The sequence below is a fragment of the Aquarana catesbeiana genome, linkage group LG12 (assembly GCF_042186555.1).
Source record: "Aquarana catesbeiana isolate 2022-GZ linkage group LG12, ASM4218655v1, whole genome shotgun sequence".
Lineage (NCBI taxonomy): Eukaryota > Metazoa > Chordata > Amphibia > Anura > Ranidae > Aquarana > Aquarana catesbeiana.
This window is the reverse complement of record NC_133335.1, coordinates 186,215,031-186,287,119: the sequence shown is the minus strand read 5'-3', so window position 1 is coordinate 186,287,119 and position 72,089 is coordinate 186,215,031. Positions and strand designations below refer to the sequence as shown.

Here is a 72,089-nt window from a genome sequence, read left to right as displayed (position 1 = left end):
ATCTGCTTCTGTAAATTGTACCTTGGTGGTTAAATCTGACTGAAAAGGGGAAGCCCCATTGATACATAATGTTGTGGCGTTGCAGTTCCATTAGTTGGGGTTTCATGGATCGTCTTTTAGTAATAGTAAGTTGGGATAGGTCAGCAAAAATTTGATAATTGTGTCCTTGAAAATTAAGTTCCTTTTTTTCTCTTGCAGCAATTAGTATTTGTTCTTTCGTTCTGTAATAATGAAATTTTGTGATTATATCACGTGGGGGTCCATCTTTCTTTTTGGCTGTGAGGGCTCTGTGTACTCTGTCCAGTTCTAAACGTTCAATAGGGATATCTGGCTTTAGTTCTTGTAATAGAGCAGTAATAGTAGATTGCAGGTCTGTCACAGTTTCAGGTATTCCCCTTATGCGCAAGTTTGAACGTCTGGCTCTATTTTCATAATCTTCGAGCTTAGTTTGAAGTATTAAATTCTCTTTTTTTAATTGTTCCAATTCTGTTATATTTTCTTGGGTTGTAATTTCAATTTCATCCATTTTTATTTCTAAGGCTGCGGTGCGGTTTCCCAGCTCTCTTATTTCTTTGGTTAGGCTTTTTGTTATTTGGTCTGAGGTTTGTTTTAAAGCCTTATGAAGCATCTTTTCAAATTGTAATAATATTACTGGGGATACTGAGGAGGCTTGTGGAGAAGTTTGTGAGAGGATTTGTTCTGTATCTGACTCAAATGGAATGTCTTGCTGTGACATTTTCTGTCTGTGAGGGCGCCCGGATGCTGTATCTTGTGAGGTGACTGGAGCTGCTTCAGCTGCAGTGAGTGCCTGTGAGCTCTTTGTGAGGTGATTTTTATTTCTGCCACGGTTTCCTCCCAGTACCATATTTCCTGCCCAAACTTTCACAGTTTGTTCCCTGGGGCAAAAAGGTTCAAATGGATACCTTTTGAGCCTGCAGGCTCCGCTTTGTCCTTCTCTTCTCTCCTCAGCAGTGTGGAGCTCTAACAATGCATGTCTGCTCTGCTAGGCTCCGCCTCCTGCCCCCTTTTCTTGGCCACCATTTTGAGGCCCTATACTTGTCTTCAAAGAATTGGGTTGTGTAGATGGCTTGGTTACTAGAATGAAATGCAAACTAGATTCTGTGTAAGGAGAGGACACTGAGCAGCTGTTTTCACATCTGGACACTGGAGCACTAGTGTGGGACCCCAGAACACCCTTTTTATTAGGGGGGCCACACAGGTGCTCCAGTGTATACTATAGGGGGAGCTACATCTGTGAAGCTTGTACCAAACAGGTAAAGTATTGCAGCTTGACAAAGGACACTAAAAAAGCTACATCTTGGAACTCTGCTAAAATAGATCATTGTACCCCACTTCCAAGCAATGTTTCATCTTTCTAGTTCTGACATTAAATATCTGTGTGCTAATTATACCATTTTTGTTTTACATAGGGGAGAAAAGACTCGGAGGACACCCCTCATCTGAGGAGACCAGAGACCCCCCCCTCTGGAAGAAGGGGAAATCCACCCAACACAAGATGAGCAGGAGGAAGAAGACGTGGTGGAAGTAGTCACCACAACAGGTGAGTGTCTGCGACCACAGGCTCCGATAAGATATGGATGGCCTAATTTATTTTGGGTTTCCTCTCTTTTTAGGTGATCGTGAGGTTGTGGATGAAGATCCTTTCACATCAGAAAGTGCCCAGATCGTGATCGGGGAGATCATGGGGTGTAATTTACAATTGGAAAACATCAAGCAAAACATCAATGATGTTATTCCAAAATATAAAAACATCATTGATGTTTTGGGGCGAGTTTAAAGCCCCTCCAAATCACTTTCTTCTTTTGTCTGCTACAATGTGCGAAATGTTTTTGTGATTTTTCCCAAAGCCAAATTTGGAGGATGCACACAATGTGTCAACATGTGCTATCTGCCATCACGGGAGATCAATGGACGCGTTTTGGGGGTGCAACCCCTTCCTCAATTATAAAGTTGCGTTGAGGAAGGGCTTTCTCCCCCAAGTCCCTTGATCCCCCGTGATGGCAGGTCGCACATGTTGACATTGTGAAATTTGTGTGCATCTTCCAAATTTGGCTTTTCCAGGGGTGATTTCCCCCCATCTGAACGCAATATCAAACACAGTTCCTAAATACTCATGTCTGATATTGCCTTCAAGTTCTACCAAATGTGAACTTTGTAAGATCAAGATTTGTGTCTTTCTTGTGGGTTTTACACATGCCTGTTTTCTATAAAATGGACATTTTGATTTTGGATAATGACACCACAAAAATTGTTATACAACAAACATGTTGGTTTGTCAGAAAAACCTTTGGTAAATGCACATGTGATTGTGCAGGTATTAAAAAGATTGCTCATCAAGAATGTGTGGATTATTGTCTCAACACTACAACACTTTTGGGGTGATGTAATTGTTGTTTTATGAGAAAATGGGGGTAATTTCCTAAGGGCAAATCCACTTTGCACTACAAGTGCAGTTTCAGTGCAGTTGCAAGTGCACTTGTAGTGAAAAGTGTCTTTGCATTTAGTAAATAACAGCCAACAGTGCTTTGTATAAGGTTACACAATCACGACATTTTCTGCACTCCACACATTTCTGTCAGGGTCAGCTAAAACAAACACAAGCAGTAAATGTCCACAAAGAAGAGCCTGGGGGGAGATGCCTGTCGAGAACTTGAGGTCCTGCAGGCTTCTCCCTGTCGCCAAATACCGCAGGGTAGCGACCAACCTCTGCTCCGGTGTGATGGCTTGCCTCATGCAGGTATCCTGCCTGCTGATATAGGGGGTCAGCGAAGCCAACAAACTGTGAAATACGGGGTCCGTCATCCTGAGAAAGTTCCTGAAATCATCAGGATTATTCTCACGGATCTCACGGAGCAAAGGCATATGAGAGAACTGGTCACGCTGAAGCAACCAATTCTTGGTCCATGAACTCCTCCCCACCCTGTTCATGGACTGGACTTGTGTCAAGGTCAGGACCCCAACACCAAGCCCCCGCACAGCACGAACTGTACGAGGAGTACGTATACGAAACATGGCTAGAAAACGGTCGGCTGCTCAGAACGAAGTAACAGAACGCACTGAAGAACAGCAAGGCCTGTGAAGAGCGACCTGAAAAACAGCAACGAGCAGGCAAGATCACACAGAAAACTCTGATACGAACTGACTGCACGCACTGAAGAGCAGATACAAACCCACAAGCACAAACTGAACGTCAGAAAACGATCTGAAAGCCACGAGTCTGAAAAAGCGCGAATCGTCTCTCACCAAACTTTTACTAACACGAGATTAGCAAAAGGAGCCCAAAGGGTGCTGCGCTTAGTTCTGAACCGGCCTTTTCTAGTCTCGTCGTACGTGGTGTACGTGACCGCGTGGTTGTCGATAGGAAATTCCGACAACTTTGTGTACCGTGTGTAGGCAAAACAAGTTTGAGCCAACATCCGTCGGAAAAAATCCTAGGATTTTGTTGTCGGAATGTCCGAACAAAGTCCGACCGTGTGTACGGGGCATAAGAGGTGATGGCAATAGATAGAGAAATACATGTTTTGTTTCCTGAATGTCTTCTCACAGAATGGTGGCTGTTTCACTTCCTGTGAAGATTCTACCCAGAATTCCCTGCTTGCTGACAACTTCCTTAATTACACATACATTAAAAGAAATAAACAGAACTGCAGCAATACCAAAAAGGAACGCTAGATGGAGCCTGCACACCACATATGTTTGTCTTAAGTAAATTACACATTTTGCATGTTAATTTAACAACACAGGTACAAATAACCAGTATAAAACATCAGCAAGACATCTGGTGGACAGAACACTGCCCGCCTGACATCAAGTGATGTCACTAACAGAGTCTTCCGTAGAAAGCAACAGAATAAGTTCGGTTACTGGTCTCAAGAATACTTTAACCTCATTCTGTTGAAAGATCTTGACCTCGACCTTACGGACACAATTATCCTTGCTTGGCAGTACTTTGGTGATCAAACCTAAAGGCCACATATTCCTTAGTGTCTGGCAATCTTTCATGAGCACAACATCACAAGGTTTAGGATTAGGCTTTTCAGTGTGCCACTTTCTCCTTACTTGTAAAGTAGATATATATTGTTCCCTCCACCGGTTCCAGAAGGTATTGGCAAGGTTTGTACTTGTCTCCATTGACGTTTGTAAAGGTCTTTCTCACAACACTCTCTAGCTGGAGCACCGGCAAGACTAGTCTTTTGCGTGAGTAACATGGCAGGTGTGAGGACCACTGGATCCTCAGAGTCACTTGATGTCAAAGGTCTGGCGTTAATGATAGCTGTAACCTCTGCCATAAATGTCACTAAACATTCGTGAGTAAGCCTTGCAGTTCCTACTTGTAGGAAGATAGAGTCAAGGATTCTGCGGGCTATGCCTATCATCCTCTCCCAAACACCTCCCATGTGAGAAGAGTGAGGTGGGTTGAAGATCCACATTCAGTTTTGCTTTTTCAGCCTGGGTATGGTGTGTTTGAGAAGTGGTGCAAGTTTTGCTTTCCCCATTACTAACCCTGTGTGGCATTGTCCTTTAGTGTCTATGGTTTTCTGGTAAGCTACAACAGCAATTGCTTTAACAGAAGCATCCGAAAACACACAAAGTCTTTGCATCTGAACGTCAGCAGATGACAGAGGAGCATATGGTTGTGGAATTTTAAAGTTGGATAGAGCTGTTAGTGACTCCTTCCACATAGGTTTTTCTTGTCAGTGGGGAGAGGGTGGTCCCAATCTAGCGACTCACAGGTTAAGTCTCTCAGTAGTGCTTTACCCTGGATGGTGACAGGTGCTGCAAAGCCTAAGGGATCATACAGGCTGTTTATGGTATACAGGACACCTCTACGGGTAAAAGGTTTTTCTTCTGTGTTTACTTGGAAAGTCCCAAAGCAAACCAAGGCTGCGTTGCATGGGAAGTGAGTCTGTGCCTAGATCTAAGTCCTTTAATTCATTAGAACGATCTTGGACAGGAAAGGCTTCTAAAACTTCTCTACTGTTGGAAGCAATCTTGTGGAGTCTTAAGTTGGAAAAAATTCTTTTGAGGAGACTGATTACGGCTTAATTTGTGGGTAGTGATTTCAAGCAATCGTCTGCATAGAAATCCTTGTCCACAAACTGTCTGACATCTGACCCATACTCTGACTCTCCCTCTCTAGCAGAGTGTCTGAGGCCATATATAGCAACTGCAGGGGAAGGACTGTTGCCAAATATGTGTACCCTCATGCGGTATTCTGTGATGTCTCCAGAGGGGTTGTTGTTCCTGAACCAGAGAAACCTCAAAAAGTTACGGTGTGTCAGATAAGGGTAATCACCAAGGCCGAGATGCTGAGAGCAGTAACCTCTTGCGACTAAGCGCACTCCACTCCTGGAGATGGTACAGGGGGTGAAGGGCACAAAGAGGCATGAGTCACCAGCAGGCTGGGCAGGTTTTGCGTGAAGGTCACCGGTAGGGAGACAGCTGTGCAGGACTGGAAGATGCTGAAGCTCAAGAAGGAGGATGAACAGCTGATCCAACAACAGGCCGGGGGTCAAACACCGTTGACTAGTGAGAGTCTCTAGATAGGCAAAAACAGTCTAGTGCAAAGGACTGTTAGCAGGACTGTAAGCAGGCTGATGACTTAGTACTGAAGCGTGATAGCAAAGTCCGTAAACAGGCTGAGGGTCAAGCACAGGTAACTGGAAGCAAAGTCTGTGAGCAAGCCAGGGGTCGAGCACTGAAGACAATAGCAAAGTCCAGGAGCAGGCTGAGGGTCAATCACAGGAAGCAAGTGGAGAAGTCTGAGAGGCAAGCCTAGGGTCAGATGCAGGAAGAGATCAGAGCAGGTCAAGGTCAATCCGGGTCACAACAGGTAATCAAGAATCAGGATACAAGCAGGAAACACACGGGGAGCTGAAAGACAAACCAGCAATCTGGTCATGGCACAGAGTGGCCTTTATAGGCCAGTGGGAGGCTTATGTTGTGCGCGCTATTGCGTACGCGCGTTCGCCGTTCCGCTGAATTCGCGCATGCGCATTAGCCAATTCGCTGAATTGCACACAAACATTAGCCGTTTAACCGAATTGCACATGCGCATTAGCCGTTTCGCTGTATTGTGCCCAGGGATGCACCAGAGTGCCGCTCTACCGCCCATGTGCGAAGGAAGGCAGCGATATTGGCGAGACTGGTACTTGCCTCTTTCCTGACAAGGTGTTCCTCTTTAACAAGAAAGCAATAGAACATTTGCTCTATGTCTGCCATGAATGCGACTGAATCCTTGCGAAAGCGAAGAAGTACTCCTAATAGTCTGTAGTTAAAGTTAGGGCCAGAGAGAAGGACATCATTTAGAGAGACACCTTCATGTTTTGCGCTAGAATCGAACACCACTCTAATCTGCCCTGGCTTCTAATGCCCCGTACACACAGTCGGGCATTAATCGGACATTCCGACAACAAAATCCATTGATTTTTTCCGACGGATGTTGGCTCGAACTTGTCTTGCATACACACGGTCACACAAGTTGTCGGAAAATCCAATCATTCCGAACGTGGTGACGTAAAACACTTACTTCGGGGCTATAAACGGGGCAGTAGCCAATAGCTTTCGTTTCTTAATTTATTCTGAGCATGCGTGGCACTTTGTGTGTCGGATTTGTGTACACACGATCGGAATTTCCGACAATGGATTTTGTTGTCGGAAAATTTTATAGCAAGCTCTCAAACTTTGTGTGTCGGAAATTCCTATGGAAAATGTGTGATGGAGCCTACACACGGTCGGAATTTCCGACAACAGGGTCCTATCACACATTTTACATTGGAAAATCCTATTGTGTGTACAGGGCATTAGGGTGATAGACCCCAAATATGGGTAAGTACCAGCATTCCTCTGAGTCTTTGAGGTTTGGGGCTATCTCAGCATGACCATTTTGGAATATTTTCTCCATGAAGGAAAAGAAATGTTCTTTCATCTCTGGTTTCCATTGAAGATTGTGTCTTAGGGAAGTGAGACGTTTATATGCTATTTCTCTGTTGTTAGGCAAATGTCGTCTTTGTGGTCTAAAGGGAAGAGATGCAACCCAGCTATTAGTCCCGTCTTTCTCCATACTCCTTTCCATAACTTCTAAGAAGAGCCTATCCTCAATGGACATTGCTACCTGGTTGTCTTCCTTTGTTCTCCTGAACACTGTGCTTCCTAAGTCACTTTGGTCTTCGTCATAGGTATTGCTGTCACAGATGGGACTTAGGAAGGGAAAAGGTACAGGGATGTTGTGTGGTAGCTCCTTTATGAGGACGTGATTCTGACAGGGTTGGAAAAGAGAAGGACGACCATTCTCGAGGGTACTAGTGAGCAGGTTATTAACAGATGCAGGTTTGTGTGCACCTCCCAGGCAAACATTACCTATAATGACCCACCCGAGATCCAGTTTTTGGGCATATGGGGCATTTTTAGGACCGTTGATCAGTTTTCTTACTTTGTGGACTTGCAAGATATACCTTCCTAGGAGTAAGATTATCTGAGCCTGATCATCTAGTTCTGGTATGAGATGTGCTATGTGATTCAAGTGAGTCTGGTGAGCTGCTGCGTCTGGTATGGGAATCTCTGATCTGTTGTCTGGCATCTGGTTGCACTCTATTATGGTCGGTAAGGGTAGGCATGTCTTACCATCCATAGATTTAATTTGTAGGCCGTCAGCTCTTCTCCCCGCCGTTTCCATTGTACTTGCACAAGTCCTAAGGGAGTAAGGGCTGCTGGGGCCTTTAAGGTTTAGAATGTCAAAAAACATAGATCTAGCTAGTGACTTGTTACTCTAATCATCCAAGATGACGTAGAGCTTGACTACTTTGTCTCCGCGTCCTTTTGGATAAACTCTCACAAGACAGATTTTAGAGCAGGATCTGCCACCTGTACTTCCTTTGCAGACATCAGTGCACTGTGAAGTCATTGCTATGGCGTCTGTACTAGAGTCTTTGGTCTCCCCGCCTTGCTCCTTGTCCCTATGAACAGGTGGGAAAGTTCTTGGAGTAGGCCTTGGGTGTAGAGCTGTGTTGTGCTATGTGCTGTCACATTCTGTACATTTGACACTGACCTTAAAGTCCTTGACGAAATGTGTGGACGAAGAGCAGCACTTGTAACAGATGTTGTTCTCTTTGAGGAAAGCTCTGCGATCCTGGATGGTCTTTGTCCTGAAGGCTCTGCATTCCAGAAGAGGATGTGGCATCTTATGTAGAGGGCAGAACTTAGTAGGGTCGCTTTCTTGATCCTCTGGCTGAGACTCTGCAAATCTGTGGGAAGAAATGTCAGTTTTGTGCACTGCTACTGGAGCTCTGAGTTGTTTAGGGCCAGAAGAAGTGGTATAAGACACTGGATAAATGAAGCTGGGGTCATCTTTCATTCCTGCTTGTCTGTCTACAAAGTCCACAAACTCACTAAAGGGTGGAAAAGGCACATTGTGTTTGTAGTTACAGCCATGAGTAAACCATCTTTCGTGTAACTCATAAGGACGTTGTTGTGCTAAGGAGTTAATACCTCTAGCAGAGTCAAGATAAGAAAAGCCAGGTAGGTCTCCTTCTGCTTTAGCCACTTGTAACTCCATACACAGGTCACTGAATTCTCTGAGTAGGGATGAGCCGAACACCCCCCCCCCCCCCCCCCCCCGGTTCGCTTCGCACCAGAACCTGTGAACGGACCGAAAATTCCCACGAAAGTTAGAACCCCATTGAAGTCTATGGGACTTGAACGTTCAAAATCAAAAGTGCTCATTTTAAAGGCTAATTTGCATGGCATTGTCCTAAAAAGGGTTTGGGGACCCGGGTCCTGCCCCAGGGGACATGTATCAATGCAAAAAAAAATTTTAAAAACAGACGTTTTTTCGGGAGCAGTGATTTTAATGATGCTTAAAGTAAAAAAAAAAAAAGTGAAATATTCCTTTAAATATCGTACCTGGGGTGTATCTATAGTATGCCTGTAAAGTGGCGCGTGTTTCCCGTGCTTAGAACAGTCCCTGCACAAAATGACATTTTTAAAGGAATAAAAGTAATTTAAAACTGCTTGCGGCTTTAATGTAATGTCAGGTCCTGGCAATATGGATGAAAATCAGTGAGACAAATGGCATGGGTACCCCCCAGTCCATTACTAGGCCCTTTGGGTCTTGTATGGATATTAAGGGGAACCCCGCACCCAAATTAAAAAAAGAAAGGTGTGGGGCCCCCAGGCCCTATATACTCTGAACAGCAGTATACAGGCGGTGCAAACAAGACAGGGACTGTCGGTTTGTTGTTAAGTAGAATCTGTAATTTTGAACTGGTACATTTTTAACGTGTTTAGCTCCAGCCAAAAAATCTATTTTAAGCTTTTTGGAAAACATAGGGAAGGGTTATCACCCCTGTGACATTTGTTTTGCTATCTGTGCTCCTCTTCAGAAGATTTCACCTCAATGACAAATGTTTTTTGAAAATTTGGGGTTTTTAGTGAAACAAGGATTGGTGATAAAGCATCAGTGTAAAGGAGAAAAGTTTTTCCCATATTAACTCTTACAGGAGAGAATTTCCTTTCCTAGGGGTAGATTTCATCTCACTTCCCGTTGTCTCCTTCCATTTGCAAGTAGGAGTCGTTTGTAAGTTGGAAGTTTGAAAGTAGGGGCCTGCCCTATATACTCAGCAGAAATTTGGGCCTTAGGTGTTGTTGTGGCCACAACACTGTAAGCCCTCACAGGGCCCTGCTGTGAAATATTAGATCAAGAATTGTAACTACATGCCCCTGTTGAACAGGGGCAGAAAAATTGGGCCTTTGGTGGTGGTGGTGGTGGAGTGCTGGTGCCACAACACTGTAAGTCCTCACAGTTACTCTTGGTGGGCGCAGACACGGGCCCTGCTGTGAAATATTAGATCAAGAATTCTAATTACATGTCCCTGTTGAACAGGGGCTGAAAAATTGGGCCTTAGCTCTGGTGCCACAACACTGCAACCCCTCACAGATACTCTAGTTGGAGCGCAGGAACTAGCCCTGCTGCAAAGAATTGCATCAAAAATTGTAATTATACGCCCCTGTTAAACAGGGGCTGAAAAATTGGGCCTTGGGCACTGGTGTTGGTGCCACAACACTGCAACCCCTCACAGATACTCTAGTTGGAGCGCAGGAACTAGCCTTGGTGCAAAGTATTGCATCAAAAATTGTAATTACACGCCGCTGTTAAACAGGGGCTGAAAAATTGAGCCTTAGCTACTGGTGGTGGCGCCCAGAATCAAAAATGTTCTTACAAGCTATCAGCATGATCATTGAGGAGGAAGAGGATAATTACTCAGCATAACAGGATAGTCACTCAGCATCAGCATAGGCAATCTTTGAAGGGATCTGACATTTCAAAAAAAAATATTCGGTTACATCAGCATCAGGTGCTTGGTAGCTGGTGGTGATCCAAGACTGATTCATTTTTATGAAGGTCAATCGATCCACTGAGTCGGTGGACAGATGCACCCTGTGATCGGTTACAAAGCCTCCAGCAGCACTGAATATGCGTTCCGAAAGAACGTTGGATGCAGGACCGGCCAGTAGCTCAATTGCATACTGTGCAAGCTCTGGCCAGTGATCCATCCTCAAGACCCAGTAACCCAGAGGATTTTCAGTGGGAAAGGTGTCCAAGTCAGATCTTGCCCCTAGGTATTCCTGCACCATGTAAAACAGATGCTGGCGATGGTTGCTGGAACCGATCATACCTTGGGGCTGCAGACTAAAAAATAGTCTGAACGCATTAGTCAGATGGCCACCTTCTCCACCGCTCCTTCTTTGACTGACCAAAGCCTCAGCAACACATTGTCCAGAAACAGGAGTTTGTAACCTCCCAGTCTCTGGGAACGCGTTGCACAGACCTTTCTGCAAGGCCTCCCGAAGATGTTTCATCCTCTGCTCCCTCTGCGACTGCAAGATAAGGTCCGCAACCTTACCCTTGTAACGTGGATCAAGGAGGGTTGCCAGCCAGTATTGTTCCTTCTCCTTGATACCACGAATACGAGGATCCTTCCGCAGGCTTTGCAGGATCAGGGAGGCCATGTAGCGTAGGTTTGCTGAGGCATTCGGTCCGGAGTCCTCTGGGTCACTAAGGACGACATGATCCGCAGCCACCTCCTCCCAGCCACGTACAAGTCCATTGTTTCTTGGGACTGTAAATGATCCCTTAAAGACTGCTGCTGATGCTGAGTGCTAGGCTCCACCTTCATACTGACACAATCCTCCTCCTCCTCTTCCAGTGTGATCGACGGGCACGCAGGAACACTGTCTGGATAAAGGGGGCCTTGAGAGCTAAGGAAGTCCTCCTCTTCCTGCCTCTGTTCTGTCTCAAGTGCCCTGTCCATTATTCCACGCAACGTGTGCTCCAACAGGTGGACAAGGAGGACAGTGTCACTGATGCATGCACTGTCACTGCTCACCATCCTCAAATGGTGACAGGACAGTGCATGCATCCCTGATCATGGCCCACTGGCGTGGGGAAAAAAAAACAAGCTCCCCTGACCCTGTCCTGGTGCCATAGTTGCACAGGTACTCATTGATTGCCCTCTGCTGCGTGTGTAGCCACTGCAGCATGGCCAACGTTGAGTTCCACCTGATGTGCATGTCACAGATTAGGCGGTTCTTGGGCAGGTTAAATTCCTTTTGGAGGTCTGCCAGCCGAGCACTGGCATTATATGACCGGCGGAAATGCACACAGACTTTCCTGGCCTGCCTATGGACATCCTGTAAGCCCGGGTACCTGCCCAAGAACCGCTGCACCACCAAGTTAAGGAAATGAGCCAAACAGGGCACATGGGTCATTTGTCCCTGTCGGAGGGCGGAGAGGATGTTGGTGCCATTGTCGCAAACCACCATTCCTGCCTTAAATTGGCGTGGCGTCAACCACCTCTGAACCCACCTATGGAGCACTGCTGGTTTCAAGGACAAAGCACAGGAAGAGGCCATAGATGAAAAAGAAGAGGAGGGGGTGGAGGAGAGAGGTGTGTCAGAATCACTAGTAGTGGAATTTTGGAGGCGTGGTGGCGGAACAACCTCCAACACTACTGCACCTTGTCCTGCATCCTTCCCAGCTGCCAGCAGAGTCACCCAATGCGCCGTGAAACTTAGGTAACGTCCCTGTCCATGCGTCCCTGAGTCAGCGGTAATATGCACCTTACCGCTGACCGCCCTGTCCAGCGAGGCCAAGACATTGCCTTCCACATGCCGGTAGAGAGCCGGAATCGCCTTCCGTGTGAAAAAGTGGTGTTTGTGAACCTGCCACTGAGGAACCGCACATTCCACAAATTCACGGAAGGGGGGAGTATACCAAATGAAAATGTAGCGGTTGAAGTGCTAGCAATTTTGCCAAGCTAGCATTCAACCGCTGGGCATGTGGATAGCTGGGAGCGAACTACTTTTTGCGGTGCAGCAGCTGGGGCAGGGAAATTTGCCTGGTACAATCTGACGTCAGTGTACCAATAGCAGATTGCCTGCAAGTACTTGGCTGTGACACACCTAATTCTACACCTTCATTTCTCTCAGTGCAGGTCTCAGAGAGGACTGAAGGTATAGTGGGGTTGGAGATCCCAGCTGATGAGGAGTAAGAAGAGGTCCTCTTTGTTTTTTGGTGTGGGTCTTTTAGGTACGCTTGCCAACGAACTGCATGGCAGGTCAACATATGTCTGGTCAAGCATGTGGTGCCCAAGCGGGAGATGTTTTGGCCACGCGAGATACGCTTGAGACATATGTTGCAAATGGCAGCGGTGCCATCTGATGCACTCGCCTCAAAAAAGGCCCACACCAAAGAACTTTTGGAATAATGCGCAGAGACAGCAACGCCCTGCATATGCGGAGCTCTGAGGTGTGATGCAGTCAGTGTGCTGCCCTTAGGCTGGCCCCTGGAGGGCATCCTGCCTCGTCGGTGATGTGCCTCCTCCTCCTCTCTCCTATCAGGCATCCACGTTGAGTCAGTGACCTTATCATCCCCTCCCTCCTCATCACTGGAGCAAACCTGGCAGTAAACTGCAGCAGGGGGAACATGACTGCCAGATTGCTGTCCTTCTTGGGCACCCCCTCTGTCACATTACTGCCTTCATCTAGCTCAGTATCATCATCAGAGCCTTGTAAACGCTGGGCATCCTCCTGGAGCATGTACCCAACACTGTGGTCAAACAGTGCCAGACAAAGTACCCTGAGCATGGGTGAGAGAGGATGAGGAGGATGATGACGGCTTGGTCATTCACTCGACCAAGTCTTCCGCATGTTGCGGCTCAACATGACCAGCTGCCGAAAAAAAGGCCAAGCGTGTCCCATGGCCACGTGCTGATGAGGATGCACCGTGTCCACGACCAGTACTGTTGCCTCTAGACACAGAGCCTGCTTGCCCTCTTTTATTGGCTTGTGACTGTCTGCCTCTCCTTGTTGGACTTCCAGACATACTAATGGCCTGCAGTGAGATGTAGCTGCACTAAGCTGGGATATATATATAATATATATATATATATATATATATATATATATATATATATATATATATACTGATACTGCAGCTAGCAAAATCAACTGCCTGCTAGTAGTATTATTAGTATGAGAACACCACCAATCTTCTACAGGTAGCTTTAGCTGAACACTGTGCAGAGGTCGCACTACACTAACGTGTAAATAATGTAGCTGCCTGCGGTAGTGATAGGATCAAGAAAACACCACCAACCTTCTACAGGTAGCTTTAGCTGAACACTGTCGGGGGTCGCACTACACTAACTTGTAGCTTTAGCTGAACACTGTGCAGAGGTTGCACTACACTAACTTGTAGCTTTAGCTGAACACTGTGCAGAGGATGCACTACACTAACTTGGAGCTTTAGCTGAACACTGTGCAGAGGTCACACTACACTAACTTGTAGCTTTAGCTGAACACTGTGCAGAGGTCACACTACACTAACTTGTAGCTTTAGCTGAACACTGTGCAGCGGTCACATTACACTAACTTGGAGCTTTAGCTGAACACTATGCAGAGGTCACACTACACTAACTTGTAGCTTTAGCTGAACACTGTGCAGAGGTCACACTACTCTAACTTGGAGCCTTAGCTGAACACTGTGCAGAGGTCGCACTACACTAACTTGGAGCTTTAGCTGAACACTGTGCAGAGGTCGCACTACACTAACTTGTAGCTTTAGCTGAACACTGTGCAGAGGTCGCACTACACTAACTTGGAGCTTTAGCTGAACACTGTGCAGAGGTTGCACTACACTAACTTGGAGCTTTAGCTGAACACAGTGCAGAGGTCACACTACACTAACTTGTAGCTTTAGCTGAACACTGTGCAGAGGTCGCACTACACTAACTTGTAACTTTAGCTGAACACTGTGCAGAGGTCGCACTACACTAACTTGTAGCTTTAGCTGAACACTGTGCAGAGGTCGCACTACACTAAAAAATAATGTAGCTGCCTGCGGTAGTGATAGGATCAGAAAAACACCACCAATCTTCTACAGGTAGCTTTAGGTGCACACTGTGCAGAGGACGCACTACACTAACTGTAAATACTGTAGCTAATAGGACTAGTAGGATCAGAAGAACACCAGCAATTTTCTTCAAATACTGTAAGAACACCTGCCTGCCTGTCAGAAGAAAGATAATAACAGGAATGAATCTAGCTAAACTGAATACAGTCTATATATATATATATATATATATATATATATATATATATATATATATATATATATATATAACACCTGGGATGCATATATATATACACAATACACTGTAAGTGCAGCTAACTAACTGACTGACTTGTCTAATCTATCTAACTTAAATCAAATGACACTGTCTCTCTGTCTCTCAACGCTGGAACACACTACACAGGGCCGACGTGCAGGCGGCCTTATATAGTGTGGGGCGTGTACTAAACCCCCTGAGCCATAATTAGCCAAAGCTACCCTGGCTTTGGCCAATTATAGCTCTCTGTACAGATGGAGCTGTGATTGGCCAAGCATGCGGGTCATAGAGCATGCTTGGCCAATCATCAGCCAGCAATGCACTGCTATGCCACAGTGAATTATGGGCTGTGACGCGCCACTCGAATTTGGCGCGAACGGCCCATATCATTCTCAGTTCGGCGAATGATCGAACAGTCGATGTTCAAGTCGAACATGGGTTCGACTCGAACACGAAGCTCATCCCTATCTTTGAGTCTTTGGTAACCTCTGCTAGGTATTTTTGGAAAGTCTTCTATCCTTTTAAACAGTGTACTTTCTATAGCTTCTGGTCAGCCATAACATCTGTCCAGTCTGTTCCAGATGTTTGCAAGGCCTATCTCAGGGTGGTTTATGTTAATGTCTCTGATCCTTTTGGCATGTTCAGCAGAATCATTGCCAAGCCACTTTACGATTCTATCTGTTCCCTGCAGGATAGATCTAGACCTTGAATTACACTCTGGAAAGCGGATCGCCATGCCCTGTAGTGTTGAGGGTGATCACTAAATTTGACAAGTCTTTGGGTAACTAACTCTCTTTTGGCCAGGAACTTGGCAAAGTCTACAATAGCCTGATTGGCATTGGGGTAGGCTGCTGGTGTATTGTGGTGCGGTGTAAAGGCATACCTGGTAGAAGTCTCTTCTTTAGGCGTGCTGGGTTAAAACTTGCTTAAGGTTGGCAGTTCATACCGGCTCGTTGCATACACTTTTGGAGTGAAGACTGGTGTTTGATGCTTGTATGAAGGCTGGGTACCTTGTGGAGTAGAAGGTTTGGTTGGAACTGGAAAGTCTGGAGCTCTGTCAGATTTTTCTTGCTTGTAGCGCTGGGTTCCCAGGTCGTCTTGTTGCTGCTTTATTTGATGTGACTCACGGACGTTATGTTTGATTTCTTGTTGTGGGATGCTGCTTGGGTCCCAGTGCTGGTAGACATAATCTGACATGCGTTGTGAAGAATCTTGTTGGTCCTCTTCTAGACCCGGTATGCTGCTGCCTAGTTATGGCTCATCGTAGACGGCTGCTTCTAAAGCTTCTACTTCTGCAATGGCGGTGGCAGCATCTCTTTCTACTGCCAGCTTCTCCATGTTAGCTTCTAAGATAGCTTGCTGCAATTTCAGAGATGCTTCCTGCTGGGCTAGCTCTTCTTCCAGGCGTATTCTTTCCTTCTCTCTCTCTTGTTCCATGTGTACTCTTTCCTTCTCTCTCTCTTGTTCCAAGCGTACTCTTTCCTTCTCTCTCTCTTGTTCCTGTCTCACCTTTTCTGCATCAAGGCGGGCCTTTTTTTTTTTGCATCTGCAACTCTTGATCTGCGAATGCGGCCCTGGCTTTTGCTGCTTCGGCTTTTGAACGGGCGATAGCTGCTGCATTTGCGACAGATGACTTAGATGAGCTTGCTCGTGAACATGTTTTGTAAGAAGATGTCCCACTGTGAGACATGTGCGGGGAAGAAGCTGTCTTGCTGTATAGAGACCATTCTAGTGTCGTTGCTGCTTGACAGAGCGCATCTCTGTGTAGCGTGGCTGCTTGCTTTGCCTGCCGCAGGCCTGTATCTTTAAGGCTTCTGATTGTATGGGTACTGCAAAGCACCGGGCTGTACAGACTTCCGAAGTCGGCTTATCTTCCCTTCAGAGGTCAGCATAAAAATTTCACTGTTCTGTTTCTGAGACAGCTAGCTAAACCTTCTTATCCCAATAACTATAGATACCATATTTCTTTGATCTCAGTTTTATTAGAACAAGCCAGGTGAAACTACAAAATAACAGAAATAGACCTCAATAAGTATAATATTGCATACAATACAGCATACATTGCATAAACAACGATATACAGTACAAGATGGGATAGTAAAAACTTACTTTTTAAGTTTTTTAAGGGGTGATGGCGATAGATAGAGAAATACATGTGTTGTTTCCTGAATGTCTTCTCACAGAATGGTGGCTGTTTCACTTCCTGTGAAGATTCTACCCAGAATTCCCTGCTTGCTGACAACTTCCTTAATTACACATACATTAAAAGAAATAAACAGAACTGCAGCAATACCAAAAAGGAACGCTAGCCTGCACACCACATATGATTGTCTTAAGTAAATTACACATTTTGCATGTAAATTTAACAACACAGGTACAAATAACCAGTATAAAACAGCAGCAAGACATCTGGTGGACAGAACAGGGGTGACTCCATCTGTGAAGCTTGTACAAAACAGGTAAGTATTCAAGCTTGACAAAGTAAATAAATATTTCTTCATCTTGGAACTCTGCCAAAACAGACAATTGTACCCCACTTCCAAGCAATGTTTCATGTTACTATTTCTGCCATTAAATATCTGTGTGCTAAGTATACCTATTTTTTTTTTTACATAGGGGAGAAAAGACTCGAAGGACACCACTCATCAGAGGAGACAAGAGACCCCCCACCTCATGAGGAAGTGGAAATCCCAAAAAGCCAACAGGAGGAGGAAGAAGGAGACGTAATCAAAATAGTCACAACAGGTGAGTGTCTGCGACCACAGGCTCAGGTAAGAGATGGATTTATAATACATGGTGGTTTTCTTTCTATATTTTTAGGTGATCGTGATGATGTGGATGAAGCTCATTTTACCAGTAAAAGTGCCCAGATCCTGATCGGGGAGATCATGGAGTGTAATAGGGACTTGGAAAATATCAAGCAAAACATCAATGATGTTCAAAACAAAATGAAGAACATCATTGATGTTTTAGGGAGAGTTAAAAACCCCTGGAAATCCCGTACTTAGTTTGCTTTTTTTACAGAAAATATTTTTCTCATTTTTTGACATATTCTCGAAAAGCCAAATTTTGAATATGCACACAGTGTGTCAACATGTGCTAGCTGCCATCACAGGGGGTCAAGGGATGTGTTTTGGGGGTTCAACCCCTTCCTCAATAATAAAGTAGCTGAGAGGTAGGTGTTGCACCCCCAAAACATGTCCCTTGATCCCCCGTGATGGCAGCTAGCACATGTTGACATTGGGCAATTTGTGTGCATCTTCAAAATGTGGCTTTTCCAGGGGTGACTTCACCCCATCTGCTGAATGCAATATCAAACACAGTTTATAAATACTCATGTCTGATATTGCCTTCAATTTCTAACAAAGCTGAACTTTGTAAGTTCCAGATTTGTGCATTTCTTGTGTTGGTTTTAAACATGCCTGTTTTACCTTAAATGGACATTTCTACTTTTATTAATGTGACCAAAAAAATTGTTATACAACAAAGATGTTGGTTTGTTTTAAAAACCTTTTATAAATGCACATGTGATTGTGCTTGTATTAAAAAGATTGATAACCAACAATGTGTGGCTTCTTCTTTCAATGCTCCTAAACTTTTTGTGTGGTAAAATTGGTGTTTTCAGTGACAATGGGGGTTATTTCCTAAGGGCAAATGCACTTTGCACTACAAGTGCAGTTTCAGTGCAGTCTCAAGTGCACTTTTAGTGCAAAGTGTCTTTGCCTTTAGTAAATAACACCCAACAGTGCTTTCAAATGTTACACAATCACGCCATTTTCAGGACTCCCCAAATTTCAGTCAGGGTCAGCTAAAAGAAACACAAGCAGTAAATGTCAGCAAATATTTTAGTAGTTAAAATTATTTTTTTATTTAAAAAATGTCTCAGACATTGTCTGGCATATTGATGGCCCCCCTACCCGCAAAGTATTCCATGTATCTTAGACGGACCTCGCAGGCACTCAGGAGGGACAAGCCAGGACGGCCAGCTTCAAGCGCCGTCAGGGTTGGTTCATTGAGATTAATAATTCCGGATTCAGGCCCAACTGAGCCAGCATAGTTCACAGAATTTCTCCTTAAAAAGTTGTGGAGAACACAGCAAGCCAGGATGATGCGATTCAGTTTATACTCCGCCATGTGTATGGGTGTAAGAAATAGGCGGAACAGGCTGGCCATTATTCCAAATGTGTTCTCCACCACTCTTCTGGCTCTGGCCAGCCGGTAATTAAAAACCCTCTGGTCCGGGGTGAGGGTCCTCATAGGGAATGGCCATATAAGATGGTCCCCCAGTGCAAACGCTTCATCCGCAACGAAGACGAATGGGAGTCCTTCCACATTGTCTTCTGGAGGTGGCAAGCCCAAGCTGCCATTCTGAAGACGCCTGTAGAACTCCGTCTGGGCGATGACTCCACCATCTGACATCCGGCCATTCTTCCCCACGTCCACATACAGGAACTCGTAAGTAGCCGACACCACCGCCAACATCACAATACTATTGAACCCCTTGTAGTTGTAATAGTATGACCCCGAGTTGGGTGGTAGGACGATGTGGACGTGTTTCCCATCAATTGCCCCTCTGCAGTTAGGAATGTCCCACGGCTGGGCAAAGTGGGAGGCCACAGTCTGCCATTCCTGTGGGTTGGAAGGAAACTGTGGAGTCAAACAAGAAAATAAAATTAATCATTTTGCACATAATCATGGAAAGCAGATTAGACACAAACATTCTTGGCCAACATCAGTATTACATTTATTTTAGGGAATATTTAAAGACAAAGGTCCACCTATCAGATTCCCCCCCCCCCTCATGGGCCATTTTATACATTTTATGGGGGGGGGGATGCTTTGGACAGGTAACCCTCTCCACTTCATTGAGAGATGAACGCCTAAATAATGTGTATTACTTTGGACAGCCCCTCCTTACTTTACACTATTGGCAGCCCACTGGACAGGTAAGAAGTGTCATAATACAAAGAGATAAATACACACTGTACACATTTTAGCACATTTTTATATTCTGCTATTACCTATCAAGATAATAATAGGATACAGAAACTTAAAAAAGTACCATTTGAAAGTATTCAGGCAGGCCCTTGCACTACATGCTTTGAGGATTTCATCCATAAATCTGACCACAAAAGAGGTGGGTATATAGTGTGTATGGGTTTAGCAAAGTCAGCAGATAGAGGATTAGTATCAGCTGAGTTAGCAGCTGGGGGGGAGGGAGGGTTCCAAATGATTTTGGGACCTAAAAAAAAAAGCCTCTGGCACTCTGCCTGAATTTAAAGCACAAATCACAATTTTAAACATTTTAGGGGGTATTTAGAGTAAAGCACTACTATGAAGCTGACAAAATACATTGTTAAGTGACTACACTAGGTGAATATAGAGCCAGGAGAGCATGCTGGGGAGGTAAGTGAAGGCAAATATATAAGAAGGACAAGGTCCGCCATTCTGAGAAAGTTCCTGAAATCGTCAGGATTATTCTCACGGATCTCACGGAGCAAAGGCATATGACAAAACTTGTCACGCTGGAGCAACCCCAACACCAAGCCCCCGCACAGCGCGAACTGTACGAGGAGTACGTACATGCAACATGGCTAGAAAACGGTCGGCTGCTCAGAACGGAGTAACAGAACGCACTGAAGAACAGCAAGGCCTGTGAAGAGCGACCTGAAAATCAGTAACAAACAAACAAGAACACAATGACAAGTCAAAGGTAACTCGCTGCATGCACTGAAGACCAGATACAAACCCACAAGCACAAACTGAACAGCAGAAAACTATCTGAAAACCACGAGTCTGAAAAAGCGCGAATCGTCTCTCACCAAACTTTTACTAACACGACATTAGTAAAAGGAACCCAAAGGGTGCCGTGCTTGGTTCTGAACTGCCCTTTTATAGTTTTGTCTTACGTGGTGTACGTGACCGCGTTCTTGGCGTTCGGAAATTCCGACAACTTTGTGCGACCGTGTGTAGACAAAACAAGTTTGAGCCAACATCCGTCGGAAAAAATCTATGGATTTTGTTGTCGGAATGTCCGATCGTGTGTATGGGGCATTAGAGTTCTCAACAGCTTCAAGTTGTTCAGGGTCCTTAGGTGTTTGGCCATTATCATTGGCAGCTATAACACCCTCATCTGGGCCAGAAACAGTGCCCCCACTAGTATCCACAGACTCAATAGGACACTCAACACTCTCACTTGTTTTGCAGCAGTGTCCTTAAAGGTGTCTGCAGGATGTTCCACAGGAATGTCCAAAGGGTTCATCAGGAAACTGAGTCCAAGCTCTATAGGGTTCACTTTAGAGAAACTTCTTGTATGGTGGAATGTCCATGGTACATCCTCCCTCCAGTCAGCAGTGAGTTTAGCAGACCAGTCCTCGCTCCACACACTGGCCTTAGCAAGTTTCAGTGAAGGCATTTTTGGATGTGTTTCGGACCCTCAACCACTACATTATACAGAGGTGAGGGCAGGAATGATTGCTTTTCAGCCCAGTATGGGCAAGCTTCCCCCCCGGGGATTCAACTTCCTACCTCTCTTCAACTTCGGATTTTTGACCAGCACCCGGTCCCCCAGTCGTAACAGTAGCAGATCAAGGGTAGCTTCGTCAGCCAAGTCTCTATGACATTCAAAGTCCAACTACTTGGCCCTCCTCAGCCAATCCCACTGCCCCTGGACCCAAACCAAGTCCACAGGCAGCCGACCACTACACTCGGACATCAGAAAAAAAGTTGTGTATCCCATGGCCTGGTGGACAGTATGGTTTTAGGCTCAAACAACATTGCCCACATGTTAGTACCAGCGTTCCTGATGCCTCTGCTCCAGGGTTCTTAGAGTGCATGTTCAGCAGAGTGCAGTTGAAATGCTCACAGGCCCCATTACCCTGATGATGATAATGGTGTAGTGTGAGACTTGAAAATCCCACTGAGCCAACATAGTTCAGAGAACACTTGCAATTCAAATTTAAGGCTGTGCCGCATGGCTCTAGAAAAGTTTAGCCATGGTGACTGTGGTTTGGTCTTTAGTGAGTATAACGACAGCAAAGACTTCTGATGTGGAGATTTTTGTGTGGTCTGTTCCAGGGATGCCTTATGTAGGGTGCGGGTGGTGCATTTGCGACAAGCCGGCTGCACCCAATTGATTAATCCTGGGCTTCATGACATGAGCTTCGGTGTGGTCCACCAAATGTCCAATGGATGCACGCATCAGGCAGCAGATCTGTAGCATAACTGACTGGGAGACTAGTTGAAGAATTTCCCTCTGTTCAGAGGATATACAGGCTCAGCAATATAGCACGTTGTCCTGGATCTCCAAAGGATCCCAGTACTGGAAGTGTTGCTTTTATAAACAATGGGTTGGTATTTGTGGCACTTACTCTTTACATTTCCACAGTAAAATCATACCATATTGTAAGATATCATAGAGGGGGGGTGTGTATGACACATCTGCTTTGTAAACGTATTGGTCCAATGGGAAATTTTGTTTTTAACCCATTTAGAAGAAGTACAAAAATTTCAGTTTGTCGCCAATGGGTTCATATTTGGGTGTCTATATCTTTAAATTTTCACAGTAAAATCATACCATATTGTAAGATATCATAAAGGGAGGGGGGGATGGTGTATGACACATCTGCATTGTAAACATATTGGTCCAATGGTATATTTTCTTTCTGACCCATTTAGAAGTATTACAAAAATGTCACTGTGTAACCAATGGGTTGGTATTTGGGGTTCTGTGTCTTTAAATTTCTACAGTAAAATCATAGTATATTGTAAGATTGTAAGATTTAATAGAGTGGGAGGTGTATGACAGATCTGCATTGTAAACGTATTGGTCCAATGGGAGATTTTGTTTTTGACCCATTTAGAAGTATTGCAAAAATGTCACTGTGTAACCAATGGGTTGGAATTTGGGGCTCTGTATCTTTAAATCTCCACAGTAAAATAATACCATATTGTAAGATATCATAGAGAGCGGTGTGTATGACACATCTGCATTGTAAATGGATTGGTCCAATGGTAGATTTTGTTTTTGACCCATTTAGAAGTATTGCAAAAATGTCACTGTGTAACCAATGGGTTGGAATTTGGGGCTCTGTATCTTTTCCACAGTAAAATCATACCATATTGTAAAATATAGAGGGGGGTGTGTATGACACATATGCATTGTAAACATATTGGTCCAATGGGTCCAATGGGAGATTTGGTTTTTAACCCATTTAGTAGTGCAAAAATGTCAGTTTGTAGCCAATGAGTTGGTATTTGGGGCTCTGTATCTTTAAATTTCCACAGTAAAATTATACCATATTGTAAATGTTATAGAGTGATTTATGTGTGACAACTCTTTGTAATCATTAGTTTATATATTACATTATGTTATATTTTGCACCATCTAGTTTTTCTCTTTTGAATATCCAACCAAAAAAACTTGTCTGATGGCTTGACCACTAATTTGGAACTGTCTGATGGCTTGACCCTGGTCCAAGCAGGTCAGCAGTCTTGGGGAAGCCTCCGGACTCCCCCACCCAGGGCTCTGTACATTGTTGGCTTTGCTCTTTAACTCTCGCTTTACCGACAGTTTGGAATTTTGCCTCCTCACAGTATCTTTTTCCTTCTCCCTTCTCACACAGCTACAGTGCACCGACAGAAGCAGGTAGCATTCTATTTCACAAACCAGGAGAGCGCATCCCAGCAAGTTGTGCGGGTGTCAGACCCGGCTATTAGCAACTGATGATGTCATCGGTTGGCATGACACAGGCTGGCGGTCCGCACAGCCTTTCCCAGTGTCTATAGCAGCTGTATTCGTGTTTGGGACAATGGCTCGGCATAGCTGTAATAAAAAAAGTTTTAATTGGTGGCAAGAATAATCATTTTCCAGGTGCCTGCTTAGTTAGGCAAGTTTTTGGTCATTTTGCTGCGGCACCCCTGGGGAGAACCCACGGCACCCCAGCGTGCCGCGGCACACCGGTTGAGAAATGCTGTGGTAGCCAATAAGCTACTAACTCAAGCATGTTCAATAAAGCTTTGGAAAAAAAAATGGAAGCCGATTGGTTTCTTTGCAGAGCTGCACCAGATTTTGCACTCTCTAATTTTAGTAAATCAACCCCATAGTGTTTTTTTTTTTAAGTTTGACTGCAAAAGTGTAAATACACTTTAAGAGCTCTTTGAGGATACACTCAAGCAACCAAATCTGTCAGATAGCATGGAAAGGTCAGAGAACTCATCCTTTTCCATTGCAATAACCAACCAATGCCTTGAAGTACTTTCAGTTACTTTCTGTGATATGGGAAAATATGACAAAATGCCACTATTGGGTGAGAATAGTAATAATGTAATTAAAGGGGTTGTAAAGGCAGAAGTGCTTTCTATGCAAGATAAAAAGCCTTCTGTGTGCAGCATCCCCCCTCAGCCCCCCAATATTTACCCGAGGCCCCTCTCGATCCAGCGATGTTGCACAAGAGACTCAGCTGTTCGGGGCCAGGCCGCGGCTCTGTGTCTGAATGGACACACCAAGCTGTGGCTCGGGTGCCCCCATAGTAAGCTGCTTGCTGTGAGGGCACTCAACAGGAGGGAGGGGCCAGGAGTGCAGAAGTGGGACCCAAGAAGAGGAGGATTTGGGCTGTTCTGTGCAAAACCACTGCACAGAGCAGGCAAGTATAACGAGTTTGTTATTTTGAATTAAAAAAAAAAGGAGACTTTAGTATCACTTTGATCACTGTGACCAACTATGGCAATGTTGGAAATTTTCACTAATTACCATTGCCTAATAGAACAGATACTAGAACATTACAATCAAGCCCACCATTATACATTACATTGCTATTGATGCTTCTATTTACAGTAGCACATATAGATATAATATATTTTTAGGCAATTCTGTTTCTTTGCCAACTAGGAAACTAATGTGTTCACTTGATATCCTGCTAATTCAGTTGTACAGTGCATCAAAATGGATTAAATGTATTATTCTCCTCAAAATTTTACAAATAATACCCCATAATGACAATGTGAAAGACATTAGTTTGAAATCTTTGCAAATGTATTAAAAATAAAAAACGAAAAAAAAAATAACATGTATTTAAGTATTCACAGCCTTTGCTCAATACTTTGTTGAAGCACCTTTGGCACCAATTACAGCCTTTTTGAGTATGATGCTACAGGCTTGGCACACCTATTTTTGGGCAGTTTCTCCCATTCTTCTTTGCAGGACCTCTCAAGCTCTATCAGGTTGAATGGGGAGGGTCAGTGCACAGCCATTTGCAGATCTCTCCTGGGATGTTTAATGGGGTTCAAGTCTGGGCTCTGGCTGGGTCACTCATGGACATTTACAGAGTTGATCCGTAGCCACTTCTTTGTTATCTTGGCTGTGTGCTTAGGGTTGTGGTCCTGTTGGAAATAAACTTTCACCCCAGTCTGAGGTCCAGAGCGCTCTGGAACAGGTTTTCAAGGATGTCTCTGTACATTGCTGCATTCATCTTTCCCTCGATCCTGACTAGTCTCCCAGTTCCCCACAGCATCATGCTGCCACCACCATGCTTCACTGTAGGGATGGTTTTGGCCAGGTGATGAGTGGTGCCTGGTTTCCTCCAGACATGACACTTGCCATTCAAGCCAAAGAGTTCAATCTTTGTTTCATCAGACCAGAGAATTTTGTTTCTCATGGTCTTCAGGTGGCTTTTGGCAAACTCCAGGTGGGCTGTCATGTGCCTTTTACTGAAGAGTGGCTTCCATCTGGCCACTCTAACATACAGGCCTGATTGGTGGAGTGCTGCAGAGATGGTTGTTCTTCTGGAAGGCTCTCCTCTCTCCACAGAGAAACGCTGGAGCTCTGTCAGAGTTAGCATCGGGTTCTTGGTCACCTCCCCGATTAAGGCATTTCTCCCCCGATTGCCCAGTTTTGCCGGGCGGTCCGCTATAGGAATAGTCCTGGTGGTTCCAAACTTCTTCCATTTACAGGTGATGAAGGCCACTGTGCTCATGGGGACTTTCAATGCTGCAGAGATTTTTCTGTACCCTTCTCCAGATCTGTGTCAAAAAACAATCCTGTTTTGGAGGTCTACAGACAATTCCTTGGACTTCATGGCTTGTTTTGTGCTCTGACATGCACTGTTAACTGTAGGACCTTATATAAACAGGCGTGTGCCTTTCCAAATCATGTCCAATCAACTGAATTTACCACAGGTGGACTCCAATCAAGTTGTAGAAACAGCTCGAGGATGATCAGTGGAAACGGGATGCACCTGAGTTTAATTTTGAGTGTCATGGCAAAGGCTGTGAATACTTATGTACATGTGATTTTTTTGTTTTTTATTTTTAATAAATTTGCAAAGAGTTCAAACAAACTTCTTTTAGGTTGTCATTTGGGGGTATTGTTTGTAGAACTTTGAGGAAAATAATGAATGTACTCAATTTTGGAATAAGGCTGTAACCTAGCAAAATGTGGATAAAGTGAAGCGCTGTGAATACTTTCCAGATGCACTGTAGATACCTCCTTCTGACTTCACCCTGGAATATGGTTGCCATCTCATCCCTTTAAACCCGAACACATATTTATTACACAGGTTCTGGGGTTGATTTATTGCATTTAAGGCACTAAGTGAGTTTAATTACCACCTTAATCAGCTACAGAACCTGTGTAATTAATATGTGATGGGGTTTACAGGGATGAGGTGGCAACCCTACCCTGGCATCACGTTTATGATCCAGAGTCCTGAAAAATACCCAGTATTTCCAGGTAGGGGAATCCTGTGGTCTTCTTAACGTTCTTCAAAAATTAATTTCGCACCACCTGAGCAGCCAAAATTGTGAAAAAGTGCTGCGCTAAAAATGAAGATGTATATAATGAACAGTGATAAGTCATATAAATAAATGAAGTGAAAAAAGGAAAGTCCAAATAAATATGCAAGTGAGATAAACAGTCCCAAATTATGCAAATATCACTGGGTCAGAATGATGGATGTCATAATGCTAATAGTTAAACGCACCGACACCTCATGTTCTCCGCCAACTGTGGCACAGTAAAACTCTTATTAAACTAAATGGACTCTTTGTGAAAAAAAGAGTCAAATGCGTTTATGTGTTAGTCGGGTCGCCTGTTCAAGATTAGAAGGCTCCACTTCAGGTTTTGCACCTCTCCATTTTAGGCAATTTAAGCTCACCTGGAACACCCATAGTCAGTGCTCTGCAACCTGGGGAGTGAAGCAATCATGCCTGGTGTAACGAAAGGTTAGTAAAGCGAAAAAACTGTGGGAAGGTTGTCTAGCAGTAGGTTAGCTAGGATTGCCAAGGTGTAGGAAGAGCTGAAGCATTGCTAGGTTTTGTTGAAAATATATTTTTCTATGAAGCACTGAGTGATAATGCAGTGTGAGTTTGTCCAGCTATTTGTCTGGGTAGTTGAAGTTGGTGAGGGTGGACGGGGTCTGACATAGATGTGTACCTGTAAATTGCACAAATAAACTTGCCTCTATTTGCCAAGACGCTACTAGCTGATACCTGTACCTAAAGAGGTTTCTCAACCCAAGGAGCATTATACTCACTACACATCTCCCAACTCACAGAATAGATTGATGTACAGTAGCTGCGTCTGATATGGTAGACCAAATTTGGTGTGAGATTAATACAATTCTGAATAACAAACTGGGTTTATCATCCCTCCTTTAAGGTGGTGTGTGTTTTTGTTTTTTTCTTTCAAAGCTCTTTTATATTCTTAACCTTAAAGCAGCACTGCATTATGTTGTGATCCAATGCATGTTCTGCTCTTACCCAATGCAGTCATTGTGTTGACTCTGTATTGAGCAACACATTCCAATGCAATGCTGTGAATGGTCCCTGACGGCTACTATTATGTTACATAGTAGGTGAGGTTGAAAAAAGACACCAGTGCATCAAGTCTAACCTATTACATACATGCATACATACCCTTCAAAAGGTGAATTTCTTGCAATGGCTCATTATGAGGGCTAAATCTTAAATTCTAAAATGTAGACTTGTTCTGAAACTTACCTGGCTTATAGCTTACAATGTTTTGGAGTGTGGCTCATATTTCCTCTTGACATTATTCAACGGAGGGCAAGAAGTAAAGTTCTAATTCTTTGAGGTATGTTTTTAGAAGATCATCCAGAATCCCCAACTTTTACAGCTCTCTGGTTGCTCTTCTGGCCTGCCTCCTTCCTGTTGCCCAGTGGGTTTCCCCCTTCAATGTATATGGAAGACAACAGAAATGTGGGGGGCAAATGGGGAGGGGGGAAAAAATGTACCCTGGTAGCTAATTAAAGCCTGGGATTTTTGGGGATACCAGAGTGCAGTGAGAATTGTTTAACATTCTAAAAAAGTACATTGGATGTTTTTGCTTTTTAGCCTTACAGGTTCTACACCTGGACCTTCAACGAGCCTCAAATACTATTGCACATAGGACCAATGAGTTCATGACTGAAAAGCTTGTTGTAAGGAGAGGTGAGCCATTCAGCATGAAAGTCATGTTCAACAGGGCTGTGCAACCTGAAGACAACCTGAAATGGTGGACTCAGACAGGTAATGCATTTGGTAGTAGTCAATGCTATAAAAATTACAATATGCAAACAGATTAAAATCATTAACTATGACAGGAGGGCAGGGAAGTACAGTAGTCCTGCCTGCTTAAACTGTAAAGTGTGGGGTTATTCTACATTTTAGAGTTGTCATGAGAGAGATGAAAGCAAATCTTTCAATGGGGACAAATGTTCTGGTTACAAGTGCCTTAGATGGGAATTAATCTCATTTTGGGGAGATTCTTGCGTCCTGTATGTTCAAGACCAGAAGACAAGGGAACTCTCCCTAGCTGAATCCATACAGCTAAAAAATAAACCTGATGTTTTTACTTTTCTATGTTATGTAAGTCTCGGCTATCCATGCACTGTAACACCTAATCAAGACAAATCACAAAAGCTTTTTCTGAGCGTGGTACGACCTCAAAGTATATGGTTTTTTTTTTTGTTATGGCTCTGCACTCTTTGTCCCGTTTTATAATTGTCAAAATCCCAAAATGGTGCCCCTAGAAAAGAGGGTAATCCAATGGGGACACTATTTCTGAGATTCCCCCAAGGAATCTCCTTAATTTACAGGGGTTCCCCTCACTTCCTGTTTCCTTATAGGAGAGGAAGTAAAGGGGAATCTCTGCAATGAGGGGGGGGGGGGGGGGGGCAGAGTTTTGGGGAGATTTTTAATGCTGATGCAGCTTTCCCTGTTCTGCACAAAGGGATGAAGGGCAATCTTGGGTGGGAGAGACTTAAAGTATTCAGAAAAACAAGAATTGCATGCATAATCTTGGTGGGGTGTGCACCTTGAACTTTTGTCATTAAGATAATTAGTATGCCTGGAAGCCCTTCGCTCACTGTTACCAGCAGATATGGGAAAGCAAGGCTGCACACACAAATGTCCCATTCCTGCTGATTGTCTGCAGGGCTCTATGGAGAGACAATCCAAAAAAATGGTCTGGTAGCATGAGTCGCAGGCCCCTCCTTTGCAGTGGTCAGCAGTTTGTCATGTGTTTTGAGGGCATCCCCCTCAAGTCTGCTGGCAACTAGGGATGGTCTGAACGGGCCCCTGTTCGGTTCAGACCAGAACTTTCGAACATCGCAAATGTTCGGACCCGAACACTTGACCCCATTAAAGTCAATGGGACCCGAACGTCAAATATCAAGTGCCCATTTTTAAGGCTTAAATGCAAGTAATTAGGCATACAATGGTTATAGGGGGACAAGGATCAATAGTTTGTGAAAAATGTCATTTTTAAGTGTCGTGTGGGGTGTTTTTTTAGGCTCTAAAAAAAAAAAAAAAAAAAAAAAATGATTCTATCCAATATAGTGCCAGGGGTGTCCCCTTAGTCTAACTGTAAAGTGGCAGATCTGTACCATGCCTAGAATCTGCTGCAGCAATAATTGAATTTATAAAGCCAACAAAAATGCCATTTTTCCTGCAAGCTGCCTTTATTCTGCTCAGCAACAGCTGGGGAGCCAGTGTGTATGAGGCCACAATGTAGTGCACTGGGAATAAGATTAGAGATTTTTTGGATACGTTCTGGTGTCATTTTGCATAGAAGTAACGGGTGCAGAATTACTCTTTGGGTGTCGGTGGCGCCTTCCCACCATAACCCTATATAGATAATCTTGATGAAAGCAAGACTTTGCTGTGCTGTAAAAAATTGCAATGATATGCACCTGTCGAACAGGTGCAGAAAAATTACTCTTTGGGTGTTGGGGCGCCTTCCCACCTTAACCCTATATAGGTGCCCTTGAAGGCAAAAAAAAATTGCAATGATATGCACCTGTCAGAAAAATTGGTCTTTGGGTGTTAATTGTGCCCATGAAACCCATACCAAAAACATTCTTCAACACCCTCAAAGCTAAGCAGCCTGCTGGCCCCCTTACAGTGCCAAGGGAACGTCCGCCTCTCTTTGTTCTCCCAGACATTATTGGAAGGGGGCGGTGTTTATAAGCAAATGTAAAGAAGATGAAATTTGTACGTAGATGCACTTTAATCAATGTAAAGAGGTGTTTGGTGCCCTTTAATTTGAGTAGTCACAACGCAATCAAATACAGTGTTCAAATGTCACTACACTGAAGCTATCAGAACTGTCCCTACTCTAGCTATATACTAATGTCAAGATTACTGACACGGTCTCACTACACTGAAACTATCTGAGCTGTCCCTACTGCTGGACACTATGCAAAGCTGAATGATGGTCCTCCCTACACTCGCACTATCCTAGACTGACACTAAACTAATATTCTACACTGACAATTGAAGCAAAATAGCACTGTATGGTACACTAACTGAACAGAGCCCTGTTCTATCTCTCCACACCAAAATCACACTGGCTGCCATTGAAAGAATACATTTATACTGTGGGGTGGGAATGAGCCATGATTGGATAAAGTCATGAAGACAGTGTCCAATCATGACTGACGGTGCTGTGCCCTGCTTGGCTGAAGCTTTCACTGCTTCAGCCAATCTGGGCTTGCAATGCATTGTACAAAACCACACCGTCGAATGACCTGTTTGTTCGACTGTTCGCTGAACGTCCAAACAATGAAAGTTTGGCCTGAACTAATGCTCGGGCCAAACTGTTCACCCATCGCTACTGGCAACTCAACTCCAATGCAAAGTATGTGGGGTGTTTTTTCTCGCGTGGTTTGTTTTCTTTTGTTTTTTGTTTGTTTTTCCAGTATGTGTGTATGTGTGTGAGAGAGATAGATAGAGATATATATATATATATATATATATATATATATATTCCAAATGAATAAGGTATAGTTTAATGCAGAATATTAAGTGTACAATAACTTCAACATCTACCAACAGAATTACTGTTATCTTGTAATTTAACAGGCCTCCCAAGCTCCAAAATAATACTTGGCTCCAGCAATGAAAAATCTTGGCATGCTACCTCCAAAACCAACATTGACCACTCCATGGTAATCACTATCAAGTCACCGGCTGATGCAGCTATTGGACGTTACCTTCTGGGTTTTCTGAGCAAGAGTGGAGAGAGTGATGTATTCCACAGCTGTGGGGCATACATGCTACTTTTCAACCCCTGGTGTGCAGGTATGTGCAAAATGCATACATCTAGTTAAGCTCTCTATACTAAAATATGTAATTGTTCCCTGGGTTATTTATGCAGCTGTTCCCTTTTTTCTATGCTAACCATTTAACAGGGTAAGGGAACAATGACAGGTTGTAAGAGGGAGGAAGCTGCAGAGCATCAGAATCTAAGTCACACACCTAAAAGTTCACAAATATACTCATTATTGTGTTAGTACAACAGGAAACCTAATATGTTGGACTTAAAGGGTTTGTTAACTTCACGCATGAAATGTGAACAAAGCCTATCCCTCTGTAGTCTGCACTTGGCACAATTTAAGAGCACCAAGCCCTTGTTCACATTGAACGTGGCTTTGAAATTGCACAATTTCAGTGTGGCTTCATACACAGATGTCTATTGAAGCCATGTCCAAAAATAGTACAGGAACTGCTATTGCACCGATTGGAACGGTGCCAATGCCTGCAATGGGCTGTGCCTTGTCAAATCGCTCCAATTTGAATGAGGGCTCATTGTCATTTCTGTCTGCTCCTCTATCAGCATGAATCATTCTGTTTTCAGTTTTCCTGACACCAAGAAAAAGGTAATGGGCAAGGATCTCCAGCACACAGCCTGTGATTGACATCAGCTCTTCCTAATATAGATATAGATATGTCTCTTCAGTAAGCTCCTGGAGTTCTTCTCGCTAATCTGCATAGTGTAACTTTGTTCTCCTCCTTCTCCTTTCTTCCCCCATAATTGTGCTTTGATGCAGCCATATAGGGAGCTAGGAGAATGGATGACACAAAACTTTCACACTGTGCCCCTCCAATTTTATTTTTTCCTGCTCTGCTAGATCCAGCCTTGTCAGACTGTGTAGTAGGTTCTCCGTCTCCAATTTTTCAGATTCAGCCTTCAGTTTATCATAAGTGAATCCTTTAGTAGCCTGTTTGAAATAAACCAACCAATGTCTAGAGGCCAATGACACTTAATGAATTTCCTTTGTAATTCGGTCAAATATTTGGCATGGTATTAGACCTAAAACATTCAGTTAAAGGTTTCACTCTACCACAAAGTATGTTATTGCTGAATTGCATGTAGTAATGTCCTCAATATTACTTTCCTTACCTCCACTAGATGACCCAGTGTACATGGAAGATGATGCTGCAAGGAAGGAGTATGTTCTTAATGAGAGTGGAACCATTTTCTTGGGAAATGCAAGTGAAAACCCTCCACAGAGACACTGGGATTTTGGCCAGGTAACATTTTAGGGGCCCACAATCTCTAACCTATTGGTTTAGGAGCTTTTTAAAGTGGTTTACAAGAACACCTGAAAAGCTGACAACCTGTGTTTCAAAACTGACTTTCACTTGTGACTGATGAACAAATCAGGCTAGGTCATCTTTCCTTGGTGGGTGTAAGATCTTTAGTTCATCAAAAGGGCTTCCTATATCTATCTATATCTGCTTTTGCTCTGACCTGGCGAGACAATAGGTGGTGGTCTTTGGTATGGTTTGTCATACTTTTTACTGCCCCCTGGCCATTCATGTGTATAAGCCAATCCATACTTGTGAATGCTTGCAGGCATTTACAAACTTGTTTATAATCCTGAGTAAATGCTGGTCATTTTTATAGATTTCACAAAGTATGTGCCACATGCAGATCAGGGGCAGATCCAGAGTCCAGTCTCGGAGGGGCACTGCCAGAACTTTTTTTTTTTTTTTTTTTTTTTTTTTTTTCCAATTAATCGGAAATGGCTGGTATTGGCGCTTCAATCATCACGGCACCATAGTTGTTATGGTGTCAGGATGATTGAAGAGCATTAGTTATATTACATTGTAATATGAAATGGTTCAACTCACCATAATGCAGAATTAGTGGGAGCCCTGAGTGTCTCTTGCCACATCACCTGCCACACGTCGCAGATTGTCACTTGCCACAAGTTGGGGCGGAGAAGGAATAATACTGGCGTTCTGCCACTGACAGTGGACGCTGCACATTTTAACTAGTCTGTCTAAACTATATCTAACTCTATCTGTGAAAACTCTAAACTGTCTGCAGCAACAACAGTTCCCCTATTTATGGCTCCTGTCATGTCGGCTCCGAGACTCGAGTCCGACGTGACCCTGACGTCACTCGTTGCTAGGCGCTAGCAACGAGTGCAGGGAAGAGGCTCCACCCACCTCTGGCTCCTGGTCAGTGTGGCGTAGCTGTAATAACACTAGACAAGTCTCTCTCAGCGCCACTGATCAGCTGATGTGAGAGACTCGGGCAGAGGCACGTCAGTGTAGTAGTGGGTTTTTTTTTTTTTTTTTTTTTTTTTTTTTGGGGGGGGGGGGGGGGGGGGCAATTTCCCTGATGCAGATAGTCATGATTGAGAGCACTGGGGGGGTGCTCCCTCAGTCAGTCTGCGTAAGACAAACATCAGCTTCTTAAAGTAGAAGTCAAGGCAATTGGATTCAATAGCCTGCAAAAAGCTAAGGCAGTTGCAATCCAAGCACAGTGGGGAATACATTTAATAAAGCTGAGAACTTTTCATAGTGTGAATATCTACCCTTGGCTTGATAGAGCCAGGCAGTCAGCCTTATCAAGTGGGGAAATTGACAATAGCAGCCAAGTAGGTTAACTTTGAGGTTGCGTCCCCTTTCAAATAAGTATACTCATCCTACCTGCTGGCCTGATATAAGTGATCATCTCTCCTGCACCAGATGCAGTTGTCTGAATCTGGCAGATGTAGCCTACTGAATGGTTTAGGGCCCGTGTGGGATTTGGCTGTAATTGCAGGGTACTTTTGACCTATGTAGTGCCCCCTGGTCTAAAGGCAGGATAATGCCTCCAGAGGCAGGGGGTGAGGACTGGGTCCATGGCTATAATTGGGGTGTTTTGAACAGGAATTGGATGCCAGTGTACTGTTAGTTAGGGAGCTCCTCACAAATGTACTTGCCCTGGTCAATTGCTAGAGATCCATTGATTTCTCCCTAAGTTTGGCCTTGTTGCTCTCTTCTACTACTAGGTGGCCAGGTACTTGGTGCTACTAGATGTGATAAGGGGCAACCCAAAGTCCAGATATGGGGTATCTCAGGCAAGTGTTTTCTTGAGTCCCTTGGCCTGCTGGTAGAATTTATATTTATATTTCGGGTGAGGTCAGGTGTTCTGTGCCACCTAGACGGCTGTCTGGTTGGACATGTGTTTGTACTGCTAGGCTGGAGATTGGGCCTATCCCGGGGCATCTGGCTGCCAGGCTGTGATAGCCTATCCAGAAGTAAGAGGGCAACTCAGGGTTGGGCTTGCGGCTTGCAGTCTAACCATAAGCGACGGTTCTGCCTGCAAGAGAACCGGTCAGAGGTAGAAGGGAAGCTGTCACCACGAAGGGACCAATCGCCTTTACCAGGGACCACCGTAAGTACCCGAAGCAAGTACCAGAGCAGCATTTTAACCGAATGGGCACGGAGAATCAGAAACGTCAGGGACCCAACCAGCGGAAGTGATGCTTGCCGAGTAGCCCTGTGAGTCAAGCTGGGGACTGATCCCGTCAGCGGGGTGAAGCTTGAGAAGTATCTGGAGTGCCAAGCTAGGGACCCAGCAGGGAAACGTGGGTGACTCTTGAGGGAGATGCTACTGCAAAGCTTTGTGGAGCTCCAGGGATTCAGAGTCAGTAAATTGGAGGTTCCAGTGAGACCAGGAGCTCAAGGGCTGAAGAACTACAAGTAGAAGTTGTAGTAAAGAGGACTGTAATGATTTGTGTTAGGAACTGTTAGACTGTTGCCAAAGGAGACAGAAATCTCACACATGCAGATGTGGCACCTTGCTGGGGGGGGGGGGGGGGCCCTTTCCCTGTACGGCTGTCCTCCTATTGAAGTCTGCCAATTGAAATTGCAACTGTTTAAGGGTATCTTGGCCCTAACCTCCTCCTTTCCCCCTCAAAATATAAAAAGGACTTCAGAGAAAAACCCTTTTACATCTAAGAAGTGTCTGGTGCCCATTAACTCTATCCACCTTGCACCCAGTATGCCACACAACCCACCACATACAGAAGGATGTCTATCTTTGGCCCTGAAAGTTCTCATCAGACTGGAGCAGGCTAGAGACTTTGCTACATATGCATTAAACGCGGGTAGGGGGAGGGAGCCAATACATACAGTGATCAGAAAATGGAATGAATTGATTGGGGAAAATGATTTTGTATTTTTAAACTTTTCATTCTGTTATAAAATTTGTGGGTTTTTATTTTTTTCAGTTTGAAAAAGACATTTTGGACATCTGCTTAAAAATGCTGGATTGTAGTAATGAGCACAGAAGAAGTGCTGCTCAAGATATCTCTCGCAGGGGAGACCCAGCCTATGTGTCAAGGATACTAAGTGCTATGGTGAGTACGCTGGAAGGGCCTAACCATACCCATAGGAAACTGTACTGCTGCTAGTAGACCCTAAAGCATGGGTACTCGACCTGTGGCCCTCCAGCTATCTTTGAACTACAAGTCCCATCATGTCTCTGCCTTTGGAAGTTATGCTTGTAACTATCAGCCTTGCAATGCCTCATGGGACTTGTTGTTTTGCAGCAGCTGGAGAGCCACAGGTTGGGCACCCATGACCTAAAGCATGAAAACATTAGGTAGGGTCTTGAAGGAAATGGCAAGTCTGGACAGCACTGGAGCAATCTGCAATTCCAACACTGCTCCTTTTGCCCATCATCCAACCCCTGTTCCTTGAGCCAAGGGCATCAAGAACCTGCCCCTTGGAGTGACCATGGACTTTCAGAAGAATGCTGCAGAGCAGCTATACGTAACATGGGCCTTTCTCTAAATCCTGCAAGAAGCAGTGCCATGTCATGCAAAAAAACAGGAAGCGCCACCTGAGTAGTTTTAAGAATGAACAGATTTAACTGCAAGGTTAAAAACGCTCACAGAAACAATGTATAAAACAGGCTCAGCTGGGGGGGGGCGCTTCGGTCTATCTTACGGACATCGCACCTTTAGAAGGAGCTGTAGCTCGCAGTGTGTAGCCTGTCCACTAGTGACTCTTCTGGTGTGTATCCTGGCCCTCCCGGTTTCTCCTAGATGCCTTTTAGCTTCACAGCACCAGTGTTCTGTGTGCAGCACAATGTCCATTTTCTCACAGCGCGGCCAAAGTTTTCACACTTGGCTCCAAGACACACAGCGGGAGATGCCCGCAGACTGTGTAATCCAGGCACTGACTACAGTGAGGCTGCGATTATGGGCACAGTGAATCTGAGTTTATGATGTGTGACGTCCGGCTTCGGCCGTTGCCATAATGGTGCTAAATCAGCTAAAAGTAGTTGGATCTGTGCGTTTTATAATTAACTGAAATGAGTCGCTTAATCAAACGTGAAAATTTTAATCAGTAACAGCCCTAATAGATATAGATAGTATGTGTCTGGCTTTCCTTATTTTGATTTCCATACTCTTTCCTGTCTCAGACTTTTTATAGCCTATTTTCAGTTGCCCATGAATACATGTGATGACTCATAGGGCTTCCATTGCATATGATCAGTGTTTTGTGCCAGTTACCTCCATTTCTTGTTTTGGTCCATGTCATGCAAAGACGCCTAGAAACATGTTAGGTGTGTATATAAATTTAGAAATTTGGCTGTTCATGGGCTCTGGGCTTCAGCAAAATGTAACCTTTTCGCTCCTGTTTTTTAGGTTAACAGTCCAGGTGACAATGGAGTTATTGTTGGAAATTGGAGTGGGGATTATAGTGGAGGAGAAGAACCCACAAAATGGAATGGAAGCACATACATTCTACGTAAATGGTCTGAAAGTGGACCTGTCAGATATGGACAATGCTGGGTGTATGCAGGAGTCCTTTGCACTGGTTTGTACATGTGTGGGCTTTTTAACACAAGTCCTGCAATAAAACATCTGCACATCAGTTATGGTTTAATTGGGATAAACTCCTATCAATTTATGCCTGTTGGCGATCCTGGCATTTGAACAAAACCACTGCTGTTTATCTTTTAAATGTTATGGAAGATCAAAATCTGCTTCCATGAAGAAGCAGATATGCTTGACAGGCCTGCAGTCGACTTGCATTAGCAATTTGCTGATCACTAATGCAATGCTTTACAGGCTCCTGCAACAAAGTAATAAATGCTGCTTTTTTTTTTTTTTTTTTTTCCCAATGACCCAAAATAAACTTAAATACCAATGTGGATTTTGTCTCCTTGAACATAAGGTCAATTTCTACGCAGTATGTACATGTTTTATCTGGATTGATTTATGCTCTGTTTTCTTAGAAATGAAACTGGCTATTTACATGTTTTTCTCTTAGTGCTCAGATGTCTTGGAATCCCTGCACGTGTAGTCACAAACTTTGCTTCTGCTCATGACACTGATGGAAATCTCATTGTTGATCGGTACTTTGATGAGAATGGCAGAGAATTGCCTGATACAGCAGACAGTGTATGGTAAGATGGGATCTTTTTGTATTGTGCTCTGGGTATAGCACCACTAACAGAATTGGTTATAGTTGGAATGGAATACAACATAACTTAATGTTTAATGGCACTGTACAAACTTCTCAAATTCATGTACAGTCATTATGCATTTGTGATTGATGCAACTAATGAAAACCTTGGTTCAGGATCACATTAAGGTGGTGATATATATCTATATATATTTTTTTTTTTTTTTTTTTTTTTTTTTTTTGCTCAGAGGAAACATCTGTCATGTGTGTATTTACCGTTGACAGAGTATATCCCAAACTTTTGTGTTGTACCTAGAAAAGTAATAGAAGTTAAACCTTCCCATGGGGACAGTAGTTCTGGGGGCCCTAAGATTTCCCTTCAATTTCATGGATTTCATTTGTTGGCTATGGCGCAGGAAGCAAGGTAAGTCACCCCAATGGGGGACAGATGGTAAAAACAAACCTTACAGGGGTTATAACCTTTCCCTAATCTATGCAAAATGAAGATAAATTTTGCCTAAAGTTCTAATTTAAATACACCAATGAATTTACAGGTGAGCCATCTGACCTGAAACATTTGATATCTTTCTAGCTAGTCCTGAAACTTGCATACCTCTGCCACACAGCACAACAATTCTCCTGTCAGAGGGCCAGACAATGATCAAAATTCAGGTAAATCTACACAGGACTCTCTTCTGACAGCAGCAATGTGCTGTTTTTCTTCCCAAAGCATGATGTAAAAAAACAGTACATCACTTAATAAAATCAGCACACACAGTAAGACTAACATGATGTTGGGCATACATTTAACCCAGTGGTGCATTTTTATTTTTTCCCCAGTTGTCTTTCAGGACAGCCCTTGAGAGATGGAGTCCCTCCCATCGACCCAGGAAACACATTGCCAAACAGTTCAAAAGGCGGTCCCTGGTCAGTCATTTGTGTTTCCTCCTTCGGAGGAACATGTTGCCAGGAACCAGGTCAGAAGGACTCTATCTCTCAGGGGCTGCCTGAGGGGAGCGGAGCCGCACAGGGGGACCGGGTCCTATCCAGAGGTCTCCAGGTTAGTCCTACTTCATTTTTCTGGGCTCGGGTACCGGCTGGCAGGAGCAGACCCGTTTGCTGCATGTTTCCCCCCCCCCCCAAAGAAGCAGTGTAGATGGTTTCTTCCATCTCAGCTCCATGCTATAATGGCGGTGGGGGTCAGACGCAGAGCGTCATTTCCGGCGGAACCGCATCATCGCTGTGTGCCGAGACTTCCGGTTCCGGGTCTCTGGAGGCACAAAGAGGAATGGAAAAGCCCATGCTGGGCCTACAAATCCGGACTAGCGGCGGGATCCGGAGCTCGAGAGGGGGACCATGGAGGCTAATCCCCAGGACACTCCGGTGGATGCAGGCACCAGCCAAACACAGGTAGGCTGCTGGGCAAGCCCTTACTGTGTTTATTTCTGGGGGTTTGTTGTAAGGCTGGGATTGGTAGTACCCCATGGTGGTGGTTATCTCAGTCCCGGGTTTATGCAGCAGTGGTGGCAGCACAGGTGTTTTTCTAGTGAAGGTTAAAAGGATTTTGATGCTAAAAATCGTTTATTCTTTATTTCAGGCTAAGGAGGCCCCAAGGGAAGACAAGTCAGGGCACTTTTTGTGGCCTAATTGTGGAAATAAGTTTGTCCTCAGGCTCTAACAAAGCCTTATGCAAGCAGTGTATTGCAGGCTTACTTAAAACAGAGGCAGACTCTCCCTTAGCGAAATTCCTTGGCTCCTTTTAAGGATGAGATAGCATCAACCTTTAAATCTCTCCGCGTTAATCGCAGATATAAGCACGTCTGCTTCCACCAGTAAAGCAGCTGCAATTCCCTCCTCACCATGCCTTACAACACCCAGTTCTGGGGAGCCCCATACAGTCAGGGAGCATAGCCCCATGTTGGTTAGCCCTGAATCCTCTGACGCAGACTCAGATCAGGAGGAGGATCAGGTTGTAGCTAACAAAGCGGCAAAATACAAGCTGTCTCTTGAGGAAGTAGATGAGCTGTTGAGCGCTATTTATGATGCGCTGGAAATTGATGCGGAAGAAACTCAATTGACCAGACATGATAAAATGTATTAGGCTCTGGGGAAAGAGCTAAGGTATTCCTATACATAAAGTGCTTTCTGACCTTGTCCGCAAGGAGGGGACCGAGCCAGATAAAGTGTTCTTTCCAAATTCCCTTAAAAGGAGATTCCCCTTTGATTGGAGCCCAGAGGCAGTCTGGAATAAAAATCCTAAACTAGACGCCCCTCCTATCTCAAAACAGTCTGACCTTTCTTTTGAGGATATGGGTCATTTAAAGGACCCAATGGACCGGAAAACAGACATGGTCTTAAAGAGGGCCTGGGATGCTTCTATGGCAGGCTTAAAACCAGCTCTAGCCACTTGTGTTGCCAGGAATCTGGAGTTCTGGTTATCTCAACTAGAACACCTAAAGGCAGGCACGCCTAGGGGGGAGCTCTTGAAAACCTTCCCTATGCTTTTTAAGGCGACAAGTTTCATCTGACGCTTCCACTGATGCCATAAAATTTACAGTTAAAACTGCGGTGCTTTCTGTTGCAGCCAGGAGGTCAGTATGGATGAAAACTTGGGGGGGAGACACGGCATCTAAAACACGCCTGTGCAGTGTCCCCTTTATAGGAGACTTAGTCTTTGGGCCTGAACTAGATACCACCTTGGAAAGAATGTCGGATAAAAAGAACCTTTCCCATTAAAAAAAAAAAAAAAAAAAAAAAATTTCTAAGAATTTTTTTCATCCCTCAAAGGAACCCTCCAAGTCAGAAGGAGTTCAAACCCAAAAAGTACTGGACAGGACAAAAAGGGAAAGGGAAAATTGGTCATACTTTTTAACCGCCCTAATTGAAACCCTAAACGCCAGTGACATCAGGGTTCCGGTGGGAGGAAGGTTGGTGAATTTTCTCCCACAGTGGTAAAAGATGACCTCAAACTAGTTTGTCTTAAACATTATAAAAAGAGGGTATGTGCTGGAATTTCACAGCGATCCACCCTCAAAGTTTCTTGTGACAGCTTCCAAGACACTCAGAAAAGGCCAAGGCCTTACCTCTGTTAATAGGGGAAATGGTGGATCAAGAGGTATTGACACCAGTCCCTATTAAGGAACGGGGGATGGTTTTTACTCGCACATTTTTGTGGTTAAAAAAGCAGTCTTGAAAGTTCAGACTAATCATGAACCTCCGACCTCTGAACTGCTCCATCCGATACAAAAAATTCCGGATGGAGTCCACTTACTCTATAAGGAATCTTCTCCAAAAAGAGGTGTTCATGGCTACCCTGGATTTAAGGGACACCTATCTGCATATCCCAATAAGGAAGGAATGCCAGAAATTTCTTCGGATGGCGATCCAGATAGACACCAAAATTTATCATTTACAGTGCAGAGCACTTCCCTTCAGACTGTCATCCTCCCTGAGAATCTTTACCAGGGTTCTCGGAGGCATTAGTTCCATTAAGACTACAGTCAGTCTCGATTAGTCCGTATCTAGACGACTTACTCCTCACGGCCCATTTGGAGAAATGACTCCGTCGGGACCTAGAGTTGACACAGCTCAGTCTGAGTCAGTTGGGGTGGATAATCAGTCTGGAAAAGTCCAAGACTACCCCAACACAGGAAATTCTGTACTTGGGGTACAAGATCCTGTCAGTAGAGCAGAGGATAGTCCTGCCGGAAGAAAAGATATTGAATCTGCAGCAGAGAATGTCTTCAAAGCAGCGCCAAATGTACAGTGAGGGAGGTGATGTCGGTCTTGGGACTTATGACAGCAGCCATTCCAGCTGTACAATGGGCCAGGTTCCACCAAAGAGACCTTCAGAGGTTTCTGTTGGAACAGTTAAGACAGGGATCTGGAAGAAGAGATTTCAATACCCACCAGAATAAAGCGCTCCCTCTGGTGGAAGGAGACAGAGAATTTAAACAAAGGGGTTCTCTGGATCTCTCCTGTCGCATCCATACTAACTACGGATGCGAGCAGCTGGGGCTGGGGAGCCCACCTCAACTCAGACTGGGCACAGGGCAGGTGGACGTCAGGAGAAGCTTCTCTCGTCCAATTGGAAGGAGCTAACAGCTGTCCTCAGGGCTCTGCTATTCTTTCAGAATACAATACAAGGTCATCATCTACAGGTCCACTCAGACAATATGACGGCTGTAGCTTATCTAAACGAGCAAGGAGGCACCAGAAGTCATCGACTAATGTTGGTGGCCAGTCGCATATTTCAATGGGCAGAATCCAATCTGGCATCCATCTCTGCAATACACCTGAAAGGGGAGCTGAACAACACTGCAGATTTCTTGAGTCGACAACGAGTGTCAAATCAAGAATGGTCTCTAAACCCGGAGGTGTTCAACTACATAGCAGATTACTGGGGAAAACTAGTAGTGGACCTGTTTGCAAACAAGGAGAATGCAAAAGTTCCAAATTTTTGCTTGCTATACCCAGATCAGCCCTGGGCAGTAGACGCCTTACAGACCCCATGGACCTTCAGCTTGGCATATGCATTTATTCCGCTAAAACCCTCGGGATGAGGTGAAGCAAAGTGTCTAGTGGCGGAAACGTGTTTAATCTTAGTGGCACTGTTTTGGCCCAAGAGACCATGGTTCACAACGTTGCTACGGTTGACAGACCAGCCTCCTCAGAAGGTCTGGTCTGCAGGGAAGCCTCAGTCTCAGGGACCTCTTTCATCCACAAATATCCATGCTGAACCTCTCAGCGTGGTTACTGAAGAGGAAATATTGAGGAGCAAGGGCCTGACAGTGATTCAGACCCTGCTACAGAGTAGAAAACCTGTCACTCAAGCCATTTACAGGAAGGTCTGGAGGAAATTTAACAGCTGGTTGAACAGCCGAGATGAGGTAAACATGGATACAGCAAATATCTTCGTTTCTCCAGGAGGGGATAGACAAAGGGCTAACTCCTAGTACTATTAAGGTCCAGATAGCGGCCTTAACCACTTAAGGACCGCCTAACGCCGATTTACGTCGGCAAGGCGGCACGGGCAGGCAAAATCACGTACATGTACGTGATTTGCCTCTCGCGGGTGGGGGGTCCGATCGGACCCCCCCCCCCGGTGCCCGAAGCGGTCCCGTTCTGTTCCCCGGCGATCCGAGATGAGGGGGAGGCCATCTGTTCGTGGCCCCCCCCCCTCGCGATCGCCGCCGGCCAATGGGAACACTCCTTTGCTGCTGTATGCTAAACAGCAGCAAAGGAAATGATGTCATCTCCCCTCGGCTCGGTATTTTCCGTTCCAGCGCCGAGGGGAGAAGACATCAATGTGAGTGAAAACACACTACACAACACAGTAGAACATGCCAGGCATACAAAACACCCCGATTCCCCCCCCCCCCCCCCCCCCCCCGTCACAAACTGACACCAGCAGGTTTTTTTTTTTTTTTTCTGATTACTGCATAGTGTCAGTTTGTGACAGTTACAGTGTTGGGACAGTGAGTATTTCCCCCCTTTAGGTCTAGGGTACCCCCCTAACCCCCCCTAATAAAGTTTTAACCCCTTGATCACCCCCTGTCACCAGTGTTGCTAAGCGATCATTTTTCTGATCGCTGTATTAGTGTCGCTGGTGACGCTAGTTAGTGAGGTAAATATTTAGGTTCGCCGTCAGCGTTTTATAGTGACAGGGACCCCCATATACTACCTAATAAATGTTTTAACCCCTTGATTGCCCCCTAGTTAACCCTTTCACCACTGATCACCGTATAACCGTTACGGGTGACGCAGGTTAGTTCGTTTATTTTTTATAGTGTCAGGGCACCCGCCGTTTATTACCTAATAAAGGTTTAGCCCCCTGATCGCCCGGCGGTGATATGCGTCGCCCCAGGCAGCGTCAGATTAGCGCCAGTACCGCTAACACCCACGCACGCAGCATGCGCCTCCCTTAGTGGTATAGTATCTGAACGGATCAATATCTGATCTGATCAGATCTATACTAGCGTCCCCAGCAGTTTAGGGTTCCCAAAAACACAGTGTTAGCGGGATCAGCCCAGATACCCGCTAGCACCTGCGTTTTGCCCCTCCGCCCGGCCCACCCAAGTGCAGTATCGATCGATCACTGTCACTTACAAAACACTAAACGCATAACTGCAGCGTTCACAGAGTCAGGCCTGATCCCTGCGATCGCTAACAGTTTTTTTGGTAGCATTTTGGTGAACTGGCAAGCAAGCACCAGGCAGCGTCAGGTTAGCGCCAGTACCGCTAACACCCACGCACGCACCGTACACCTCCCTTAGTGGTATAGTATCTGATCGGATCAATATCTGATCCGATCAGATCTATACTAGCGTCCCCAGCAGTTTAGGGTTCCCAAAAACGCAGTGTTAGTGGGATCAGCCCAGATACCTGCTAGCACCTGCGTTGTGCCCCTCCGCCCGGCCCAGCCCAGCCCACCCAAGTGCAGTATCGATCGATCACTGACACTTACAAGGCACTAAACGCATAACTGCAGCGTTCGCAGAGTCAGGCCTGATCCCTGCGATCGCTAACAGTTTTTTTGGTAGCATTTTGGTGAACTAGCAAGCACCGGCCCCAGGCAGCGTCAGGTTAGCGCCAGTACCACTAACACCCACGCACGCAGCATACGCCTCCTTTAGTGGTATAGTATCTGAACGGATCAATATCTGATCCGATCAGATCAGATCTATACTAGCGTCCCCAGCAGTTTAGGGTTCCCAAAAACGCAGTGTTAGCGGGATCAGCCCAGATACCTGCTAGCACCTGCGTTTTGCCCCTCCGCCCGGCCCAGTCCAGCCCACCCAAGTGCAGTATCGATCGATCACTGTCACTTACAAAACACTAAACGCATAACTGCAGCGTTCGCAGAGTCAGGCCTGATCCCTGCGATCGCTAACAGTTTTTTTGGAAGCTTTTTATTGAACTGGCAAGCACCAGCGGCCTAGTACACCCCGGTCGTAGTCAAACCAGCACTGCAGTAACACTTGGTGACGTGGCGAGTCCCATAAGTGCAGTTCAAGCTGGTGAGGTGACAAGCACAAGTAGTGTCCCGCTGCCACCAAAAAGACAAACACAGGCCCGTCGTGCCCATAGTGCCCTTCCTGCTGCATTCGCCAATCCTAATTGGGAACCCACCACTTCTGCAGCGCCCGTACTTCCCCCATTCACATCCCCCAACGAAATGCAGTCGGCTGCATGAGAGGCATTTTTATGTGCTCCCGAGTACCCCTACCCAACGAACCCCCCCCAAAAAGATGTTGTGTCTGCAGCAAACGCGGATATAGGCGTGACACCCGCTATTATTGTCCCTCCTGTCCTGACAATCCTGGTCTTTGCATTGGTGAATGTTTTGAACGCTACCATACACTAGTTGAGTATTAGCGTAGGGTACAGCATTGCACAGACTAGGCACACTTTCACAGGGTCTCCCAAGATGCCATCGCATTTTGAGAGACCCGAACCTGGAACCGGTTACAGTTATAAAAGTTAGTTACAAAAAAAGTGTAAAAAAAAAAAAAAAATATATATAAAATAAAAAAAAATAGTTGTCGTTTTATTGTTCTCTCTCTCTCTATTCTCTCTCTCTATTGTTCTGCTCTTTTTTTACTGTATTCTATTCTGCAGTGTTTTATTGTTATTGTTATTATGTTTTATCATGTTTGTTTTTCAGGTATGTAATTATTTATACTTTATTGTTTACTGTGCTTTATTGTTAACCATTTTTTTGTCTTCAGGTACGCCATTCACAACTTTGAGTGGTTATACCAGAATGATGCCTGCAGGTTTAGGTATCATCTTGGTATCATTCTTTTCAGCCAGCGGTCGGCTTTCATGTAAAAGCAATCCTAGCGGCTAATTAGCCTCTAGACTGCCTTTACAAGCCGTGGGAGGGAATGCCCCCCCCCCCCCACCGTCTTCCGTGTTTTTCTCTGGCTCTCCTGTCTCAACAGGGAACCTGAGAATGCAGCCGGTGATTCAGCCAGCTGACCATAGAGCTGATCAGAGACAAGAGTGGCTCCAAACATCTCTATGGCCTAAGAAACCGGAAGCTACGAGCATTTTATGACTTAGATTTCGCCGGATGTAAATAGCGCCATTGGGAAATTGGGGAAGCATTTTATCACACTGATCTTGGTGTGGTCAGATGCTTTGAGGGCAGAGGAGAGATCTAGGGTCTAATAGACCCCAATTTTTTCAAAAAAGAGTACCTGTCACTACCTATTGCTATCATAGGGGATATTTACATTCCCCGAGATAACAATAAAAATGATTTAAAAAAAAAAAAAAATGAAAGGAACAGTTTAAAAATAAGATAAAAAAGCAAAAAAATAATAAAGAAAAAAAAAAAAAAAAAAGCACCCCTGTCGCCCCCTGCTCTTGCGCTAAGGCGAACGCAAGCGGCGGTCTATCGTCAAACGTAAACAGCAATTGCACCATGCATGTGAGGTATCGCCGCGAAGGTCAGATCGAGGGCAGTAATTTTTGCAGTAGACCTCCTCTGTAGATCTAAAGTGGTAACCTGTAAAGGCTTTTAAAGGCTTTTAAAAATGTATTTATTTTGTTGCCACTGCACGTTTGTGCGCAATTGTAAAGCATGTCATGTTTGGTATCCATGTACTCGGTCTAAGATCATCTTTTTTATTTCATCAAACATTTGGGCAATATAGTGTGTTTTAGTGCATTAAAATTTAAAAAAGTGTGTTTTTTCCCCAAAAAATGCGTTTGAAAAATCGCTGCGCAAATACTGTGTGAAAAAAAAAAAATGAAACACCCACCATTTTAATCTGTAGGGCATTTGCTTTAAAAAAATATATAATGTTTGGGGGTTCAAAGTAATTTTCTTGCAAAAAAAAAAAAAACTTTTTCATGTAAACAATAAGTGTCAGAAAGGGCTTTGTCTTCAAGTGGTTAGAAGAGTGGGTGATGTGTGACATAAGCTTCTAAATGTTGTGCATAAAATGCCAGGACAGTTCAAAACCCCCCCAAATGACCCCATTTTGGAAAGTAGACACCCCAAGCTATTTGCTGAGAGGCATGTCGAGTCCATGGAATATTTTATATTGCGACACAAGTTGCGGGAAAGAGACAAATTTTTTTTTTTTTTTTTTTGCACAAAGTTGTCACTAAATGATATATTGCTCAAACATGCCATGGGAATATGTGAAATTACACCCCAAAATACATTCTGCTGCTTCTCCTGAGTACGGGGATACCATATGTGTGAGACTTTTTGGGAGCCTAGCCGTGTACGGGACCCCGAAAACCAAGCACTGCCTTCAGGCTTTCTAAGGGGCGTGAATTTTTTTTTCACTCTTCACTGCCTATCACAGTTTCGGAGGCCATGGAATGCCCAGGTGGCACAAAACCCCCCCAAATGACCCCATTTTGGAAAGTAGACACCCCAAGCTATTTGCTGAGAGGTATAGTGAGTATTTTGCAGACCTCACTTTTTGTCACAAAGTTTTGAAATTTGAAAAAAAAAAAAGTTTTTTCTTGTCTTTCTTCATTTTCAAAAACAAATGAGAGCTGCAAAATACTCACCATGCCTCTCAGCAAATAGCTTGGGGTGTCTACTTTCCAAAATGGGGTCATTTGGGGGGGGTTTGTGCCACCTGGGCATTCCATGGCCTCCGAAACGGTGTTAGGCAGTGAAGAGTAAAATCAAAAATTCACGCCCTTAAAAACGCTGAAGGCGGTGATTGGTTTTCGGGGCCCCGTACGCGGCTAGGCTCCCAAAAAGTCCCACACATGTGGTATCCCCATACTCAGGAGAAGCAGCTAAATGTATTTTGGGGTGCAATTCCACATAGGCCCATGGCCTGTGTGAGCAATATATCATTTAGTGACAACTTTGTGCAAAAAAAAAAAAAAAAAAAAAGTGTCACTTTCCCGCAACTTGTGTCAAAATATAAAATATTCCATGGACTCAATATGCCTCTCAGCAAATAGCTTGGGGTGTCTACTTTCCAAAATGGGGTCATTTGGGGGGGGGGTTGTGCCACCTGGGCATTCCATGGCCTCCGAAACTGTGATAGGCAGTGAAGAGTGAAATCAAAAAGTTACACCCTTAGAAATCCTGAAGGCGGTGATTGGTTTTCGGGGTCCCATACGCGGCTAGGCTCCCAAAAAGTCCCACACATGTGGTATCCCCGTACTCAGGAGAAGTAGCTGAATATATTTTGGGGTGCAATTCCACATAGGCCCATGGCCTGTGTGAGCAATATATCATTTAGTGACAACTTTTTGTAAATATTTTTTTTTTTTTTTTTTTGTCATTATTCAATCACTTGGGACAAAAAAAATAAATATTCAATGGGTTCAACATGCCTATCAGCAATTTCCTTGGGGTGTCTACTTTCCAAAATGGGGTCATTTGGGGGGGTTTTGTACTGCCCTGCCATTTTAGCACCTCAAGAAATGACATAGGCAGTCATAAACTAAAAGCTGTGTAAATTCCAGAAAATGTACCCTAGTTTGTAGACGCTATAACTTTTGCGCAAACCAATAAATATACGCTTATTGACATTTTTTTTACCAAAGACATGTGGCCGAATACATTTTGGCCTAAATGTATGACTAAAATTGAGTTTATTGGATTTTTTTTATAACAAAAAGTAGAAAATATCATTTTTTTTCAAAATTTTCGGTCTTTTTCCGTTTATAGCGCAAAAAATAAAAACTGCAGAAGTGATCAAATACCATCAAAAGAAAGCTCTATTTGTGGGAAGAAAAGGACGCAAATTTCGTTTGGGTACAGCATTGCATAACCGCGCAATTAGCAGTTAAAGCGACGCAGTGCCAAATTGGAAAAAGACCTCTGGTCCTTAGGCAGCATAATGGTCCGGGGCTCAAGTGGTTAAGTGTATACTTGGAGAAAAGGTTGCAAGAAGATCCTTTCATTGCTAGGTTCTGTAAAGCAATCTCCAGACGCAAACCAGTTAGAGTTAACATAGATCCCAGGATGGGGCTATCAGTCGTTTAAGGCATTTTTGGGGTCGCCTTTTGAACCTCTCTAAGACTGGTCACTTTCAAGACAGTACTAGTGGCAATCACTTCAGCACACAGAGTTAGTGAAATCCAAGCCCTGTCAGAGCCATTCCTCCAAATTCTAGAAGACAGTCATCCTAAAAACAGACCCTGGGTTCTTACCAAAGGTAGCATCTAATTTCCATAGGTCACAAGATATTGTCCTTCCTCCTTTGTCAGAAGGCTTCAAACAAGAAAGAAAAGCGTTTTCATTAGATGTGAGGAGGTGTATCTTAGGATAACCAATCCATTCAGAATCTCAGATTCACTTTTTGTTTTTCCGGACAACGTAAGGGGCAAAAAGCTTCTAAAGTCACCATAGCTAGGTGGATTAGGCTAGCTATAGCAGAGGGTTATAAGACAGTAAACAAAGATCCCCCTGGGGGTATTAAAGCCCACTCCACAAGGGCATTATCAGCATCCTGGGCAGAAAGAGCTGGTGCCACCCCGGAGCAAATATGTAAAGCAGCCACGTGGTCAAGCTTTTCCACCTTTACAAGGCATTATCAACTAGACTTAACCCCTTCCCGCCGACCGTACGCAGATATGCTTTCCGGGGTTATACTGGGATGATGCCTGCAGCTGCAGGCATCATCCCGGTACCGTTTACAGCAGGCGATCGGCTACCCGTGTATAACAACCGATGCGGCTAAAAGCCGCTCGGTTGTTATACCGGAGGAGCGGGAGGGGACCCCCGATCCCTCCATAAAGAGTACCTGTCACCACCTATTACTGTCACAAGGGATGTTTACATTCCTTGTGACAGCAATAAAAGTAAAAAAAAAAAAATTTTAAACACAATTTATAAAGTAGAAAAAAAAAAAAAAATTTTTAAAGTGCCCCTGTCCCCGCGAGCTCGCGCAGCGAAGAAAACGCATATGGAAGTTGCGCCCGCATATGTAAACGGTGTTCAAACCACACGTGAGGTATCGCTGCGATCGTCAGAGCGAGAGCAATAATTCTAGCCCTAGACCTCCTCTGTAGCTCAAACCTGTTAACCGTAAAAAAATTTTAAAGCGTCGCCTATGGAAATTCATAGGTACCGTAGTTTGTCGCCATTCCACGAGTGCGTGCAATTATAAAGGGTGACATGTTTAGTATCTATTTACTCGGCGTAACATCTTTCACATTATACAAAAAAATTGGTAACTTTACTGTTTGGATTTTTTTAAAATTCATGAAAGTGTCACTTTTCCAAAAATTTGCATTTAAAACACCGCTGCACAAATACCGTGTGATAAAAAATATTGCAACAATCGCCATTTGATTCTCTGCTAAAAAATATATATATATATGTATATGTATATGTATATGTATATGTATATGTATATGTATATGTATATGTATATGTATATGTATATGTATATGTATATGTATATGTATATGTATATGTATATGTATATGTATATGTATATGTATATGTATATGTATATGTATATGTATATGTATATGTATATGTATATGTATATGTATATGTATATGTATATGTATATGTATATGTATATGTATATGTATATGTATATGTATATGTATATGTACTCTAAGTAATTTTCTAGCAAAAAATACGGATTTTAACTTGTAAACACCAAATTTCAAAAATAGGCTTAGTCATGAAAGGGTTCATGTCCAGTCAGGATCAGGCTTTTGGGAGAAAAGTTCTCCAAGCCGCCCCCCCCCCCCCCTCCCCTCCAATCTGGTGAGTACTTGGGGATCCTCTCAAGGGCTGTCCTGGAAGACAAATGGGGAAAACTGGAGTTAGACTTACCGGTAACTCCTTTTCCAGTGGTCTTCCAGGACAACACGATCCCACCCTTTTTTTGATAATGTACTAATATTACCTGTTATGTTTTTGCAGTTCCATCCTTCGGTTCTTGGTAAATAAATGACTAGGGACCTGAGGGGACCGCCTTTTGAACTGTTTGGCAATGTGTTTCCTGGGTCGATGGGAGGGACTCCTCTCAAGGGCTGTCCTGGAAGACCACTGGAAAAGGATTTACTGGTAAGTCTAACTCCAGTTGTTGGTTTTTGGGGGGGTGTGCAAACCACCTGCTGCAATGCGTGACCCCCCCCCCGTCACGGGCAGCACCTTGCCCAAGGGTGTTCTCACCAATGCCTGGGACCAGGCAGCAGCTGTGGTCATGTATGTAATCAAACATCAAGGGGAGTCTCCACTGTCAGAATTCCATAGCACAACGGGGTGGATTGCCCCATCCACCTGTAGGTGGGTAAATCTGAATTTTAACCCACTGGCTGAATGAAGAAGCTGAACTATGTATGGCCAGTGTTAAGCTGGCCATACATTATACAATTTTCTTATTCAATTTCCTTTAGCTCTACCTTCAATTATGTAGTTTAAGGGCCAGCCTGATTGCATACAATTTGAAACTGTTTAGGTTTGACTTTTTTTTTTTTTTTTTATATGCTTTTGGAAAAGCTAAAAGAAAATTATACAAGGAAATTGTATAATGTGGTGCCAGTTTATTAAGAGGGGGAAAAAAAAAAAAATCCCTGCAGAGCATATAATGTAAGCCAAGCTCAGTTTTGGTTGCAGCCTAGCTGTTGAAGCAAATGCCAACATGCATCATGCATGTGGGCCTAATAAAATATTCCTATCTAAGTTTATCCTTCTGCCAGAAAAAAGTGTTAAAAAAAAAAACACTTTATTGTGATTATGCACATTTACAAGCATGGCACTGAGCATTTAACTCCTTCTGCTGAACAAAATATTAATGCTTTCTGGCTGCTAGAATAAATGTGCACATAAGCTCTTCCAAAAACAGCTTTGTGTGGGGGATAGATTTCTGTAGGCTTGTAACAGCATTTAATGTCTGCATGAGGCCAAAAGATAACTAGGAATGTGCCAACATAAAGCAGGGTGCCTAAAAAGGGTAAGTGCAAGTTGTAAACATGAATCTTTAACTGCTTTTTGTGATTGTCTTATGGAGGGCAAAAATATTTAAATGTTAAATTCAATTTTAACAGGAACTTCCATGTGTGGGATGAAGGTTGGTTTGTCAGAAAAGATATTGGATCCAAATATGATGGCTGGCAAGTTGTGGACGCAACTCCACAAGAAAAAAGCGACGGTGGGGAAACCATACATAACATTTCTCTCTTGCAAAAAATCAGATGTTGTACTTTTAAAGGGCTAGAGCCTCTTTAAAGCTTTTGTAAAATGACTGTATACTCCTGGCTCTAAACCTTCTCTCCTTGGGTTTCCTGCCAGGGCTTTGGCTCCTCATGTCCCCCTTGGCAAGCTGCTTGCTATGAGGGAACACCTGTGGGAAGGGGGGGACTTAATGACAAGTTGGGCTGTCTCACTTGACAGTACAGCTCAGCCCCACCCTCATGCGCTCTGCTCACAGGACTTGATTAGCAGCAGGAGCTAATGGCTTCTGCTGCTGTCTCTGAGCGGATAGAGCTGCTGCAACAGGCACAGCAAGATGGAACTCTGGTAAGTAATACATCGGGGTGATACAAACGCTGGGAATGCCTTAAGGTAAAATGTCCTGGCTTTAGAACCCCTTTAAAGATTTGGGAAGAGCTTTACCTTTCTGCTCTAACTGGAAATTTCCACCGGTGACCTTTTTATGGTAGCGTGAAGATGGGTTATAGCATTCGGTAATGGGTTTACTCTCTGCCTTGTCCTGATGATGCTGTGTGCCCCAACCCCCTGTCCTCTGCAGAAAAATCTTCTGCTACCCTGCCCACTCCTTCTCCAGCTATTCCCCCGATTTGCAACTATTGCTGCTCATAGAATAAATGTAAAAAAAAGGCATTGGGGGTCCACCCCATCCATACCAGACTCTTATCCAAATGTGCAGCCTGGCCAGGAAAGGGGGGTAGTGTGCTATTACCTGGCCCCCACCTCCAATGGTGGAGCAGACACTTGAGGCATTTATACATGGTACAGATGCACCACTTAATTTTTATTCCACTTTAAGCATTAAAACCATTAACTTTTTTGCACTGATGCATGTCCCCCAGGGCATTACATTTTCTGGGGGGGGGGGGGGGGGGATAGCCTTCCCTTTTTTTTTTTTTTTTTTTTTTTTTTTTTTTTTTTATATGGCCAAAGACTTTATTAGGGTTTGCAGTTTGGGTCCAAACTTTTACATGATCTGGTGGGAACACACCCTGGCTTGCAACTCTACCCTGTGTGTATATGTGTGTATACATACATACATACATACATACATACATACATACATACTCCAGCCAATTGAGACTTAGAGGGCAGAAAGCACCAAAGTAGTAAGTAGGTTTAGCTTACACACATTAAAGTGTGTGCTAAACTACACTCCCTATTTCCTATTTTAAGCCAGACTCTTTGGTATACAGGAAAATATCTAATGGTGTGCTGTTCCCTTTAAAAAAAAAAAAAAAATAGTGAACTGATGTGACCATGAACAAAACTAAGTGCTCAAGCATGGGGGTGTGGACCATGTAATAGCAACTTAGTGATTCAAATGACAGATATTGTAATAAATGCATTATTGAAAAATTTTTAAGTTGAAAGTTCCAAGTCTATAAGAGAATCCATACATGTAATGGGTGTGACAAGTGGAAATGGTATTCAACTCCATGGCAAACAGTTTTAAAGAAAAACAGCAAAGTGCTCCATCCACAAGAGTTGCCTCTTATCAGATCTGATGGATCCCTATTACAGAGATAAAGGAAGCTGTGCTGGGATCACAGGTGTGGAGACTTCAAACTGTCTTAATACAATTGCAGGGAAGAGCTCCATGTGTTCAAAGATCATATATGAAAAGGGAGAAGCCTCAGCCCATTTCATATCAAATATATAGATGAACTTGCATAAAGGTTAAATTCCAGCATGAATGATTATGCAAAAAAATTGTTTGTATCTAGTTGCCTCACGCCGTCATAAATTATCTCATGAAATGCCCCTAAATGTGTTATGCAGAATTAAGTTACAAAAATTTTTAACTATCAGTTCCCCTCAGCACAGCCTCACCTGTGCCCATTAATACATCGTGACCTGTGCCTTGCAGTTCCCCTATTGCAGCCTTGCCAGGGCGGAGGAAGTGAGAGGGGTGGCCGGATGTGACTGGCGTTAGAGAGCCTCGGGATCAGCAAGCGGTAAAACAAGCTGTAACAGCTTACATTGAAACTGTCTCGGCTCTGCTCACTCTCACAGCCCCACCTCCTAACCCCGTGCCTGTAATAGACAGAATGCATCCCAGTATTGGACCCGTGTTCTGTCTATTATAGGTGTGGGGTTAGGAGGCAGGGCTGTGTGAGCAGAAACAGTTTCAATGTAAGATGTTACTAACCCCATACACTCTTCCACTGGGAGACTGGCTCCCAGTCAACACCGCCCGCTGGCAGTGCCCACTCCCAGGCAGCCCAGCTCCTTGCCAGCCATCATTTTCCACTCACAAAATGTGAGTGGAAAATTTGAAGCGTGTATATTCTTTGAGCACATGGAGGCCATCCCTGCAAGTGTATCAAGACGCGCTGTTTGAAATCTCCACACCTGTGATCATCCTGGCAGAAGCTTCCTTGATCTCTGTAATGGGGATCTATAACCTCTGGTAAGAGGCAACTCTTTTCTGCATGGAACACTTTGCTGTTTTTCTTAAACTGGTAGCCACAGAGATGAATACCATTTCCACTTGTCACACCCATTAAGTGTATGGATTCTCTTATGAACTTTGAACTTTTTCAATTTAAATGTATTTTATTTTTATTTTTTTGCACATTGATATTTTGAATGCATTTGTTATGACATCTGTCATTTGCATCACTAAGTTGCTATCACATTGTCTACATACTGTTTGAACACTTGGGTAGATATTTTAACTTCTATTTTGTTCATTATCACATCAGTTCACTATTTAAAGGAACAGTGCACCATTAGCCATTTCTATTTATCTCTTCCAAGATTTGAGTTGCAGCAGTTCCATACCGGGCCAGCAGAGAGGTGTTGGGGGGGGGGTGTGTGTGTGTGTGTGTGTGTGTTATACAGCCTCAATCAAATCAATTGGGACCCCATGTTCATGGACATCCAGTGCTGAAAAGCTTTTAGTCTGGTAGGCTGCAGCTTTGAATGTAAAATGAGCAGATGGAGCAAAGTGAAAACTGTTTTAGCTCAAGTGGCACATTACGCTCCCAATCAACATTGGTTATTAATCCTCATGCTGCTAGTATTAGTAAATGGATAGTATCATTGTGTCAAAGCACATTTCTTCAAATGGTTTCTTGTCTAGGTAAATGATGTGATGCATCCCAGGAGTCTTCAGGAGGGGAGGAAGGGTTTTCTCAGCTGGGCACACTTCTGCATGCTTAAGCTAAGGGCAAACTTATTCCAGGAAGTAAATGCTACATTAAGAATCCGCTCTGGCTCACACGTTAAAGGGCATTTGAAAAGCATTGAGGTGGTATCTCACCACATAGCTGCTTTAACCCTGTAAATGCCCTACCACATCGCCACTGCACACCAATGTAGGGCAGCTGCGGCATAGAAAAGCTGCATTGGTCACGTTTAGCCACAAAGCACAGCATTGTGGCTACAGAACATGTATAGCCCTAAGCAGCTGCATGCCAGGTTCTGTTCTCTCAACAGCCTGGTTTTACTAGCCCCTAACAGCACATGTGAATGAGGCTTTAAAGTGGTTGTAAGCCCACTAACCAAAAATCTGCAAGACCAAGGCATAATGAGCTAGTATGCATATTATACTAGCTCATTATGAAATGCATTGCTCACCTTGGATCGAAGCCCCTATAGCAGTCAAGTACACAGCTCCGGCTGGCGTTATTTCTAAGTATCGCAGGCTCCGGTGCTGTAATTGGCTGAAGTACTGGCACACTAGCTGAAGCAACAGGATTAACGAGCAATTGCTTCAGTGCGCCGATTACATCGGCACATGCTGAAACGGGGATCTCTTAAACCGTGCAGGTTTAGGAGATATCCGGGGTAGCTACAGGTAAGCCTTACTGTAGGCTTACCTGTAGTAAAAAGTAGATTGTAAGGGTTTACAACCACTTTAATTAGTAAAGTGGCCATCCAAAAAAAGTGTGACTACATTACTCCATTAATTGAAGACCCTCTAACCAGTCTGTGTACCTACTATTTTAGGTTCATATCGCTTGGGACCATGCTCTGTGAATGCAGTTAAGGAAGGTGATGTTGACAAGCCATACGATGCTCCTTTTACTTTTTGTGAAGTGAATGGTGATCTAGTAGACTGGTTAGTTTACTCTAATGAGCGAAGAAGAATAAACACACAAACTAGTGCAATTGGAAAATTTATCAGCACCAAGGCCATTGGTTCAAGTAGACGTGCCGACATAACCAACAACTATAAGTATACTGAAGGTACACTTTTTTTTTTTTTTTTTTTTTTTTTTTTTTTCCAACAGTGATAGTCTGTCCTGATCTGTTCAGAGTTTCACAGGCTGGAAGAAGCTCCAGGGCTTGGGGAGGGAGATGCAAATTGGCCTCAGATTCCAGCTAAACCTTTGGGAGTGCCCAGGAATGGTGGTAGTCTAAAGCACTGGACTGCAGAGCTCTCTTCACAGGTGGGTTCCAGCTCCTGGTGGGGCTGCTGCCTCCAGGCAGTCCATGGACTATGCAGCTGTTTAGAAGTCTCGATGGTGTCGGCTGAGGGCCTGGTATGGATCTTTGTTAGATTGCAGGACCTCACCTCAAGGCATCTGGTCTGGAGAAGAAATGGCTCAACCACCTATTTTCACCACCCTCCCCAAGTTACTGATTTAAATGGAGCCTGAAAGGGTCTGCATATGCATGAGAAATGGGTATTTTGCGACTGCTTTTGGCATTTAAGATTGTGTGTGGCTTTTTTTTTTTTTTTTTTTTCTTTTTTTCTAATTGTTTGTGTATATGTATGTGTGTACACCAATGCACAGCCATTTATTGGCTGTATCCTGAACCTGGGCTGCCTGCATGGTAGAAATGTGCCTGAATTGTACTTAATAGGCTTGGTTGCCTGTGTGCAATGAATGCTGAAGCAAGACGGGTATACTTGTGGATATTATATTTAGTCACACTTTGCAATAAGTTTTGGGCCTGTTTTGAGGTTCAGTAAGGTGTTAGCAACCCTGGCCACTGGTCCCCATGATGTAGTACTGATCTAGGCTTCACACCACTTTCCTCTTCAACAGACCACTTGTGGCACAAATATGGCCAGTGTATAAATCCCCAGCTTATTCTGCACCTGGGAGCCACAAGTAGTACATACAGCTAGTCATATAAATGAGGCAGTACACAGATTCGTTTAGGTAAATGCCAATGATTTTTGCATCTGCTTTTTTTATATATATATATATATATATATATATATATATATATATATATATATATATATATTAATAAAAAAAATTCTTTAGTTGGAATACTCAAAGTGCATGCCTGTGTAAAACGGCAATGGAACACCTGTACAATCATTCGCTCCCATGGTTGGACACCACCAGAAGACAATTTCTGCCAAGTGAGGGAAATGCCTTTTAATTCAGTTCATTGGAATTTTCTTTTTCTTTCAGGAAGTAAGAACGAGAGGGAGATTTTTAATAAGGCAGAGTCCATCTGTTCCTCTATGCTGTCCAGAAATACTAATGATGCTATTATTTCACTCATGGCCCTCTCAGTCAATGACACAGAGCCAGTGCAGAAAGATTTTGAGGCTGCTTTGACACACAATGGCCCCCAGATTGGCCAGGACATCACTTTCTCACTCTTACTGAAGAGCCTAAGTTCTGTCAAGATAAGTCTACAGCTCAAGATGACTGCTACTGTAATTATATATACAAATGCCCAAGTGAAGGAGATCCTAAGGGAAGCCCAATCTGTAACCCTGGAACCTAAGGAAGGTATGATTGCAGATATATATTTTATTTAAGTAGCAGCCCATCCAAAAGAACATTTTAAATGTGTGGAGCCTGTTGGGGCCCCTGACTCGTGTCTTAGATACGCCACTAACAAGAGTTAGTTGCCATAGTTCTCAAGCCTGTTCCCGTGGGTAGTCTTTTTCTCATTTTTATATTTGGACAGTCAACAGGAGTGGAAACCCTACATGACCACAGTAGGGGTCCAGACTTGGCAACCCATGTGCGAAGACCTAAATGGGCAATTTACAAATATTGGTAACTCAGGCCTGTCCAGCTCTCTAACAATTTTCAACTTGTATTAAATGGTAACTTTGGGTGGAATGACCCTTTAAGCAGGGGTTATGACTACTGCTGCATTTACAAGAAGGCAAACCTATGCTGAAATTTGGAGGCAGAATTTTGACCTCCCTGGGAAAATGTTTTCCTGGAAGTCATGCTAATTCTCTTAAATCCTTAAGTAGCAGACTAACAAATGTGCAGAAAGTGAGGTGAGGGATGTCGCCATTTTCTAATTTTGTTTGTTCTATGCATGTGACTCGAGTATCAATTTGGGTTGGCATGACACCCAAGAAATAACCTTTTACTTCTGAAAATGTTATCTCTGGAACATCCATGGCTCCAAGCACAATTTTGCTTTAGGGTGGACAAGCCTGAGCGGTTATCTAAACATTAAAAATTTGCCTTCATTTTTGTATGCTGTTTATGTCGATACTTGAATCTATGAGCCCCTAGTTTACCCCCCTTTTTCAGTGTGGAACTAGCAGACAATCACCTGTCCTGCATGTGTGCACGTGCTGACAGCAGCAGAGAAGCTAAGTGATTAACTTTTTTTAGGCTTCTGTTGATTTCATTGACCAATCACAGGTTGTGGTCAGGCAGATGATCTAACAGTGTTGCTCTACTGCAAGTAAAGTCGGGTCTCCAAGACAAGGTTGTGTAAGGCTCAGACCTGGCTGGACAAATGCAAAAAAAAACTTTTGGCAGGTAAAACTGTCACGTTCAGTTGTGCATTTTTATTTCCTGATTGAAACCAGGAGATTTAGAAGCTCCCAATAAGCACATGGACAGCAGCAAAAAACAGAAGTCAATTTGGGTGCTTGACCTCCAATCAGGAAAGGCACACTGATCCTGATTATAGATATTTGTAGAACGCAGTAATGAGCAAATTCCCCAAAATGTTTCCAACCGACATCTCTTATCTGGACACCACATCCATGGCTCTTTAACAATGATTGGCTGTGTCCAATCACAGCCTGTCACAAATTTGCTTTAATTTCCCACAAACCTGTTGGTTGTACACCTATCTGTGCTTTAAAATCTGTTTTCATTGAGATGCACCCCACCAAAGAGGCAATGTGAGGGCTAGCTATACTGATATTACATTTAATTTCACATTGCACAGTTTATAGAAAGCCACACGGATGTGTTAACCTGGTTTCTTCAAACCATACATGGGACAAACCTAGATTTACAGTTAGACCCCTTTCACACCGAGGGTGTTTTGCAGGCGCTATAGCGTTAAAAGCGCCTGCAATCTGCCCTCAAACAGCTGCTCCATTTTCCCTCGTGCTTTTACACTGGAGCAGTGCACTGGCAGGACGTCAGGAAAAGTCCTGCCAGCAGCTTCTTTGGAGCGGTGTGTTTACCGCTGCTTCCCATTGAAATCAATGGGGCAGCGCTGCGATACCGCCAGCAAAATGCCGCTATTGTGCGTTTTAACCCCTTCTCGTCCACTAGCGGGGGGTAAAAGTGCCCTGCTAGCGGCCAAAATGCACTGTAAAAGCCGCTAAAAATAGCAGCGTTTTACTGCCAAAGCTATGGGCAGCTTGGTGTGAAAGGGGTCTTAAACAAGGGGCCAACCTGATGGGCCACTTGGTCCTTTTTTCAGCCATCGCTTAAACCCCTTTCACACAGGCTTTCCAATCAGGATGCCTGTCAGTTTTTCAGGTCGACGTGATCGGACGCTCTATTCACTCCTATGGAGCGGCGGATGTCAGCGCTGACAGGTCTGCTGACACCCACTGCTTTCCAATCCTGTCTGTGAAATTCAGATGGATGGTGACCCTATTTTCCATCTGTCTGGTGGATCAAATGACAACTGACAGGCAGCCCGTTTTCATACAATCTCCCTATTTTACACTTGCATTTGAGGTGGTAAAACCAGATGGTTGAGCTGGTCAAATGACAATTCGAGAAGATTATGATTCTTGCGGGCACTGTTTAAAAAACAAAACTCTTGCATTCAGCATCAGTACTGAAAATGACCTGCCTTCCGGGCATGCATCCCTTAACACAAGTACTAAGTACAGCCCCCTCAATCTACAGTCTTTCAGCCTGCCATAGACTTGATAGACTGCAGGCAGGGGGCTGGATGTTGCACCTGTGGCCCCTGGTGAATTGCGCTCACAATGTGAGGGAAATTTAAAGAAATGACCGTGGGTCTGTCCTGCATTAACAAATCAACAGCCGCACTGGAGGATATATTTGTCTTTAAGGACCCAGCTGTTAAGTGGTTGGACTCCCTCGCACTATTTTGCTGGTAGGCCCTGCGCTTCATCAAATCTAGCCACTGCTACAGTTTCTTTAATTATAAAACGCATGGCGCAAATGGCTAGAACATTAAACTTCAGTTGTGATGGTCTGCTGTAAGATTCCTGGCTTATGGGTTGCATGTCTGTCAGATGCATAAGACGCAGTGCTAGACTGTGAAACCCATGTTTAAGGCCAGCCAGACACAGCAAATTTCTCTCAGACGGTGTTAATGTGGGAATCATTTTTGCCAGGCCATTTTCTTCCGGTGGGGAGAGGAAAGCCGCCCCTGCCAGGAGAAGACTGATTATATCTAATGGCTATAGCAGCTACTAGCGCGAATTGTAGGTAAAACCTGGCTTGCTGGTTGTACCAAGTTGATTGCTCAACTTGGTACATTCAGCCTGCCCACACAGTTCAAATCTCAGCCTTGCTTTTGAAGGATAATGTAGAGATTGTGTAGAAATCTACTCCTTGATGATTTATCAAAAATATAGCATGCGCGCCCCCCTGCCTGTGTGGTTAAAAACCATGCCTAGTGTTGAATGCATATCTTAATAGAAGATTTGTTGACATGATTGGTGGTCTGGAGGCAGGATCTCTAGTTGCCAGCCGCCCACCATCAAATGACGGCAGGGCAGTGCGGCTCTCATTCTGGGACAGTGTCATGATGGCATCCCAGAATGGCCGCTCTCGCGGTGGCCGCATTGTGTTGCTAGAACACAGCATGACCTGATCTCTGTAAAGAGCTGTCCAATCACAGCCGGTCACATGTAAACACCACCGGTAATCGGTGCTCCTCGCTTCACACTGACGGTGTGTGGTGAGAGCTGATCAGCAGAATCTCCTCACAGGAAACATCTACACATGTAATCAGGGCACTGATCATCAGTGCCCTGATTACAAAAGCAACATCAATGTCCATTAGTGATGCCAGTCTGTGCTGGCTATTGGTGCCTCATCAGCGAAGGTGAAAAACTATATTACAAAATTTACTGACAAACTTTTTTTTTTTTTTTTTTGTATCTCTTCTGTAGAATGCATTAAATCTCTTCTTTCATCCTTAGAGAAAAAAATACCTTTTTCAATAACGTATTTTCAGTATGAAACTGCCATAACCACAGATAATATGATCAAAGCTGTTGTGCTGTGTGAAGATGAAAAAGGAGGAAAACTACTGGTGGATTCAGTGATGAAGCTGAGGTCTGAACCCATTGTGATAAAGGTATAATAACCTAAAACTCCTGTCAATTAAGGGTCTGTCCACCCAAAAATTGTGGGTTTTTTGTCTTTCCAGAGGCAAAATGTGTGACCTTGAATTACCTGGTCTATGAACACCACACTATTTAGTTATATCTTTTGGGGATTCTCCAAGGGGAGGCACACCCAGCATCCAAAACCCCAAGGGCTAGACCATGCAGGATAACTCAGATTCTATAAAAAGAGGAAGCCATGAGTGACTCAGCCCAGCTTATTGTATCTATAATTAAATGAATTCTATTTTTGGGTGGAATAACTTTTTTTTTTTTTTTTTTTTTTTTTTTTTTTCCCCCCCCCCTCTTTTACAGACAACAGGTGAAGCACATGTGAATCAGCCTCTTCAGATGGAGATTAGTTTCACCAATCCCATTTCCCAGGACATTGACAACACTGTTCTGACAGTGGAAGGCAGTGGGCTAGTAAAAGAGCCAATCCATATTGAGTAAGTGTGAAATGTGATCCTGCAAAGCTTATACAAAGACTAAAGGGGAAGGTGTCCATTATCAATTGTATATCCATTAGATGTGGAGTGTGAGGGGGGGTGGGGGGGTTTTTTTCTTTTAAGTAAACACATTTTGCCTGTGTCAAGGATCGTTATGTCGATTGGGGTAGGGATGTGTGGTGGAGTTGTGCTGGGGTGTATTCTGGACAGTAATGCTGGCCATACACTATACGAAAAATCAGCTGAAATTCAGTCATTTAGACTGTTCGTTTTTCAGCCAGTTAATGGGCACAAAATCGATAATCGTTTGGACATTTTTGAGGTGAGAAAACGAACGATGAAAGGTTATGTGTTTCCCGTCTGCACTAGGTATATGTAAAAACTAACAATTGTATGTCCACCGAACAATTTATCGGTCATTACATGATGGCACCATCGTTTGCGCTCACGGCCGAGCGTTTGTTTTTTTGAAAATGGGTTCGGTCGCCTTTTCGTATAGTGTATGGCCAGCATTAGTAGTTATTTTGGAGATGAGGTGGTGTACTTTACAGTAGGGCTGTATCAGCAGGCAGTCCCACCAGATGTGGAGTAAGGAACCCTGAGCCTTGTTACATCTCTAACACGTGGAGAAACATTGGGGTGATATTTGTCGAGTTTGGGGTCCTGTACCATCTGGAGTATATTTTGAATCCATTTTCTTATGTGGAAATGTTTGTCAATACTTGATGTGTGTAAATGTTCCCAGTCCTCTACTGATGGGTCTACCGCTAGTTCCCCCTTCCCAGCCTTGGATGATTGTGAACTGTGCTCCTAAAATGAATACAAACATGGATAGATATCAAATGCTTCAAATGTGGTGCGATCTCTAATCCAAATAGATAATGGTTTGGAGCTGTTCAGGAAATGCCTAATCTGTCGGAATTTTGAAGGCTATAGTTTTTGACTGGTGGTTTGAGGTGAGAGCATTGAATTGTAAGTTTCCCTTTTGTCAAAGTGTTCTGCCCAGATATCTTGGGTTTATGTGGCATGTGCAATGATCAGGGAGACCTGTGGAGAGAATGCTGGATTAGTCAATTGGGGTCAGAGGCCCAGGGAAGGAACCCAGGTTTAGTTTTTGTGTGTTTTATTATATACGCTGCCCTAAAACTTTTAGTATGGGATGGTTTGCGCTTTCCTTCGGAATTCGATTTGAGAGAACGATTTTTCTAGTTTGACCCAGTCTTTGGTGCTACTGTGAACATGCCAGTCAACCACTCTGGTCAGATGACAAGGCCAGTAGTATTTGTACATGTTTGGGGGTTACTAATCTATCCCAGCTGGGGATGTTTGGAGAGACATATGAAGTGCCTGCAAATCTGAGACAAAATACTGGGGGGGGGGGGGGGGGGGGCTTGTAATTGGTAGAGTTTGTAGGAGTCTTGGGAGGACATTCATCTTGATGGCTTCTCTCCCAAACCAAAAGAGGACCTGTAGCCCATTTTTCTAGTTCTTGTATGACTCTCATACTTGAGAAACTTCCTCCCAATCCTATCGGATTATCTTTGTTGGGAGCTGTACCCTGAGGTTAGTGATGGTGTGGGGGTCCCATGCGAAGGGGGGGGGGGGGGGAGAGAATTTGGCCTTGTGTTAAAGAGGATTGAAGGAGGGATATGTTAAGTGCCTGGGATTTTGAGAAATTAATTTGGAGGTTGATGGTGTGAATAGCAGGAAATCCTTCAGTAGATTGGGAATTGAAGTAATGGGGTCAGTAAGTAACATCAGAATGTCGCCTGCATAGGCTGCCAATTTGTAGTGGTGGTCTATTAATTGGACTCCTTTGATGTGGTGGCTCTTGGTCTTCAGTAACGGTTCTAAGGTTGGCAAAAATATGAGTAGGGGCAACCCCTGGCATGTACCGTTCAACACTGAAGGTGCCTGACGGGTGACCATTGACTCGCATCCTTGCTGTAGGAGTGGAGTATAGGGCCAGGGTGAACTGGAGCTTACGGTTGTGCATGCTCATCTTGAGGGCTTCTATCATGTAGTCCTAGGCCACCCTCTTGAACGCCTTCTCCGCATTGAGTGACAGGAAGAAGCCAGGTTTGAGAGGATAACCAGTGAGCTATGCTAATAGCTTTCAGCATGTTGTCCCTTGCCTCTCTACCAGGGATTAAGCCAACTTGGTCTAAAGATACTAACTTGGGGAGTAAGGGCAATAGTCGGCTTGCAGGCATTTTTGCATAGATTTTCGCATCTACGTTGAGAAGTGATATGGCTCTGTAATTTGAAACAATGGAGTTGTATTGGGCTGGCTTTGGTATCACTTTATGTGGGCCTCCAGAAGATCTTTGTTTGAAATGTGGAAGGTAATGGGTTAAAAAAAATTTTCAGGAAATGTGGTAGAAGGGTGTCAAAGGTTTTGTAATAACCGATAGTCCATTGGCCTGGGCTTTTACCTGGCTTTAGTTTTAAAACCTTATTGGTTTCTTCCAGGGAGATTGGACGATCCAGTTCGGAGGCTTCTGATGAGGTTATGGGTTTGGGCTGTATTGGTTCATGAATTTGATCATCTCCCTTCTTTCACTGTCTTAATTGTAGTTGGGGTTGCTAAGTTAGAGTTTAGCGTAAAATTGGACAAATTATTCAGCATTACCTTCTAAGTTAGCTATTTCCCAGGGGGTCGGTAATTGTGTGAACCATTGCCACTGCCTTTTTAGTTTGAAGGGCTCTGGCCAACAATTTTCCTGATTTTGTTTCCAAACTCATAGAAAAGTTTGTTAAAAAAAAAAGCAAATATACACAGAACCTCCAATGTAGGATAGTGGCGACAGGGTTAATTTAGTTGACTAAAATACAACTAAAACAATTGAGATGACTAAATTACGACTAAAACTGCATTTTAGTCAAAAGAGCAAGACTAAAACTGAATTGAAATTTGACTTCAAAATTAACACTGGTCTGTAGTGCATGTTCATACCAAAATACCTTTTTTAAATGAGATTTTTCTTTCCAGCAGTGAGTTTGGAAATTGTAGAGAAATGTTATGAATTTTAACTACACCATCAGATTTTAGATGACTAAAATGAGTTTGTCAACTAAAATGTACTGGAGCTTTAGTTGACTAAATACAACTAAAACAATTGCAGAAGACTAAAATGGGACTAAAACTAAAATGCCATTTTAGTCCTAAGATTAAAACTAAATCAAAATGTGCTGCCAAAATTAACACTGAGTAGAGACCTGTGGCGGCAGGAGCTCTGGTCTTATGCGGCCATCTTCCAGCGAGGTCAAACCACGCCCCTAAACCAGGCATATTTTATGCCGAATCAGAATGGTTCAGGTTCCCTCTGATTTTGAAGGGTATTCGCATAGAGGTTGGAGTCTAATTTTGATGTCTTACTTGGTGGGAAGACTATTTTCACTAACACCATAGAGGAAGCACCAAAAATCCCCAAAATGAGAAATGTAGATGCAGACCTTCAAAATGTATAGATGTAGCACGCTCCTAGGTAAGTGCTAGGAAAGTTGGATCTGTATTCTTGATTGGTAGATTTAGTTGTCGCACTGTAATTTTGGGTAAGGTAAAAGCAGTTTGGCTCCCTGTACCCAGTGAGCTGTGATTGTTTTAGTTAGGCCTGATCTGTGTGCTATGCTATAGCTCCTTCTGTATCCAGGTAAACTCGCAGTTTCTGGATTATGGGTGTGGAGCTATGCAGATAGCAGTATGAATATTAATACAGCCCCAGCCTATCCCAGAGGCAGGCTCTGACGTAAACTGTATTCTGGGGACACGGAGCTCTGGATCTTGGCCCAGGGTGGAGTTATCCAGCCTGACAGGGGATGCTGACCTTTTGGGCACAAGCTAGAGAGGAGACCTCAGGTGGGCAACTTGAGGGTGGACTACTATGACCCAAGTGCTTGAAGGAAGCTGACTAAGGAGCTTTCTGCCATAGATCTGTCCGGTATCACTGGAGAGCATGGATTGTATGGAGACACCATCTGTCCTTGGGGATTGTGAGTAAAGACATTGCAAGATTGTGGAGACTTGTGCTTTAGCTACACATCTGGTGCCTTAGTCAACTGTGGACCTATCAAAGGGGACGCCAGCTGGTGTTCTGAAGGGATTTTGTGCAGACCTTTTTCGTACTTGAAGGAACTTTTCCTGTAATGGCTTTTACTTAAAGTGGTAAAGGCACAAGGTTTTTACCTTCATGCATTCTTGCCTGAGTCCCCTCTCGATCCAGTGCTGTCTGTGAGGGCTTTGCCTCTCCAGAGACTCACTCCTGATTGGCTTACTGGATGTGATTTGATAGTTGTTTGCTGTGGAGGTATCTAGCAGGAGGAAGGAGCCAGGAGTGCCGGTGAGGGACCCAGGAAGTGGATCTGGGCTGCTCTGTCAAACCATTGTTCAGAGCAGGTAAGTAACATTTTTGTTTAAAAAGAAAACAAAAACCAAAGCTTTAATATTGCTTTAAGCTATAGTCTACTGTTACAAGCCTAGACTTCATCATAGCTTTTCCTAAAGGAAAACCAAGTCCTCGGTTGTACATGGCTATCTTTGGAGTATCCCACTTCTCTCATCACTTCACGTTCTCCAACGTCCCCAGACTGGAGTGAATGTGTGCTTGGCTGTGAGCCAGGTGTTGAAGACCTGGACAGTAAACCCTGCAGCTTTTATGGAAATAAAGAGATGAAAATGTGATAAAAGTTGGGACTGAGTAAATCCAACTTTTATCTGCTACCAAGTGTTTCCAAACTCTTTACCACCTTGTGCCACACTCTAGGGACTGGCGCTCACCCTTAATGACCCCCTCCCAAAATCTGAAGGTCTCATAACAGGTCTTGCTGTAGACCATGAATACCATGATTAATCTCTCAGATCAGGTTCCGTACAGTTGTGTTCAGGAAAAGGCAAAACTCACAATGGTAAAATTTCTTGAAACCCTCTTTAGGCAGCAGAGGGACAACCACCTGCATTCATCCCCCAGGCAGGAGGTTGGTGGGAGGAAGACTTTCCTAGTATTTCCTGTATATTTACACCCCCTCCCAGTGTGCACCACTGGCAATACACCTAGTGGTTGGTCAGGAAGATTTAAATACTCATAGCTCTCACTAGTGCGGCATCTCGCATAATTACAAGGGATATACACACAGCAGCAGGCATAAGCATACAATAAGCGGTGCCCACAAGACACCCGAAAGCTGAATTTTGAACCCAGCTCAGGCTGACTACAGCCTAGCAAAAACTAAACTCAAATACACTTCTGTTTTTAAGGCAGAGTTGTTACACCTAGTATTGACAAAGTGCAGGTTCACTTCAAAAGAAGTGCTTTATTAGGTCAGAATTTTAAGTGTACTATTTGAACATGCTTGAGGAAGGCAGTGTGGAGCTGAACAACCTGTCATGTTAAATTGTCTTGAGCAAGAAGTTTTTGGGTGTTCTAACATTCCTGTTACTATACCTACACCATTGCTGAGCTTCATGAGCCATGGGATTTACACTGAGTGGCAGGCTATTGACAGTTGTCAAACCTTCCAGAAAGGTATTGGCTGCTGCACATGGCAACCAGATCAGGTTTCGGTCATTGTAGATCATTGGTGTTTTACATATACACTTTAACCTGAACATATTTGATCCCTGTTGGCTGGCAACAATGCTTTCAGCTGTATAAACTATGTCCTGGGTTACAGAATTCCCCCCATGTTAGAGCAGATGGGTAGGTTTCTGTAGTCCCCCCCCCCCCCCCCCCCCCCCCCAAGCCACCACATCTACGTACTAGTAAACTATGTTTATCAGTGGGGTGGGGGGGTTCTTCCCCTTGGGTTTTACATATGCCTTTAAAAATCCCTGACTGGTTGCTAAGGGCATCAGGCTTCGTCTTTTATTTGGTTTGAATCCCCACCATGCTCTGAATGCATAGCACTAAGACCTGTAAACATGGCTGATGCACTCATAAAATGTGGTGTTTATCTCACCAAAGCCACTGTTTTCTTTTACAGAATACCTTGTCTGAAGAAAAATCAGCAATCTGTGACCAATATCAACATCATCCCTTACAGAGGTGGCCCAAGGTGTGTCGTGGTGGACTTGCGCTCTAAGAAGTTCAGTGACATTAAGGGGATGTTGCCAATTAATGTGTCTTTCTGAATAACCTACCAGCTCCAGTCTTCATCAAATAAAATAAACATTTTGCACAAAGGAAATTAGTTGTGTTCTTTCAAGAGCTCTGGTCCAAAAGCCCAACTTCATCCAAAACATTTTTTAGATTGGAGTTGAACTTTAAAAAAGTGAAATGTTTGCAAAAATGAGTTTAACTTGCTTGGTACGGCCTGTTAATGGTAGACTGTTTTTATATCGCCATAAGATTTACTTTAGTTATTTTTTTGTCACGTCTACATGCTTGCTGTTTCATATATTTGTTTCTGTAGCACCCTGATGTTTAGGCAGGTTTGCTCTTAAATTTACCTGCCAGGTGTATTTGCTTTGGCCAATTGTGAGGGATCAATTGACTTCACCTTAAGTCTGGAATTGCTGCACTTCTCTTTTCTGTTGCTAGATGGCCGGGTGTCTGCTGACATTAGACAAGGACAAGTTAGGGATAGGGTATCTCAGCCTATGGGCAGGGATTTTCTTGGGTCCCTTGGCCTGCTGGGAGAGCCCATTAATTTGGGTGAGGTCAGGTGATTAGGGTTCTGTGCCACCTGGACAGCTATCTGGGTAGATGTGTTGTACTGTCCAGACTGCTAGGCCAGTGTCTTGGGCCTATCCAGAAGCAAGAGAGCAGCGCAGGGCTGGGATTGTGGCTTGCAGTCCAACCAGAAGTGACGGTTCTGCCAACTGGAGAATCTGTCGTGGTCTGAGGTAGAGGGGAAGCTGTCGCCACTACAGGACCAACCACCTCATTACCAGGGACCACAGTGAGTAGCTGAAGCAAGTACCGGAGCAGTATTCTCACCAACCGGGGACAGTGAAGGTGAAGCTTGAGGTATCTGGAATGCCAAGCTAGGGACCCAGCAGAGAAGTGGGGGTAAGGCTTGAGGAAGATGCTCAAGTGAAGATTGGAAAAGTTTGTGGGATTCAGTGGCGGTGAATCAGCAAGTCTAATGAGACTGGGAGCACAGTGGGCTGAGAGTCTGCAAGAAACGAATAAAAGTAAAGGAGTTTGTTAGAACAGTTCCTAACAAATTGTAAGACTGTTGTCCTATGAGACTGCGCTCATACACCTGCAAATGTGGTGTCCTTGCTGGATGGCTGTCTAACTGTAGAAGTATCGAAGTCTGCCAATTGACATTGCAACTACCTAACCGCTGTTATACTGGCCATTTTCACTCCCTTCCCAGACAAATTTTAAGCTTTCCGTGCTCTCGCACTTTCACTGAATTGCGCGGTGATGGTACACTGTACCCAAATTAAATTTTTATTTTGTTCACACAAATGGAGCTTTATTTTGGTGGTATTTATTTGATAGATGTGTATCAAAGTATTCTGCTAAGTGTCTAATTGTTTTTGTGTGATCATCGCCATATGATGTGCAGATCATTTGAACATGTGGGGAACAGGTGTTTTACTCTGTGGGGGACACTCATACACACTGAGAGCTGGCTGCAGCAATCCACTCTGGCTCTCTTCTCCTCACATGGAAGTTGTCAGTGAGGAGGAGAGGGAATCTCCTAGCAACCAGCTTTCAATTTAATTCACATGATGGCTGTGTCAATCATAGCCATCATGTGATCAGGAGGGCCAGTCAGAGCCCTCCTGCAGATCTGAGAAGGGCCATGTGCAGGTGACACGAGCGCATCAGGATCAAGCCGCTGTGCGGGCACGTACACAATTCCCCTCCTGAGCGCCCACCCAGCTGTATATGTGCAGTGGCTAGTTGGGAAGTGGTTAAGTGTGTCCTAACCCTAAACCTTCTCTCCCACTATTCTTGAATGCAAAGAGATTTTATTTTCTCGAACAGAAGTGTCTGGTGCCCATGAATCTTACAGTACACCAACATAAAAGGGAAAAAATATATAAAATTCAGACTGAGCTCAACCTCCAATATACATTATATATTTTTGTATCTTTTAAATGGATGTGTATATGTAGGGGACCCAGAAAGTATCCTGACCCATGTAACAATGAAAAGTAACTTTAATAAACACTTATCCTAGAACATACAGATTCACTAATGAAATCAAATCCTAGTTGTGCAGCCTCCCCAGGGAACAAAAAGCAATTTCCAAGTGTTCAAAATATGTATACCCCAGTAATGGGCACAGACCATATAGTAGGCCACAATTACATTTTGCCAGACTTGACATTCAGCCATATGTGAAGTCCAATTCTATTTCACACAATACAATTCTGTCTCTCACACACAATAATGAATTTGAAGGTCTTTATAAAGAAGCTATACAACAGCAAAACCAAAAAAGATTAAATGTACTGGGGGGGGGGGGGGGGGGGTTTCCAGCAAAGTTTAGTGGATTGGTCTGTGCCTCTTTTAATCACATCAATACTGGACACTTTCACCCCCAATTTTTCAGCTGTCACTTTGAATGTCAATTGTGAGGTCATGCAACACTGTATCCATATGAAATTTTTTTGCATTAAAATGTAACTAAACAAGTCTGATTTTAGTTGACTATAGTTGCATAGTAGGTAAGGTTGAAAAAAGACACAAGTCCAACCTATGTGTATGATTATGTTAGTATTACGTTGTATATCTATGTAAGTTGTGGTCATACAGTTGCTTATCTAATAGGTTTCAAAAACGATCTGCTCCCCCACTGAGACCACTGCCTGTGGAAGGGAATTCCACATCCTTGCTGCTCTTACAGTAAAGACTCTACGTAGCTTAAAAGAAAAGTGGTTTAACCTTAATGAGTGGCCACGTCTTGTTAAACTACCTTACACGAAAGTTTTATCAATATTGTGGGGTCACCAGTATGGTATTTGTAAATTGAAATCCTATTTCCTCTCAAGCTTCTCTTCTCCAGAGACATTAAGTTCAGTGCTCACAACCTTTCCTCATAACTAATATCCTCCAGACCCTTTAAACTTTGTTGCCCTTCTTTGTACTCGTTCCATTTCCAGTACATCCTTCCTGAAGGCTGGTGCCCAGAACTGGACACCATACTCCTGGTGCGGCCAGACCAGAGTCTTGTGGAGCACTAGAATTATTGTTTTATCTCTGGAGTTGGTCCCCCTTTTTAATGCATGCCAATATTCTGTTTTCTTTGTTAGGCTCAGCAATGGCATACAATGCCAAGCTGATGCTATCATTTACTAGGTCCCCCAGGTCCTTTTTCCATCCTAGATTCCCCCAGAGTATAAATTGCATTCATCTTTGCCCCTAATGTACTGGGGATTTTAGTAGAGTAAAATACAACTAAAACAACTCCAGATGACTAACACTAAATTGAACTTTGATGTCAAAATTTAACATTGTGTATGTAGCCATGCCCCTGTAATGGTTCAGGGCTGGGCTCAGCCCTTCCTTCTCTAAGCTGGCCGCTCAGCTGTTAGCTAATTGCCAGCTCCTATTTCTCCACAGTGACTCACCTGTTGATATCCTGCCTACTTAAGCCGTCCAGATGATCTCTGCCTTCGCCTTGGTCACATCTCTAGAGACCCTGTGTTCTTGTTAAAGGCTTTCTTGGCTGACATTCCTTCTGGCTTCAGATCCTGCTTGCTGTTCTCTGGCTCCCTGACGCTTTTGGCTTGACTGACCAACCGTTCCGGTTCCTGAACTCTGGCTATGTTTTGACTACGTTTTACTTTTTTCTTTATATTATTAAACAAGTGCGATTTAACTGTACTTCTGTCTCAGTCTGATTCATGGTTTCTGACAACCTGTCACCCTGTCCAGCCTGATGTCCATTTTACAGTCACTCAGTAACACAGACCAGTCCATAGCTTGTTTTGTTGAGGGTTAAACTTGGATGGGAATTATGGGATGCCCAGGACTTTAGAACAAACAATTAAATTGTGAATCTACAATTGGGACTCAGTACACTCCCTGTACATGCATCTCCATCTTTCCAGCACTTCCTTGCTGCAGACTCACTCCTCCAGACCAGCTGGCACCGTGTGGGTAGGCCTGACACTGCTCTAGCCAGGCCTCAATGAACTGCCTTTTCAGGCAGGGACCTTGGGCCCCTGTGGTGTAGAATAGTTCACGTGCTAGTTGTCCTCTGCTCAGCTACCACTCCCAGATAGCGCTCTTCAGGCCCTGCTAGCCTGTCTGCAAAGACCCCTTTCCACTGCCCTTCTATACAGTCCTCTCTCCACTGGTTTTGCACCCATCTCTCAAACTGCAATCTCCCAGTTCTCT

At 44.0% G+C, this 72,089-nt stretch overlaps 1 protein-coding gene across 1 annotated transcript; it reads left to right on the top strand.

Moving 5' to 3' along the window:
• Positions 1–26,887: 26,887 nt before the first annotated feature.
• LOC141113382 (protein-glutamine gamma-glutamyltransferase E-like) lies at positions 26,888–67,966 on the top strand. The gene is made up of 13 exons (XM_073606443.1): positions 26,888–26,906; positions 28,038–28,211; positions 31,047–31,265; positions 32,377–32,498; positions 35,477–35,605; positions 36,902–37,073; positions 37,530–37,665; positions 51,669–51,772; positions 55,789–56,028; positions 57,213–57,539; positions 61,154–61,311; positions 61,655–61,788; positions 67,768–67,966. The coding sequence occupies exons 1-13, from the start codon at positions 26,888–26,890 to the stop codon at positions 67,913–67,915; spliced, it is 2,082 nt and encodes a 693-aa protein (XP_073462544.1). The 3' UTR covers positions 67,916–67,966.
• The last annotated feature ends 4,123 nt before the right edge of the window (positions 67,967–72,089 follow it).

What these genes read in the sequence shown, in the direction of transcription:
- LOC141113382 (XM_073606443.1), top strand. An exon ending in GACACTGGGATTTTGGCCAG is followed by an intron (nt 32,499 to 35,476) that starts GTAACATTTTAG and finishes TATTTTTTTCAG; the next exon opens with TTTGAAAAAGACATTTTGGA. An exon ending in CAAGGATACTAAGTGCTATG is followed by an intron (nt 35,606 to 36,901) that starts GTGAGTACGCTG and finishes CCTGTTTTTTAG; the next exon opens with GTTAACAGTCCAGGTGACAA.